General features: G+C 41.5%; 1 protein-coding gene across 1 annotated transcript; it reads right to left on the reverse strand.

Annotated features, from left to right (window-relative positions):
* Positions 1-18,357: 18,357 nt before the first annotated feature.
* DPT (dermatopontin) lies at positions 18,358-52,735 on the reverse strand. Its single transcript, XM_010371767.2, has 4 exons — positions 52,404-52,735; positions 36,584-36,709; positions 23,891-23,998; positions 18,358-19,513 (listed from the first exon to the last, which is right to left on the reverse strand). The coding sequence occupies exons 1-4, from the start codon at positions 52,706-52,708 to the stop codon at positions 19,447-19,449; spliced, it is 606 nt and encodes a 201-aa protein (XP_010370069.1). The 5' UTR covers positions 52,709-52,735; the 3' UTR covers positions 18,358-19,446.
* Between the last annotated feature and the right edge of the window lie 19,354 nt (positions 52,736-72,089).

Genomic DNA, 72,089 nt, shown 5'->3' on the forward strand with positions numbered 1-72,089 from the left:
ATTTCAGTATTTGTTTCTTTTGTGTCTGTATTATCTCCATGACTAGACTATGAGATATTTAAGTTCAGGACCATCATATGATATACATATTTTTATTTATCGTTAACCCTTGTAGCTCCTAGCAGAGTGTGGCACTCACATCCGGCGTTCAGTGAGTACTAGCTTCCAAACTCCCTCCTAATTCAAAGTTGAAGGAATCTAGGGAGCTGAAAAGAAGGATTTACTCGGGCAACCTAAAATGGCAAGTAAGAATGTAGAATTAATACTAATAATGAATCAGTATATGATGTTCAGAGTACATTTTATCCTGTCTCAATGGATACTCACAAGAATGCAGTATGGTATGGAGGAATTATTATAGTTAGCTTCAATTTACAGACAAAAACTCTGCCTTGTGAGGACTGAGCCACTTGCCCAAAGCTGTGCAGATTGAACATTGTAGAGGGGGAAGAGAGGCAGGTAATCTGACTGTGTATCCCATATCCCTCAGCTCTGCTGTGCTGCTGCTTTCCCAACCTGGTTGGCGAAATATTTTCCTACAAAACTCCCTCTATAACCACACACACCTGGTCCAAGGCATGAGGTTTCACACTTAGCCCCTAGAAGCCAGAGCTTTCATCATAAAGAAATTTCTATCCTGATTTTTTTTGATGAATGAAGTTTACCGAAGACTTGTGATCTTGGTTAGAAGCAGATTATTTGCAATTTAAATTAAAATGTTGTCTTTCAGAAAAAAAAAAAATTGCTTAGGAATTTAGCAATTACACCAGGTGCGCAGATATGGAAGTCAGGTCAATGCAGAAGGCAGCCGGCACATGCAGGGTGGAGCCAGCACATGGTCTTAGGGCAAAGCTGAGGCTAAAACCCCTGGCCTGTGATTAGGAGTTCTCTCTTGTTGAGATCCTTCAAAGCTATTCCTACTGAAGAGACTTTGAGGAAGCAAGCCACAGTCCCTGGCTTCTCAGGATTCACCTTGGGGAAAAGGAATGACCATATGGGAGTTGGATGAAAGCTGAAAATTTGCTTTCATCAAATTCTCCAAGATTGGAGATCAAACATCTCCAAGGGGCTCTTCAAAGATTCTCTTTTTTTTTCTCATTAAAAATTTCTTTTTTTTTTTTTTTTTAACTTTAAGTTCTGGGATACATGCATAGAACATGCAGGTTTGTTACATAGGTATATGTGTGCCACGGTGATTTGCTGCATCTATCAACCAGTCATCTAGGTTTTAGCCCCATACGCATTAGCTATTTGTCCCTCTCCCCCAACCCCCTGACAGGCCCTAGTATGTGTTGTTCCCCTTCCTGTGTCCATGTGTTCTCATTGTTCAACTCCCACTTATGAGTGAGAACATTCACTGTTTGGTTTTCTGTTCCTGTGTTAGTTTGCTGGGAATGATGGCTTCCAGCTTCAACCATGTCCCTGCAAAGGACAAGATCTCATTCTTTTTATGGCTGCATAGTATTCCATGGTGTATATATACCACATTTTCTTTATCCACTCTATCACTGATGGGCATTGGGTTGGTTCCATCTCTTTGCTATTGTAAGCAGTGCTGCAATAAACATACCTGTGTGTGTCTTTATAGTAGAATGATTTATATTCCTTTGAGTATACACTCAGTAATGAGATTGCTGGGTCAAACGATATTTCTGGTTCTAGATCTTTGAGGAATCACCACACTGTCTTCCACAATGATTGAACTAATTTACATTCCCTCCAACAGTGTAAAAGCATTCCTATTTCTCCACAGCCTCACCAGCATCTATTGGTTCTTGACTTTTTAATAACTTCCATTCTTACTGGCATGAGATGGTATCTTATTGTGGTTTTGATTTGCATTTCTCTAATGATGAGTGATGTTGAACTTTTTTCATGTTTGTTGGCCACGTAAATGTCTTCTTTGGAGAAGTGTCTGTTCATACACTTTGCCCACTTTTGGATGGGGTTGTTTGTTTTTTCTTGTAAATTTGTTTAAGTTCCTTGTGGATTCTGGCTATTAGACCTTTGTCAGATGGTAGATTGCAAAAACTTTATCCCATTCTGCAGGTTGCCTGTTCATTCTGATGATAGTTTCTTTTGCTATGCAGATGCTCTTTAATTTAATTTGATCCGTTTTGTCAGTTTTGGCTTTTGTTGACATTGCTTTTGGCATTTTTGTCTATGCCTATGTCCTGAGTGGTATTGCGTAGGTTTTCTTCTAGGGTTTTCATAATTTTGGGTTTCACATTGAAGTCTTTAATTCATCTTGAGTTAATTTTTGTATAAGGCGTAAGGAAAGGGTCCAGTTTCAGTTTTCTGCATATGGCTAGCCAGTTTTCCCAGCACAATTTATTAAATAGGGAATCTTTTCCCAATTGCTTGTTTTAGTCAGGTTTGTCAAAGATCAGATGGCTGTAGATGTGTAGATGTGTTATTTCTGAGGCCTCTGTTCTGTTCCATTGGTCTATATGTCTGTTTTGGTATGAGTACCATGCTGTTTTGGTTACTGTAGCCTTGTAGCATAATTTGAAGTCAGGTAGCACGATGCCTCAAGCTTTGTTCCTTTTACTTAGGATTGTCTTTGCTATATGGGCTCTTTCTTGGTTCCATATGAAATTTAAAGTATTTTTTTTCTAATTCAGTAAAGCATGCCAGTGGTATTTTGATGGGAATAGCATTTAACTTATAAATTACTTATGGCAATGTGGCCATTTTCATGATATTGATTCTTTCTATCCATGAGGATGAAATTTTTTCCATTTGTTTGTGTCCTTTCTTATTTCCTTGAGTGGTGGTTTGTAGTTCTCCTTGAAGAGGTCCTTCGTGTCCCTTGTTAGATGTGTCTCTAGGTATTTTATTCTCTTTGTAGCAATTGTGAATGGGAGCTCATTCATGATTTGGCTCTCTGCTTGTCTCTTGTTGGCATATAGAAAGCTCGTAATTTTTGCACATTGATTTTGTATCCTGACACTTTCCTAAAGTTGCTTATCAGCTTAAGGAATTGTTGGACTGAGATGATGGGGTTTTCTAAATATAGAATCATGTCATCTGCAAACAGAGACAGTTTGACTTTCTCTCTTCGTATTTGAATACACTTTATTTCTTTCTCTTGCCTGATTGCCCCAGCCAGAACTTCCAGTACTATGTTGAATAGGAGTGATTAGAGAGGGCACCCTTGTCTTGTCCAGTTTTCAAAGGGCATGCTTCTGGCTTTTGCCCATTCTGTGGGTTTCTCATAAATAGCTTTTATCATTTTGGGACATGTTCCATCAATACCTAGTTTATTGAGAATTTTTAACATGAAAGGGTGTTGAATGTTATTGAAGGCCTTTTCTCCATCTATTGAGATAATGATGTGGTTTTTGTCTTTGGTTCTGTTTATGTGATGGATTATGTTGATTGATTTGCCTATGTTGAACCAGCCTTGCATCTCAGGGATGAAGCTGACTTGATCATGGTGGGTAAGCTTTTTGATGTACTGCTGCATTCAGCTTTCCGGTATTTTATTGGGGATTTTTGCATCGATGTTCATCGGGGATATTGGCCTGAGGTTTTCTTTCCTTTTCGTATATCTGCCAGGTTTTGGTATCAGGATGATGCTGGCCTCATAAAATGAGTTAGGAAGGAGTCCCTCCTTTTCATTGTGTGGAATAGTTTCAGAAGGAGTGTACCAGCTCCTCTTTGTACCTCTGTTAGAACTTGGCTGTGAGTCCATCTTGTCCTGGGCTTTTTTTTGGTTGGTAGGCTATTAACTACTGCCTCAATTTCAGAACTTGTTATTGGTCTATTCAGGGATTCGATTTCTTCCTGGTTTAGTCTTGAGAGAGTGTATGTTTCCAGGAATTTATCCATTTCTTGTAGATTTTCTAGTTTATTTGCATAGAGGTATTTATAGTATTCTCTGATGGTAGTCTGTATTTCTGTGGGGTCAGTGGTGATATCCCCTTGATCATTTTTTATTGTGTCTGCTTGATTTTTCTCTCTTTTCTTCTTTATTAGTGTAGCTAATGGTCTATTTTCTTTTTTTCAAAAAACCAACTTCTGGATTCATTGATTTTTTTGAAGGGTTTTTCATGTCTCTATCCCCTTCATTTCTGCTCTCATCTTAGTTATTTCTTGCCTACTGCTAGCTTTTGGATTTGTTTGCTCTTGCTTCTCTAGTTCCTTTAATTGTGATGTTAGGGTGTCAATTTGAGATCTTTCTCACTTTCTGATGTGGACATTTAGTGCTGTAAATTTCCCTCTAAGCACTGCTTTAGCTGTGTCCCAGAGATTCTGGTATGTTATCACTTTATTCTCATTGGTTTCAAAGAACTTCTTGATTTCTGCCTTAATTTCATTATTTACCCAGGAGTCATTCAGGAGCAGGTCCTTCAATTTCTACATAGTTGTGTGGTTTTGAGTGAGTTTCTTAACCCTGAATTCTAATTTGATTGCAGTGTGGTCTGAGAGACTGTTGTTATGATTTTAGTTTTTTTTTGCATTTTCTGAGGAGTGTTCCACTTCCAATTATGTGGTTGCTTTTAGAATAAGTGCCATGTGGCACTGAGAAGAATGTGTATTCTGTTGATTTGTGGTGGAGACTTCTGTAGATGTTTATTAGGTCCACTTGATCCAGAGCTGAGTTAAAGTTCTGAATATCCTTGTTAATTTTCTGTCTCATCAATCTGTCTAATATTGGCAGTGCAGTGTTAAAGTCTCATACTATTATTATGTGGGTATATAATATAATATATAAGTCTCCTTGTAGGTCTATAAGAATTTGTCTTATGAATCTGGGTGCTCCTGTATTGAGTGCATATGTATCTAGAATAGTTAATTTTCTTGTTGTATCGATCCCTTTACCATTATGTAATGCTCTTCATTGTGTTTTTTGATCTTTGTTGGTTTAAAGCCTGTTTTGTCAGAAACTAGGATTGCAACCCCTGCTTTTTCTTGTTTTCCATTTGCTTGGTAAATTTTCCTCCATCCTTTTATTTTGAACCTATGTGTGTCTTTGCATATGAGATGGGTCTCCCGAATACAACACACCAATGGGTCTTGACTCTTTATCCAGTTTGCAGGTCTGTGTTTTTTAATTGAGGCATTTAGTCCTTTTACATTTAAGGTTAATTTTATTATGTGTGATTTTGATCCTGTCATCATGATGCTGTCTGGTTATTTTGCACAGTAGTTGATGCAGTTTCTTCATCGTGTCTTTGGTCTTTATAATTTGGTGTATTTTTGCAGTGGCTGGTACTAGGATTTTTTTTTTTTTTTTTTCTCCTATATTTAGTGCTTCTTTCAGGAGCTCTTGCAAAGCAGGCCTGGTGGTGATGAAATCTCTCAGCATTTGCTTATCTGAGAAGGATTTTATTTCTTCTTCGCTTATGAAGCTTTGTTTGGCTGGATATGAAAGTCTGGGTTAAAGATTATTGTTTTTAAGAATGTTGAATATCAGTCCCCAGTCTCTTCTGGCATGTATGGTTTCTGCTGAGAGATCCGCTGTTAGTCTGATGGGCTTCCCTTTGTAGATGACCTGGCCTTTCTCTCTGTCTGCCCTTGACATTTTTTCCTTCATTTCAACCTTGGAAAATCTGATGATTATGTTTCTTGAGGTTGATCTTCTCTTGGAGTATCTTAGTGGTGTTCTCTGTTATTTCCTAAATTTGAATGCTGACCTGTCTTGCTACGTTGGGGAAGTTTTCCTGCATAATATCCTGAAGTGTGTTTTTCAACTTGGTTCCATTCTCCCCATCTCTTTCAGGTACTCAAATCAGTCATAGGTTTGGTCATTTTACATAGTCCCATGTTTCTGAGAGGTTTTGTTCTTTCCCTTTCATTCTTTTTTCTCTAATCTTGTCTGCCTGCCTTATTTCAGCAAGATGGTCTTCAAACTCTCATATTCTTTCTTCTGTTTGATTGATTTGCCTATTGATACTTGTGTATGCTTCACAAAGTTCTCGCTGTGTTTTTCAGCTCCATCTGGTCATTTACATTCCTCTCTAAACTGGTTATTCCAGTTAGCAGCTCCTCTAACCTTTTATCAAAGTTCTTAGTTTCTTTGCATTGGGTTAGAACATGCTCTTTTAGTTCAGCAGAATTTGTTATTACCCACCTTCTGAAGCCTGCTTCTGTCAATTCGTCCATCTCACCCTCCATCCAGTTCTGTGCCCTTGCTGGAGAGGTGTTGTAAACATGTGGAGAAGACACACTCTGTCCTTTTGGGTTTTCAGCATTTTTTCATTGATTCTTTCCCGCCTTCATGAGTTTATCTAGTTTCAATCTTTGAGGCTGCTGACCCTTGGGTGAGGTTTTGTGAAGACTTTTTTGGTTGATTTTCCTTTTGCTTTCTGTTTGTTTGTTTTCTTTCAATGGTCAGGTTACTCTTCTGCAGGGCTGCTGTACTTTGCTAGGGGTTCACTTCAGGCCCTATTCATCTGGTTCGCTCCTGCGCCTGGAGCTGTCACTCAAGGAGGTTGGAGAACAGCAAAGATGGGTGCCTGCTCCTTCCTCTTGCATCTGACCTTGAAGGGCACCAACCTGATACCAGTAGGAATGCTTCTGTATAGGCCGTCTGACAACCCCTGTTGGAGGATCTCACTCAGTTGGGTGGCATGGGGAGCAGGACTCATTTAAGAAAGCACTTTGGCTATCCCTTGGTGGAGCGGGTGTGCCATGCTGGGGGAAACCTACTTGTCTGGGCTGCCCAGATTCCTCAGAACTAGCAGGAGGAAAGGCTATGTCTGCTGGTCTATGGAGACAATGGCCACCCCTCCTCTTAGGGGTTCAAGCCCAGGGAGATCAGAATTCTATCCCTGAGCCCCTGGCTGGAGTTGTTAGAGTTCCTACAGAGAGACCCCACCCAGTGAGGGATGGGTCAGGGTCAGGCCTGAAGAGGCACTCTGGCTACAGTCTGCCATAGCCAGTCTTGGGAAAAGCCCTCCAGCCTCCCTGGCTCCAGCAGGGGAAAAGTGCAGCCTGGAACTATAGAGATGGCTGTTGCCCTTCCTCTGCCTTGGGAGCTTAGTGTGTTAGGCAGCTAGCAGTCCCAGTGTTGGCTGCCACCCCTCCCCTAAGAGCTCAGACAGCTTAGACAACAGACAGTTGCCCCTCCCCCCAGGAACTCCGCAGGCTTAAGCAGATTCTAGCTGACTGGCTGTTGAGAATCTACGTGGCTCCCTGGCTGGTACTGTAGGCCCCAGTGGTGTGGGCTCACAAGTGAGGCCTTCTGATCCGATTCATGGGTTGCACAGTTCCATGGAAAAAAGCACAGTTTCACAGGCTGGGTAGCATGCTCACTCACCATCTCCTTTGGCGGGGGTTGGGGGCTCCCATGCCCCATGTGGCTCTTAGGTGAGCCACTGTACCACACTGTTCTTCCTTTCTCTCCGTGGGTTATGCCAGCTGCCTAGTCAGTCCTGATGACAGAACTTGGATACCTCGATTGCTGCTGCTGGATTCACACACTATTTTGGTTCTTTTCAATCGGAGCCTCCAATCACCACTGCTTCTAGTGGTCATCTTGGCCCCGCTCCCCTGCTCCCGCCCAAGATTCTCTTTGAATAGTGATTCAGATTAATAGTTCAAGACACATTTATGGTGTCATAGGAAAGTGGATAATTCTGTGAACATTTAATGTATGTGATGCTTAAATAATAGCAGTGACAACAAACTCAGTAACTTAATAAAAATTTTAAAAATAAACAATAGGGTATTATGTAAGAGTACAGAGATATGAAGGAAGCCAGAAGAGACTAATAAATGTTTGTCATCAAAATAAATTTTATTAAAAACTCTAATAGCCAAAATGCAATTTTTATGAGGCGATGGAGCCATTTATAAACAGAGATTCAGTGTGTTAAATATAACACTGAAGGAATGAGGTAATATTAAGCTTGGCTAAAACTGGTTATTTTTCCACTCTTGGGCAGTTTAACCATTGTGCTTAAGTTGTTCAGTTAAATAAGTCAGATATACTGTTTGTTTCTTCATTGCCCTGATTGGTTGCTTGATGAAACAGCTTGGTCATAATGGCTGAGTTATGGCTGAATTGATGGTGCCCATAAATACAGACTAGAGAGGATTATGTACTTTTCAAATTGCAAGATGCATTATACATTGCCTAGTCCAATACATGTAACCAAATCTGCCTTAACAGAGCTTGTCTGTAAAATCTCATTTTGGAGGGAACTTGGAAGGACGAAGGATACTTTTTTGGAAAATCTGACATGTGCCTCTTGCATGGTACTGGAAAGAGCTTGGAATGGGGAGTCAGAAGACTTGAGTTTAAGTCTTAGTTCTGTTTCATATAGCAATGTAAACTTGGGCAGGTCACAAGGTTTGGATGCCCACCCTCTCAATTGTAAGGTGGGGGCAGTAGTACCACCACACAGGCCTGTGGAAGAACTGTACACTTGTTTACTTTGTTTTTGTTTATTAGTAATAATCATGTGTAGAACACATTTGACTGGAGGCAGTTTTGTATTTATAAGTTATCTCTTATTGCTCATGGGTGTCCCTTTATTTTCACTAAATAAGTTGTGAATTTCTTGAGTGTCAGAAACCTGTTATTTTATTATTCCTTATTGCAACAAATATGGTGCTGTCCCCACAAGATGATTTTAGTTAGTACTGTTGACCAATTGACTGAATATTTGCCTAATCATAGAGACATCAGGTGGTGGCTCCCAATGAGAGAGAACATGTAATGGAATGTCATTAGCTGCTGTGCATTCTGCCAGTAAATGCACTCATGTTAATGTTATGTATCATTCGTTTTGAAAATGTGTACTAGAAACTTTTTGCTTTATGAAACTAGCTGAATTTATGAAGAGAATTTGCATTTTTATTTTCAACATACCTTTTATGATATCATAAGATTTTGATATGAACCAAAGAATATTCATAAAATATTGTTCTCTGTTGAAGGACTTTAATGAGAAATGTAAGTCCTGTATCATTCTGGCATACATTTAGTTTATAGTCTGCTGGAAGACCTGATCTTTGTCCAAAAGTTTGCTTTCCTTTGCAACGTATTGTGGTATTTTTCATTCCAACTCAATGCTCTGCCTATCATTAGATACTATTAATTCAATATCCATAAATGAGCACCTACTATGGGTCAGAAATTGTGCTATCTACCAGGGATTTAGAGAGAAATATAATACAATCCTTGTCCTCAAGGAATTTACTGTCTGGCCATGGGAACATAAAGCATTATGGCAAAGGCAGTGATGGTGTTCTGTACACAGTATTGTACAGTATTGGCTCCTAACCAGCCAGGGAGGGATCAAGGAAGGCAAAGAGTGAGGAGACAAGAGGCAGAGGACACTACTCCATGGAGGACATTAACGCCTTTTCAAGAAGTTGATTTTAAACCCATGTACTATTAGGAACATGGCAATTGTAAGCACTGGAGTCAAATATTTTAATGTTAGATCACTCTGTCAGTCATGTGTAAGTGGAATTTGAAGGGGAGAGCAAGAACAAAGACAGCTACATTAGGTAGAAAGCCGTTGCAGTAGACTGGAATACAGATGAGGAGTTCTACTTGTGGTTATTTTCCAGGGAACTGTAGACTCCCAGGTGTCAGAAGACTCTCCTTTCATTCTTTAAATATTTATATAGTTAATAGTTAATGAACACCTACCATATGCTGGGTACTGGGTATGAAGAGACAATGAGAACATTTAGTTACTGTCAAAATAGAAAAAAATGCAGAAGTGTGACAAACGTTATGACGCAGGTATAATCAGGTATATGGCAGCACCAGTGAGGAACTATTAACTCACCTTGGAAACCAGGAAAACTACCACTGAAAGTCCTCCAGGGAAAGAAGGTACAGGTACAGAGGCATCCAAGCATGGGAAATTGTATGTGAACAGGCACGGAGGCATAGGGACACATGATCTCTTCAGGGAAACATGACTAATTCTGCATGTCTGCAGCACAGGAACCTGGCAGTGTGTGTGAAGGGTGCTATGGCACTGAAAGAATATGTGTTTTGCTTGGAAAACAAAATTTTTAGGAAAAATTTTAAGTGGGGATACAACCTATTGGATTTATGTTTTGGAAAAAATCTCCCTCCAGCAATTAAATGGACTTCATAAAGAAAAGCCTAGACCAAAGGAGACAGGAAAGCAAGGATAAGGATCTGAATAAAGGAGATAGTTGGAGAATAGATGAAAGGGCTCAAATTCAATAATTACTTAGGAGGTGAAAATTATTCTAGAGATTCCACAGGACTCAGAGCCTATGTGAGTGCATGACCCTCACTCAAGAGCACTGCAGGGAAAGCCAGGGTTCAGTTAAGGTGAGGAGGTCAGGCATAGGTCTGTGAAAAAATTGAATATGTGTGGTCATATTTTTTCATTATTTTAGAGCCATAGGGTAGAAGTTCTAAGGTCACAGATAGTGTAAATGTTTGGGGATATGGGAATGAAAGCAACAGTGAAAGAATATGGATTGAAAGACTATGAATGAAGAGTCTGGGGAAGAACAGGTGAATGAAGGGACTGCCACTTAGAGCATCTACCAAGAATAATCAATTAAGTCATTCATTCACTCAGAGCATTTTCACTTAGTGAGTTTATTCTGTTTATATGTTGTATATATGTTTATATTTTATTTATTTATTTATTTATTATGTATTGGGTTTATTTATTTATTTATAACAAACATATATTTGTGACTGAGCATCAACAATGTACTAAGTACTCTGTAAGGTTCTGGGGATACAGTCATGAACCATGTGTACCAGGAAAGGACCTACTAGCCTCAATGTCTGAAGTGAGCTTTGGTGTTAAGTTGATGTGGTACTCATGCTGGCTGAGCCCTAGGTGGTGAGAGAAAATACACCATGAGAAGTTGTTACCCCTATAGGAGGCAGCATGGCACAGTCTATATCGGAGTCTCAGGACAGCACAGAATATCCTGGAATGCACAGGCTCTGGACTCATCCAGGCCTGAGTATGAGTTCTGCTTCAATGTGTACAGTTATGTCCCTGAGAAAGGAACTCATTCCTTCTGTCTCAGTCTTATCCTTTGTAAAATAAGGATAGTGATGGCCACTTTGGAAATCTACTTGAGTATTCAAATGAAGTGCATATAAAGGTTAAGTAAAGAGCCTGGCTCTGAGTATGCACAAAAATAATTAATTGTTGTCTTCATTATTATTTGGTACATATATTTAGATATTTAGAGCCACAGGAGAATCAAATACTTGGATCTTCAGGAGACAGAGACCTGCTCTGAAGGCACTGAAGCCAGTGTGGACTGAAGCTGCACATAACATCAAAGACAGCTCTGTTGGTGGCCATAGAGATTGGCTTCCTGTTGAAGGACTTCAAGGTTGCAGGTACTGGAAATTTGCTTACCTTTCTACACTTTTTTTTTTTTTTTTTAAATAAGTGAGAGCTTTACCGTGTCTAATAGAGCTGAATCACATTATTTCACTTCCTTAGATTAAGTGTCCAAATTCCTTTGCTGGCAATTAAAGCTAATGAAAAATAATTTATGTGCCTAGAATCTATTATAACTATCAGAGTCCAGTGATCAATTTCGTTTATGATGCAGATAACCTGCACAGTCTAAGATAACATTGAAAAAGAGCAACATGAGGTGAGGTGATCTAGAACTGTGATATCAGCCCAATACATTTCTGCTAACAGACTGAGTCGCTGGAGTTTAATCAACTGAAGAGAACAGTGGTGCTTATTGAGTGTGCTAATTCTCTAGGCAGAAAGCTTCCCAGAGCACACACAGCAAAGATAAACAAGGCCATGACTTGGTATGGAGAACCTACACAATTGTGGAGGCTGAAGGATCAAACAAAGACAATTATGATCTCGGTTGTCACAGCAATTCTGCTTATTTAGGTTAGATTGAGTTTATGGAAGGTTTGTTATTTAGGAGTCATTTTAGAAGGCAGACAAGAGTTATTGTTACTACAAGAGATGTTGAACCTGTGGCTGATTTTATTATAATGGGCAATGTTTACATTAATATAAAACAGTCGAGTAGCAACATTACTATTTTCAGACAACTCATCTGGCTTTCTAGACTTCCAACAATGTCCTCCTGACCACCTTACAATGCCATCTCTCCCTCCAGAGGCAATGTTTAAAATACTGGAATAAATCTTTGAACCATTTTTTCATATTGGACAATATTCAACTACTTCATATTGAACATTATTTAAAAAGCAGAGTTTAAAGCAGTTATCTCTCCTTACTCCCAGTGGAAACCCTTGACTCCAAGTTGACATAGCTGAGAGGACTGGGCTTTGTAAACAACTAGACTTCAGTTCAACATCCACTTCCACTAGCTGTGTGACCTTAGGCAAGTCACCTACTGTTTCGGGGCCTTTGAACCTATCTATAAAATGGCAGTAACTATGCCCGTCTAGGGTATCTGCAAGTAGTAAGCGGGAAAGCCTGTTTGAGCATAGATTGCAAGAGCCTGCAATGCATGTTCCCTCCCACTCCCTTCACCTCACTAAACCCGTCACTGGACAGGGACCTGACAGAGGACATCACCAAGCTCAGATTCCAAAGGCTTGAATTCTAAGTGTCTCCGTCATTTACTCATAGGGTGTCCTTGGACAATTCATTTGCCTCACTGGGCTCCAGCCTGAGAATTGGCTTCAGGAGACCCAAGGTATTTCTGGCTTCTTGAGGAGCCTCCTCACTTCCATAGGTTTGCTCGGGCAGTCTCTTCTGCTGGCATAAATCTTCGTCTTCTACCTGTCCTAATGCCTTCTATTTCTCCTGCCCATAGTGATCCTCTGCTCTCTGCAATAGTGTAAGATTTTCTGTGTGTATGACTCACTGGGTGTGTGATTGTAAGCAGCCTTCTTTTATTCATTAAACTTTCCAGCTTTTTGTTCTTGTCTCCCTCTCTAGAACAAAAAATCTCCCTGAGGAAAGGCATGTGTTTTATGCTTCTTGGCTTTCTTCAGTTTGTACCAGGAACAAGGAAGGTGATTAATGGCACCTTGTTGAAGTAGTGGTCAACATTATGTGTACAAAAACATAGCCATGTGTTATTATCCATTTAGAACAAGCCAAAGTGCCATTCTGGAAAGCACTGAGTGTTGCCATCCTGCCCAACACAATCCACTTGTCCACCTCTTTCCATTTTTTCTCCTCCTCTGCAGGGACTTGGGAATTTTCTCGAGGCTTACCTATGCATGGAGAGAACTAAGAGCCTTCCTTCACTCTGTGAATTCCTGTGGACTGAAGTCCTTCTCCAAGTTGAGCTGTGCAGTTTCATACCATGACAGATTTTCCATTTCTTCCTCCCAGAAACCTATTGGCAGAAGCAGTCTGCATGCTACACTGTTGTGGTAGGCGGCAGACACATGTGACTCAGAGCATGTTTGACTTCCCGGAACAGATTTCCAAGGGGGTAATGGCTAATGAGCTCACCTTTGAGTCTGCCAACAAAAGAGGCCCACAGAGACACCCAGGCCAGCTGAAATCTACCAGACACAGAGAAGAAAGATTCCAGACACCAGCAGGGTCTACAAATGCCTGCTAGACAGCCGCATAAAAGGAAAGTTACCTAATTCTGAGAAACCAGCTTCACTGCATTGGTCCATCTAATCAAGAAGTAATCCCACAGGTAAACTTTCAGTGGGAGTACCAAGAAAAAGAAAGGGCTATAAGGTCTATGTTAATGAAATCATAATCTGCATTAGGGTCTGTCTTAGGGCTCCACTTTTATTTTCTCATTAAATATTTGTTGAATTCCTACCATGGGTCAGTCCCTATTCTAGGTGCAGGGGATATATCAGAGACAAAAATCTCTGCGCACCCCACCCCTAGAACTCATATGCTTATATGAGACTTAAAAACAGCATCCAAATTTTCACAGGTTAACACTATTTTATCAACCTGAGCCCCTTTGCCTCTTGGTCCCCCAGTCTCCCAAGGAGTTATTCGGTGAGACTTTTTCTCATTTCTGCCAGGTGCCTAGTAATGTCCTAGCTGCTCACATGTTGATTTTGATACAGTTCACAGTTCATAAAAACACCAAAATTGTTATGTTACCCAGGATGGTAAAATACACTTTCTGAATGTGTAAGTGATCCTTGTGATTGTCTGTTATACTTTCCAACTCACTTATCACTAATGAATAGCTTTTAAAGGGGTTAAATGAATAATTACCTGATGATGAATAAAGAGAGTAAGAGTGGTATTAACCCCATCAGAACCACAGTACCATCATAATACCTTGCCTCTTACTAGAACTTCATAATTTTCAAAGTGTTTTTTCAGTTTTTGGTTGCTTAGAGTGTTGATCGATCCACTGAAACAAACCAGAAATCCAGATTAGTTTAAAAATACATGTCTTGGATGCCCATTATGTGTAAAACACTTAGCTAGGCATGGGAAATCTAACAATGAACAAAAAGAAATGAGACTCTTGTCCTCAGGGAAATGAAGATAAAGACACAGAACGCTGAGGGAGGGAGTGAAAAGCCCCAGTCTTGGAAGGCTCAGGGAAGTTTCCTGGGGAAACTGAATTTATACTTGGCCCTGAAGTAGGACTTCCATGAGTGGAAGACATGGGGAGAAGATTTCCAGCTATTGCGGTAAATGTTAGTTTCACATTGGCCATACCACAGGCTGCACATCTGTTCCATTGTCTCTGGGGATGGTTAGAGACCTTGGAAAGAGCAGGTAATTCTGCATATTAAATTATAACCCATCAGGCGGCCGGTTAGATGAAAGGGCCTGGCTTCATGATTTCTTTCTTTCCATGAAGTAACCATATGGTCACCTTTCAGCTGAAACATTGTCCTAGGACTGAACTGCCTGGCAGCCGGTGACTTTTTTTGTTTTGTAAGATTAAAATTACTTTTCTTTTTTGATTATAAATACAATCAATGATCATTGTTTTTATAAGTTGGGGAAGGCAGAAAAGTATATGGAAGAACAAAGGAATCAACAATGCTACAATGCAAATTCATAATTTGCATTTTGCAATATTTCTATTGAGCATTTTTCACTGATACAGTCATTCATTCACATTTATAACTGGGCTTCTTATGGATAAATAGGCCTGCATTAGTGTGAGAGGGAGAAGAAGGCCACACAATGACAGATTCAAGTGCTTAGCAAGATACAGTGGCATCTAATGAATAGGTTTTAAAATTAATAGGGAGTTTCGGTTGGTTTTCAGTTTTTAGAAATATTTCATTCTATGAAAAGTTGAGATATGTGTGGGATATGAAAATCTGAGATATGCATGAATATGTTATTATTTCTTACCATAAATTTTAAGGTAGGTGTGTTTTTTAATTCTTGCTTTATAAAGGAATACATTTAATAACAGAGATTCAACAAGTTAATAAGAAAGGGATGCTACACCCTAGTACATCCAAGCAACATTTTGTCAAGATTCTGCCTATCCAGTCTCACCAATTCTGGATCTCAGGATGGGAACCAGGTTCAGATAGCACTCCTTAATAATGTGATTCGATTAAACAGAAGTGGTTTAATTAAAACTGATTGAGACTTTAAAAGGAGAGTGGATGCTATTGATTATGTGATCTCTGTTCTGTTGGCCACTGTGATGTGCACAACTGTTTGGTCATGGACTATATTGAGAAATGTTTTGTCTGATTAAAAAGAGAAGAGCCAAGTAGGCTTGGAGCTAGCTGGGGGACCAACCAGAGAGATGGAAATCCTTGATTTCCTGGTGAACAAGAACATTTTTAAAGACAGAAATATGTGGAATCTGTTTTTCATGTTTTTGAGTTTGTGGGGACTGAATCCCAGATCTGTTTAAGCATTTGTGAGCACTAATGCTTTTGTGAGAATGAATTTTTCTGAAGGAACTTAGAAAAGTGTTGAGTTTCATGTTTGGGTTAAAGTAATCAAGCATGAAGACATATATATGGATGAAGGGCTAGGATGGAGAGAGAACTTCTCCAGGCCATCTGAGTTCCAGATAGATAGAATAAATTACAACTAACATGCACAAAGAGTGGAATGCCTTACGGTACTGATGTGAGCAACCTATCTCTATTTAGAGCACTATGACTGCATATTGGACCTCCCAGGCCCCTTGGTAAGGCCAGTATTTCCTGAAGAACCTTTCTCAAACCCATACTTTATTTTATGCCTTCCATAATATCATTTCCATTTCCTTAAATGCTACCATCCCCTTTCCTGTCCTGACCTCTCACTGCCTTCTATTGAAATACCGCCTGCCCTTGACTTATCAAAGTGTACTGTCACGGTTTGTTTGCTTCACTAACTCCTTTAGTTTATAATTCTCCAGAATGCAGGAACTGTGCCTAGAAAAAATGGTTGGTATATAGCAAACACTTGATAATTTATTGATTCGTTACTGAGGAAATGTAAGTGGGACTTAAGTTTGCTTAATAAATGTTTCCTCTTATTGACGTCTACTAAAATCCAGCTTACCTAAGGAATTTTATTTCTAATATATACTAACACTGTTTTCCTTCTCTGACTACATTTATTGGGTACTTATTATGTGCAAGACACTATGTGACCTCATTTAATTCTTACAGTATCCCGTGTTGTAAGCACTATAATTATTTCTACAGGTGAGGAAATAGAGTCTCAGGAAAGGTGGGTGACGTGGCCAAGGTCATAAAGCTGAGGAGTGACAGGACCACGATTTGTGGCCAGGAAGTCTGATGCCAGAGCCTACAGTCTCTTCTACTCACCTCAGAAGTCCTACTTGTCCTTCAGGGCCAAGCATGGGCTCAGCTTCCTCAGGAAACTTTCTTGCAGTTGTTGTCATCTTCTATCTTCTCATCTCACTATTAGGCTGAAGGCCTTGTGAGGCAGGAATTGTGGGTCTCCTCTTTCTATCATCTTGTTGTATGTGGCCAGCATCTTGTAAAGTTGTTTGGAAAGGGATTCCTACCTGTACTGGGCAGATGAGGGGAAGAAGGCTTGGGGATTTCTCTAGTCTTACCCAGCCACCCTCTGTCAGAGCCAGCGGTAGGCCTTAGGTGATCATCTCTAGTTCCAGGCTCCTTTCCTGGAAGAAAATGCCTTAGAAAATCCCTTTATAAACAATTCAGGAAGTGATAGAGTTCAGAGATTCTTAGAATTGCAAGAAACCACAATGGTTACCTAGAGAAATGTCCTCATTTTCAACAGTAGGCCTAGAAAGGAGAGGTGACTTATCCAAGACTGTGGAGCAAGTTAGCAGAAAGATTGGAGTAATGAAAAAACAGACAACAACTTGCAGTTACCAGATCTGGGATTTAGTATTCGCTCTGACATTTAGTTCTTAATGAATGGCCTATAATACAAAGTATAATTATTCAGATTCAAACCAAGTTGACAGTGTCTTTTCTGTCATTGCCCTTGGCCTATCTATATGCAAAGAATAGTTTTCTTCTTAGCAAAAGCTCTTTTTATTCCACTTGGCACAGGCACTATTTATTGAACTGCTATTGCTTTAAAGTTTTCTTTTTTCCTGACTTATGTTCTCTTGCAGTCTCCTGGCTTCTTCCAGCTATAGCCTCTCCTCCCCCAGCCATGCTCCCTTCACCCTCTGAGCTCCCCATCCTCTCACCAGCCTTTTGTTTTCTTCATGGATGCCAAGTCAGCCAACCAGCATTGCTTGTCTCCTTTCCTGCTGTGCTCCACACACCCAACTAAGGCTATTTCCTGGTTGCCATCCTGAACCAGGCTGCAATTGCTAAAATATTAATGGCTTCCTTGGTGAAAAATAACACCGACGCTTCTTATAATAAATTAAAATTGCCAGAAAGGCAGAAACAATGACACGGAGGAAATAAAGCAAAACTCTAATATGAAAAAGCGTTTTAGAGCTAAGGCAGGAGAAGATATCCTTAGCCCTGCCTTCCCCATCACAATGCTGGGATCTTGCAGTGGGAAACACCGTCACCACTGGCCGAGAGTCACCATCTTGACCACCTAGATGGGGTGTATGGCAGGGTAGGCGATCCCTGGGGTTTTGCCTGGCTGGCTCTTCTTCTGGGTCCACTGGGGGAGAGGATGAAGGAAGAGCAGCATGGATCAGAAAAAAAAAAAAAAAGGCAAACTGCTATGGATAAAGAAAAGAGGGGCTTGCTGGGGTTAAAAATTCCGGTGACATCTTGGGATAAGGAAGGTTGAAGGATGCTGAGAAAAGATTAGGCTAAACTCAAAGGCCAAGAAATGTGATTCCTTCCTTTGTTTAATCTTAAGTAAAGCATTTAGCACTTTATGTCTTAAATATCTAATTCCCCAACCACACTCTGTCATTGTCATCATTGTACTCCTGGGGCCTTGCGTGGTACTTGGCACAAACCACAATGCTAACCAGTATATTCAGAACGAATGGATAAATAATCAGCAAGGGAAAGAGTAGAGAGCAAAAACCGACCCTGAATGTTTCCAGCATAGTGAACGTTAATATTTTTATTTCTTTTGCAATAAAGAGTACAAAGGGTTGGGAGCAGGACATCACAGGAGGAGGAAAGATAGCGCCATCTCTGCAGAAGAACTCCCGAACCACACACAGAAGGAAAGTGGATCCCCAGGGCAGCCTTTCCCACCAAAAAAAAATCAGGCCCAATCCACGAGAGTTTGCCAGTAGCTCCCCAGGGTTCCAGGGTGTCTGCCAGCCTTCCTAGGAATCCTGGGCATGCCTCTAGGTGCCAGTGACTCAAACTCCTTTTTCCACTTCCCAGTTCAACCTCGTCACTCTCATTCCCACAAGTTCCCAATCTGAGTCCCATTCTCTGACCTTTCTCTGCTTCCCTTTTTATCTCATTTGAGACTGATCCTCAAGGGTTCCTCTGGCCCCTGCACTCATTTTCATTACTGGGTATGCTAATGTTCGTCTTCTAATTCAGGAAATCCTTCCAACCCTGTTTTCAGCTCTGCCCCCAAACCCTTCCACTTCTGCATTTCACCTCCCAGTCTCCTCACTCCTGGAGCAAAGAGCTCTGCACTTGGATTTCTAAGCATGCATGGCTCATGTGGAGCAGGGAAGTGGGAAGATGCCCCTCAGGGCAGAAAGCCTGCTTTTTGTGGGGACCCTACATATCATTCAAACAGGCATAGCTGTAGAGAATCTTCACTGAACCTCTCCTCCAGTTCTGCCTCTCCCCTCCACTATGCTGAACTTGCAGTTCATTCTGCAGTAAAAAGCAGTAGCCAGGCTGCAGCGGGTGCTCCAGAAGCCCGACTGTAAGCATGCACACTGTATATGTGGTGTGCAAGCAAGCCATCATCAGTCATACAAAGCAGTTGCTATGGAATGTGTGAAAAGTGAGAAATATGATTTAATTGTGGATTTTATTATAAGTGTGATACTAGTCAGAAAGGCCCAGGAAGCTGGCATTGCAGCTACCAGCTCAGGGAAAAGGAAAGAGAGCAGCAGAAACTGCTATAGTAGATCCAACTGATGTTAACATATGTGGACACCCTCCCGTCTCCTGGCCCCTTTCCTTTCACCCAGACTTGGTATGTGGCAAATCTAAACATTTGCAAATTCACAGTCGTAATCAGTCATCCGGCACATTATGAACTTCCACTGGCGATCCCTGTGGGAGGGAGAGTCAGAAAATGAATATCAGTGAGAAAGGACACGGCAGGAAGAATCACTGCTGGGGAAACAGCAACAGAGAACATTTGGAGGACCTGGGAGCTGAAGGGACACTTAATCTCACTTTGCTCTTAGAAGACATCTTTATGCAGTTTCCCAAGAGCCGACAAATCTGTGAGTTCAGGTCACCCTTGAAGGTGACTAACTAGGTCACTGGCTGTGTGGAGGCTTCTGTTCATCACTGGTGGTCAACTCACCTCTGCTGCCTCCAGAAAGTACCTCAACGACCTGTGGGTTAACAGCTTGGGATAAAAGCATTTATTTAACATCATCTCCATTTCATTGTAAAGAATCTTGTTTTAGGCTGGGCTTGGTGGCTCACACCTGCAATCTCAGCCCTTTGGGAGGCTGAGGCAGGTGGATTGCTTGAGGCTAGGAGTTTGAGACCAGTCTGGCCAATATGTGGAACCTGACTCCACAAAAAAAGACAAAAAAGTAGCTGGGTGTGGTGGCGCACGCCTGTAGTCCCACCTACTTGAGAGACTGAGGCGGGAGGATTGCTGGAGTCCTGGAGGTTGAGGCTGCAGTGAACTGAGATGGTGCCACTGCACTCCAGCCTGGGTGACAGAGTGAAACCCTGTTTCAAAAAAAAAAAAAAAAAAAAAAATCTTGTTTTAAAAAGTCCATCCATTTTCCCACTGACTCTTTCTGAGCACTTACCATATGCAGAGTGCTCACCATGCACTGGGCTCTGTGCTATACATGTGTTTCCCTTCAGAAAACACTGCTACAGAGAAATGAAAAAATCCCTTAAAGTAAAAAAGAAAATGGCTGCCATTCTGGCGTCACTAGATTGTTATGAATTGCCTATGTGTTTAAGTGGTTGGGGATGGGAAGAGTGTACATAGCATTACTAACTTTTGAAAAATGTGGTGTGGATACATTTCAAGGAATGTTCTTTGCTCAGGGCAAACTTATGTTCTTTATTCATCCATTTAAGAGAAATGTATCGAGTGCCTACATTGCATGACACTCCTGTGGTCTAATATTGTTGAACAGTGGTAATGATAATTGTAGCCTCCAATATATCTGGCATTGTACCAGATGCTTTACCTGTTTTCTCTTTTAATCCTCACAACAATTCATTGTTTAAGTGAAGAACCAGGCTCAGAGAAATAATTAACTTGCTTTAAGGTAGTACAAGTAATAGGTGATAATTTCAGATTCACAGTTTATTGGACTCAAATCTTGATCTTTCTCTTAAACCACACTGTCTCCCTAACTAGGTAATCTTAAGCCCAGAAGAACACACAGCTGCCATGCCCTTTGCACAGTCCTGATAAAGGGCAACAATAAAGAGGTTTTCCATATTTAATTATGCAAATCATTCCAAAGCTTAGTGGGGTCCTTTACAAACTCAGAATTATCTATCTCCATTTTCAATCTGCAAGGTCTGTTTTCAACAATTTATCCTAAACACTATGACTAACAAGGCCTTCATCCAGCTTCTAAACTGAAAAAGGGGGCTGACTCTGCTCAAACAGCCTAAGGCAGGCTTTCTAATTCTGAGTCTGTTGCTCCGGGTCATTTGTTTAAAACAATTGGGTATAGAGTCCCTCAACGCAAATCTGGATAATCAACTTGAGGGTCTGGGTGATACCAGAGCCTGGGTGATATTTTGATTCCTGCAATTGTCAAAAGATTGTTTTAGAAGGAAATTAGAAAATTGGTGGCATGTGGGTTTACCAAATGACTGTAATTACTGCAGCCAGGTCTTATTTATCTGTGTACCAACAAACACAGATAAACAAGATCTTATGATCAGGCATTCAAACTACTCTTTTAAAAGGCTATTAACTGATGCTGAGTAAAACTTAGACTTGGTCCTATGAAGACCAAATGATTCCACCAGGTTCAGTCTCTGATTTCACACCAGGACAGTGGGGGCAAATTTGCTCCCCAAGGGAATACTTGGCAATGTCTGCAACTACTTTTGGTTGTCACAACTTGGGGTGGAGTGCTAGTAGCATCTAGTGGGTAGGCTAAACATCTAGAATGCAAAGGACAGACTCTGAAACAAAGAAATATCTGGACCCAGATGTCAATAGCGCACAGATGGAAAAAACTGCATTCTAAGAGGAAACCACTATGATTTGCGTGTGGAGGGAAAGCTCTTGCACAGGGAGTCCTGCCCTGACAATAGTTCTCCAAGCTGGGGGCCTCGGCATCTTTCAGCAGAGCAGAAGAAACCTAAGTTGTGGATCATTAAGCTACTTGTTTTTGATGACAGTAGCAAAATTGCATGAGTATATTTATTTTATTTTATTTTGGGGGGAAGATATTCATTTTAAATTAATGCAATGACATAATATTTCAGTTTTTCATGGTTGTGGGTAATCCACATAACCAAAAATTTACTGAAAACTGAATTTACTGAAAATTGAATTGAGCGTTTTAACTACTCAAATATATTTATTTCATCCTAATCTTGGACGTCACTTTTCCTTTACTGTATTCATTCCTGCTTTCTTAAACAGGGAACATAGAACTAATTTTCTTGTTGAGCTGAAGTCATCATTTGCAGCATTGAGCACCCCTGTTATTTCGTTTTGCACTTTGGGGAGCATGGCCCGGCTAAATGACAACCCACGTTCTTTGAGTTCTTGAGCCTTTCATTTTCTTTATTGTTCTTACGCTTATTTGTTGTCATGTCATCCAGCTATTTATTCTCATTGGTGGAATGAGTTTCATTCTAAGTACTATATAGTGGGTTCCCTTTCTAATTTGCTGCTTCTAGAAAATTGGTAACTAGGCTAGTTTAAAGTATATCTAAAGTAAAAATAAGTAATGTGTGCAAACTGAGTGGTTTGCCTATGGGTAAACATAAAGGTTTTTGCTGATCAGCCTGCAACATATATTGTGCCTTTCCAGAGCTACTTAATGTCCTTTTTTTTTTTTTTAAAAAAAGAAATTCTAGGTCATATTAAATAAGTTAACTTTATTTCAGATGTAATTCTGTTTGAAAACACAGACACACACCAAAGATGTATCACACTCAAATTCATCACAGTATACTATCTTATGAGTTAATGTAAGTGTTATTTGGTTTGCAAAATATTTATTGGTAACTTTTCAGGAATTCATTTCTGTGTAAAAAGTGATTATCAGCTGACTAAAAGTAGGCCAAACCAATCATTAACACCTGAATTTACCCACACTTTTCTCTATATTAGTAGGGAGTACGATTCTTGTTTTCTTCTTACTGTTTTGATGTATTTGAGATAGGACTAAGGAGTTGATTGTGAGAGAAAGGTGATGAAAAAAGGGTTAGTGCAGTTTTTATCTTCAGGCCATTTAAATTATCTTTCTTTCATTAATTTTTGTCAGCTTTACTGAGGGATTGTTAACTCCTTTCATTTCTAAATATTGTTGGTAGATGTTGTGGTCTGAATGTTGGTGTCCCCTTAAAATTTATATGTTGGAACCTAATACTCAATGTGATAGTATTAGGAGGAGGAGCCTTTAGGGGGGTGATTAAGCCATGAGGGCTCTGCTGTCATGAATGGGATTAGTGCCCATATAAAAGAAGTTGAAGGGAACTGGCTTGCCCTTTCCACCATGTGTGAGAACACAGTAATAAAGCAACATCTCTGAAGCAGCAAGCAACCCCTTACCAGACACTGAACCTGCTGGTGCCTTGATCTTGGACTTTCCAGCCTCCAGAACTGTGAACAATAAATTTCTATTGTTCGTAAGTTACCTAGTCTAAGGTAATGTGGTAAAGGAGCCCAAACAGACTAGGACAGTAGGTTCTGTGTGTTTCTTATCTCCAATCCCTTTTCTTTCTCTTCTCTCTTCTTTCCTAAAACCCAAAGTGGGGATCATATAGAGGCATGGGGTTGAAGGGCATCCATTTTGACAATGGGCACCCCTCTAACTGTATTTGCCTTCTCCTCTTGGTGTTTCATGAGGAAAAGTACTCTTTGAAATTGAGTGAGGGGAAAATCTTAGACCATCAAGGGATACCAAGTTTAGGACTTTGCTCTTGAGCAGGCTGGAATCCACCCTCATCTCCAAGGTGAGCAGCTCCACGAGGTGAGCTCATGAGAACAGCTCACTTCCCATGGCCTCCTATTTTCCAGCCAAACCTGAAGTTAATCCTTGACCAGGTAGGAAACTAAAATAAGGAAAACCTCAGGTCAAAGTTCCTGCAGAAATATATGTGCATGTAAGAAATCTGCACTTGTATTCTGCATGTATGTATGTATGTGTGTGTGTGTGTGTGTTTATAAATTCCTGCAGGTATAATACTTGCAGGGAGTTAGTCCCAGCTCCTTTAACCCTAGCCCCATGGGGAAGGGGCTATCTTTCTCACCTTTCCACTGCAGAGAAAGTGGTTGTTGCTCCTCGGATATAGTAATCATAATTGTAGGAAATCATGTCCATGTCCTCACCATAGTGACCTGGATATTCTGTTGTCAGCCTATGCAGGAAGAACAAAAGGTTAGAGGAAAATAAAACACATTATTATTGCTGGGAGCAAACAGAAGACACACTATGAAGAAGAGATGGAGTTTGAGCATCTTGGCAAATCCAGACTGAAGTTAATGACATCCACCAAACCACTCCAGGCTGTGAAGAAACAGACAGCTCTCCTCCCACTTCTCATCTTCCTTTTCTAGGCCATTAAACTGTACACTGAAAAAGATGTAGATACCTCCCCAGGCTTTGGAATTATCAAAATAATTTTGGAGTTCTTGATATTGATTAATATCAATATTATTCCTATTCTATTCAAGTCAACTAAGACAATGTTTTCAAATTTTAGATTATAATTCATTAGTTGATAACAAAACCAATTTAATTGGCTTGAAAAGCAATTTGAATGGCTTTAAAAAGATATAAAATAGAAAAGAAAATATCAAAGCATGCATCACATGCAATAAGGATAAGTCTATGTATGTAAACATTTTGTTTCAAATATATATGTGTATGTGTTAATAAGATGTATGTATTGTGCTAGTTTAACATATATTTCTTATTGTGAGTTATAGTCAACAACGTGTTCAAAAATTATTTAATTAAAATGTAAGCTCCCCAAAGGTAGAGCTTTTGCCTTGTCCACCATTGTTCATCCAGCACCTAAAACAGATACATAATAAATATTAGCTGAATAAATATATGGCCTGGGGAAAGTCAATTCATCTCAGTTTTCTGACCTGTAGAAGAATAAAGTCTACCTTATAGGTTTGTCATTGGAACTAATAAAAATGAGTGATGAGGGTGCTATACACATGGTAGGTGTTGAATCTCTAAGAACTATTTTGTTTCTTCTTCCTCTTCCTCCTTTCCTTTCCTTCTCTTCCAATATTGAGTAAATCCTGGGCCTTCATATGAGTAGGTCCATGGTAGTCCATCCTGGAATAAGTCTAGAATCCGCCAGTTCTCATAAGGGCTTTGCCACTGGGACCTTTAGGACCAAAACAGTCCTTTTACCATGAAATAGTTCCTCCAAAGTCTTTATCCAAACCCCAGGGCAGCTTGGAAAACAACTAGTTTTCCAAGTGTCAATAATTTCATCTGATTTGGGTTTAACAGATCACTGTTTATTAATGCTAGAAAGATCTTCTCCTCTGCAGACTGATGGTGATCTTTCTCTAAGATTGTCATTAAATCATGAAAAGATTGATTTGTAAACTGTAAGGGCTCCTAGGAGGATCTCAGTGCACAGATGGAGCAAGATCAATGGTTAGCCCATTCTCTTGGCTCATAATCATTCCTTTTACCCATTATTCACTAACCTTGCTCCCTGATTTGAATTTTCCTAACACATAATTATGCTCTATCAGGATGGCAAGCCCAACCCAAAGTGAGGTACATGTGTTTTGGCTTAATGTTCATGAAGGGGAACAAGGCCCTGCCAATCCAGAAACTTATTTTGTGCTTCCAAAGAGGTCCAGAAGCGGGACTTTATCTTTCAGGTAAATGTCTTTTTTTTTTTTTTTTTTTTTGAGACCGAGTCTCACTGTGTCACCCAGGCTGTTGTGCAATGGCGCAATCTCAGCTCACTGCAACTTCTGCCCTCTCCTGTCTCGGTGTCCCAAGTAGCTGGGATTACAGGCATGTGCCATCATGCCCAGCTAATTTTTGTATTTTTAGTAGAGACAGGGTTTCACCATGTTGGCCAGGCTTGTCTGGAACTCCTGACCTCAAGTGATCCGCCCACCTCCATCTCCCAAAGTGCTGGGATTATATGTATGAGCCACCGCGCCCAGCATGGTAAATGTCTTATAAGTAGAACTAATACGGCCTTACTTGGATCTCACTGATTTATGATCCATGAGAACAAAAAATATCTTCAAAAACTTTTGAAGCAATCTTTGGATACAATGTGTAAAAATTAATTATCAAACTTTTTTTTTTTTTTGCCAAGGCAGAATCTATATACAGCAACACTGCATTAGGCTAAATCCAATTGCTAAAAGTATTTGGAAATTATGAGGCTAGATTTTTATTTTTAAGTTTTTACTGACCACTCTGAATAAAGTGGGAAAGAAAAGCTTACCTTTAAAAAAAAATCAAGAAGTTTTACCTTCAAAGAAGGAAAATGTTATTTAATGCTTTATTTAATTAGGATTCTCTATTGCTTCATTTTTGGTAGTGACCAGACATAAGCCCCCTGTCTAACTGGACAGTTTGTCTGAGAAGCCTCTTCGTGAGGGACTGATGTCCACTGAATTTCTAGAATGTCCTAGAGAAGGTGAGGTACATGACCATTGGTACATTTTCTCCTTGGTCACAGACAGGTTTTGTTTTGTGTGACTTTTGGTTGTTGTTACTTTGTCTTGTTTTTGTTATAACACCATGGGATCAAGTTTAGACTGTCTTAGAGAAACCTGGGTTAAGGAGGATAGGGAAGGAGGTTGGATATCAATGGAAATCTTTTTTATGAGATAAAAAATACCATGGGAGAAATGACCCAAATCACTGGTAGAAAGTGAATCGCACAAACACCATCCATAGGAAGAACTGTTGTGTCAGTGTGGCCCAGGATTCTGTATTCTGTATTTTCAAACCAGATATATGTGGCTGCATTTAGTTCTTGATGATATTGCACACACACACACACACACAGAAGTGAAAGCCCCAGTAATAGCTCCTTAGAGAGAAAAAAGAATTTAAACATTCAGAACCAGACACTGAGACAGGGCATAGGAACTTGTCAGGAAATTAAAAGAGGCTACAAGGAAGCAGAATGATCAGGGTTTCCTAAGCTGTGACATTGGGCTTTGCCGGTGTGGGTGGGGGAAGAGTTCAGTGTGGTTCCAGCTTCCTTGTGAATTATTAGGTCACTTTAAGTAGTTTTTTTTGAAAAACACACTTCATACTGAGCATTGCCATACATTCCTAGATGAATTAAAACAATCAAGCAAACCTTCAGCTTGGCAAGATGAAGAAGAGTGCAGGTCAGGAAGATGCCTTTACTGAAATGAGTCTACTTTTCAAACATTTCTATGGGAAGCCTTATTTTCTCCTTTCCCCTAAAGTAAAGAGTTTGAATAGATTTATTCGATTTTAGATCTTATTTAATTTTTAATAAAAACCACCGGTGTGTGGTGTGTGTGTGCGTGTGTTTATTCCTGTCACTTTCAGATGAATGATTCTTATGGTACAATTTCTCACTTCACAACATTTTTTCTGCTGTCAAGATGAGAGACAGAGAGTTGTTCCAAAGCTATGTAAAATCTTGATAACATAAAGCCACTTGTACAACTGTTGTGTCAGCCGAGGCTGATGGGAAAAAAATTAAGTATTATCTTAGTTATGAGCTGAGGGAAATCAGTTCAAACTGAAGAAAATTTTAAGATTGATATAGGATTTTTCCCATCTAAGGTTCTTGAAGCACTAAAATTATCAACAGATCCAACTAGACTCAATGAATGTTTGCTGGTCAATACAATATTATAGACTGAGCTGTGGCTGATAGATGTCTCGGCCCTTTTGCCACAAGAATAGACATATTGCAGAGCTGAGTCCAGATATATGTTCTCACATCCATTTTAGGAAGGGAAATGGAGATACAATCTAGTTATTTACAGTGGCCAATTTTATTCATTGTCAGAGGTTTGGTTGAGAACTGATTAGGTTTTTAGCAGTTAAAGATTTTCAATCTATTCCCTGACATAAAGTGACTCAGCATAAGGTTTTGTGAAAACCCACCTCTACGAGACCTTATTCAGAGCTAGACACTTTTCTTCTATGAAAGTCAAACTTCATAGCACTGACGTGTTTGTAACAGCCATTTCACTTGGGGGAATTAGGACAACTGGATTACTTGGTGTCACCTGGAAGCTCCTCTTTCAGGACTTTCCCTCCTATTGATGTGCACATAAACAGATGCAGCTTCATCTCATGGTTAGGAACCACCAGATCCCCAACCTTGGTCCACTTTGTGAGGACACCAGAAAAGCACACACCACAGATTCTCTACCACAAAAACTGGAAGAAAACCCCAGCATGTACATACGAACAGATCAGAATGGGTACCTAAGGAAGCCGTACTTCAGCTTTTTAAAAAATAAGAATAAAATTAGAAAGTCTTCCAAATAATCTTTTATAGCTCAGCTCATGCTCAAACATTTTAGAGAAGCTTCTATTGGTCCTTCAATGTTGAATTCTGTTTTTCTTCTATTTCTCCACCACTCAATTAGCACCTTACTTTAAATATCCTCTTCTAATGTCCTGTGACATGTCAGCTGATACAGTTTGGCTGTGTCTTCACCCAAATCTCATTTTGAATTCTCAGATGTTGTGAGAGGGACCTGGTGGGAGGTAGTTGAATCTTGGGGCAGGTCTTTCCTGTGTTGTGTTCATACTACTGAATAAGTTTCATGAGAGCTGATGGTTTTAAAAAGGAAAGTTTCCCTGCACAAGCTCTCTCTTTGCCTGCTGCCATCCATGTAAGACATGACTTGCTCCTCTTTACCTTCCGCCATGATTGTGAGGCTTCCTCAGCCACGTGGAACTGTGAGTTCTCCACTAAACCTCTTTCTTTTGTAAATTGCCTAGTCTCAGGTATGTCTTTATCAGCAGCATGAAAATGGACAAATACATCAGCACTATATATTTAGCAAAATAAAAGAATGCTGTATAACATCATGAGGGCCAATATAGTGAGCTCTTTGAGGGATCATTAGTGCATGGAATCAAATATGCTTTTATGATCTGGTTCAGAGGTGGGTTTGGAGGAGAAACTCAACATTTGTGGATTTGATGTGTTGAGGTTGGCTTATGTTTTGTACATTCAGCTAAAAAGATGTCCCTTTCTGACAGGCAAATCATTGAGAAGTTTGTTAAATAAAGCCAGTCTGTTCATGATCAATCCTCTTGCATAATGCTTTTCCAGGCAAGCTATAAGGAATGAACATATTTCAGATTGCTTAGTTTGTCTTTATTAGGAGCTACATCAGACTCTCTTTGAATTAGTTTTGCAAAGACTGAAAAAATAAACCCCAAATGGAGTTACATGTAAAGGAAAATAGCCACAAAGAACAACCCCCCGGCTTCTTCCCACAAGAGCTGGGGATTGGCCAAGTGGTACCTCTGTAGTCACCCAAGTGCCCTTCTCTACACAGAAAACCTGAACCCTGGGGCTCTGGGGTGTGAGAAATAAAAACAAATGTCCATGTCTGTCCTCTTATGGCATTTTGGGACTTCATATTTCAAACACTTCAGACATGTATCACAACACAAGGGAACAACAGTTCCAGGGATATCTGTGGCTTAAATGAGTAGAGGAAAGTCCCTGAACACTTTCCAAATTGCTTTCTTGGAAGTGAGTTTCTAACTCACTGTCTAAGTCCAGGGCTAGTCAGCAAGCACATTTGCTTTGACTCGTGTTGATTTTCATTAGCCACATTATATGGTGGTCACCCTGGGTCTGCACGTCAGTGGGGGCTACTCCACCTTCAACAGCTCCCCTCCAATTAAAATAGCTTTATTCTCTGTTTTCTACCAGATGCCTACTGTGCTATTATGTAATGTTTCACCTATAGAAGTCTTATTCCTCATATAGAGACAGCTCAGTATAATGCAAAGAGCATGGGATTTGGAGGCAGATAGACTGTTTGAGTCAAGTTTGGAACTTTGAAGGAAGCCATAACTTCTATAGCTCAGTTCCCTCATCTGTATGATAGTATCATAATTTTTGTGTGTGAGGATTAAATGCAGCAACACATGAACACATGGTAGGTGTCAATAAATATTATTATTATCATCATTATCATTATTAGGGTCAACCAAAGCCTATGAATTGTTATTATTTCATATCCATTCACATTCATTGACTGCTTAAGTGAATTAATAAATAGAAGTAAGAATGATTGCTTCTAGAATCTATTATAGTAGAGGGAAGCAGACTAGATAGAATAAAACATCAGATTTGGTTTGTAACTGAGAGGTTTACTTTGTTCTAAGTAGCTGGCCTTGGGTTAACGAATACTTAGCTAGACGCATCTATGATATTTCTACTTTTGAAGTTTGAACATAGGGAGAAACGTATCACCTATAATGCAGGCACCAAATACAGTCGATATGGTTTGGCTCTGAGTCCCCAACCAAATCTCATCTTGAATTGTGGTTTCCATAATCCCCACATGTCATGGAAGGGACCCAGTGGGAAGTAATTTAATCATAGGGGTGGTCACTCTCATGCTGTTCTCATGATCATGAATGAGTTCTCATGAGATCTGATGGTTTTATAAGGGACTTTTCCGCTTTTGCTTGGCCCTTTTTCCTGCCATCACGTGAAGGACGTGTTTGCTTCCCCTTCTGCCATGATTGTAAGTTTCCTGAGGCCTCCCCAGTCCTGCAAACTGTGAGTAAATTAAACCTCTTTCCTTTATAAATTACCCAATCTCGGGTATGTCTTTATTAGCAGTGTGAGAACGGACTAATACAACAGTCATCAGTGGCATCTGCAGGGGATTGATTCCAGGACTCCCATGAATACCAAAATCTGTAGAAATTCAAGTCCTTGATCTAAAATGGTGTAGTATTTGCATATAACCTATGAATATCCTCCCGTTTACTTTAAATCACCTCTAAATTACTTATAATACCTAGGATAATGTAAATGCTATGTGAATAGTTATTATACTATATGGTTTTGTATTTGTATCATTTTTTATTGTTGTATTGTTATTTTTATTTTTATTGTCTTTTTCTGTATATTTTTGATTCAAAGTTGGTTGAATTCTTGGATAGGGAACCCCCAGATATGGAGTGCCAATTGTACATGTCTACATTTTAAATATGGCACAGTAATTATGAAAACCACTCCAGCTGAGGAAAGGGATGATTGATTTTGCTCAAGCTCAGAGAGGCGGCTGTCTGCACAATGAGTGCTATGTATATCATGCAATGCAAGGCAATGGTTTTAGTAGGGCACAGAGCATCTAACTCCAATATAATTTCCTTTAAATTGTGACATCTAGTCCAATTTCCTCAAAACTTAAGTATGTCTATCTCTATAGTAATAGCTTCCAGCTTGCACAGAGGACCAGCATGGAAGCTGCTCTTCTTACCAGGCCTCTGGGAGCTGAATTGCAGGAGGCTGCCTGGGCACAGGTGGCATATGACAGGCACAGCAATGCAGGGGCCTGTGAGATTGTTCCTGTCCCTGAAACAGCATTACAGGAGTGAACATGCAAACACTCCCTATCTTGTATTAACATCTGAACAAAGAGGCTAGGAATTAAAGATTAGCTTTGACTGGGTGCTTTGGGGTGGGAGAGATAAGAATGTTCTAATCAACTGATGTTGTTAACTAGAGCTATACGGGAATTTAAAAAAAAAGCATTCTCTGGCTTATGACTTGCACACAGAGGGTAGAGAAGTAGGCAGCGAAGAATGCAAAGTCTGAGAGACAGAATATCAGGGTTGAAGAGAAAAGTAAAGGTCATGTAAATGGATGCATTATTTTACGGTAGAAAGATATGAACCTAATGAAAGGCCATGGCTCTGGAGAAGAACCATTTAGAAAAGAAAATAATTTACAACCATCAGTTCCTGGGACACAGAGTCTCCGCCTGGACAGTAGACAGTCTGGTGTGCAGCCTGCAGCTGCTGAGCTGTTTGGAGAAGAGAGGTTATGACAAACAATGTCTAAAGGGTTGTGGCAACTTCAGTGAACCACTAGACTAAGAATTAGAATTCTCATATCTAAATAAATATCTATAAAATTCACATATTCATCCAATCCAGTGGAGACCATTTCATAACGGCATGTCCACATCTATCAGGAATTTGCTTTCTTGCCAGAGTCCTGTGAGGCTGTAATATCCAACAAGAAACTGCACAAGCTGAGATGAGAGCAGCACCTTGGTTCCCACCAAACAAATAAATCCCACACTCATTTGGGAGTTGGTTGAATGACTTGTTTTTTCCAGCCTAGAGTGATGATAGTTCTGAATCCCTAAGTGCTCACGAACACAGGCGCTAGATGCCCACTTAGCTAGTTCATACAGTGTCAGGCTGCATGCTGCAGAATGCCTTTCAAAGAAGGAAGGGGGAAAATGTCGTTCCCACACACATGGGTCCAGTTCCCTGGGAGGTAATTCAAGCTAATTAAAGTCATGTAAGGGAAGGTTTCAGATAAGAGGGTTATCAGCATTTCACTGTGGGAAGGTGCAGGAAAAAGAGTTCTCACTTCACTCTGTAGGGCTGTTAAAAGGATCAAATAAAATAATGTAGTTGAAAGAATTCTTTGTCAACTATAAAACGTCATCACATCAATGTCGGGTTTCACCATTGTTACTGTTCCTAGGGACTTGCAACGTTCAGTTATTCATCTGACACATTTATTAAGAGTCTATTTTGTGCTAGGTAATATCCTGGAGATGTTGAAAAAATAAGACCTAATTTATGCCCTGGAGGCATTTAGAAAGACATATAATATAACATCATGACTCAGGCAATTTAAAGATGCCACTAAAATGTCTAGACACACCAGCGGGATAGTGAGTCATACACTGTGTACCACGGTGCATACTTGAATCTCATTCTGCTGCTTCTCCAATGTTTTCTTTGAAAAAACACCATTTTATTTGGCGACTGTGATAGCTCTCAGCTCTAACAACATGCCATCAGAAATAGAACCAGTCAGGTGGAAACATACCTTAGTGGGACTTGTTCCAAAGTTGACTTGTCATGTCTTTTGGAGTAATTCTCTCTACTTTCCCCCACCCTTTGACTCTACAGACCAACAGTAACATGTCTGGATGGTAGGATGGGGTAAGGAAGGGTGAAGGGTGTGGGGGTTGGGGTGGGGTGGGGGGTGGCAAAATCATTGCAGATCAAGGCTTTGGGTAAAGTTTGTCAGCAGAGACATGAATATCTCCGGGAACTCAAACTTTCTCATCTTTATCTATCAATCTTTAATGTTGAGACTTTGTTCCTACATGTATGTCTATATAATCATTACATTTTTAGCATCTTAGCTGATGAATTGCATCTAAGAGAGCCTGAGAAGTCATTTCTAAAGTATGTGAGAGGAATGATACCTAGCATTTTTGAGGAAGCAGAAGTATCCTGGAACCAGTCTCCAGGTGACCACTGGAAATCTGGGGCATCATTAAAACAACAGTGGAACTGGAAACACAAAGACCTGTCTTTTTCAGGTCTCAGCATTCAAATAAACAGACAGGATAAGCTTCAAGAAGCAATGCTCAGAGTGTTAACACAGATCACAGAGATCCATGGAATATGGGAATTCTGGGAAGATTTAGATGTTTCCCTCTTTCTCTCACACTTACTTTCATCCGCCCCCTACCTCTGTTTGACAACTTTTCCTTCTTTCTTTTTTTTTTTTTTTTCTTTTGAGATGAAGTCTCACTCTGTCACTCAGGCTGGAGTGCAGTGGCATGATCTCGGCTCACTGCAAACTCTGCCTCTTGGGTTCACACCATTCTCCTGCCTCAGCCTCCCGAGTAGCTGGGGACTACAGGCGCTCACCACCATGCCCACCTAATTTTTTTTTTTTTCTGGCATTTTTGGTAGAGATGGGTTTCAGTGTGTTAGCCAGGATGGTCTCGATCTCGACCTTGTGATCTGCCCACCTCGGCCTTCCAAAGTGCTGGGATTACAGGCATGAGCCACCGTGCCTGGCCTTGATAACTTTTCTAAAACCAGTGAGCCTTAGTTCCTCGCCTGCCACCTGCCTGATCACCCAAAGTCTTGAGGCCCAAGCCCACTCCCTGTTGTTGTTCTGTTTGAGCAGGGGGTGGCCAGCTATGATGGCATGACTGCAGACACAGCAGGCTCTCCCACTCATCTCTGCAGAGACCGTGGGGCTTGCTGTGATGAGGAATGTTGCTGCCTCAGCTTACTCCTCTTTGCCTGGGGAAGAATGAGTTAGTACACCCAACAACAGCCTGTCCAACTGATCACGTGTCTTATTCCTCTGCATAACCAACCCCGCTCTCGAGTTCTGCTTCCTGCAATGACCAGACACCTGTCAGGTTGTTCCTGGGCAGGGTTTGCCTTTGAATGTTCTGTTAGTTGGTGAGGAGGTTGGGTCTCTCCTGCATCTGGGAGCATGAAGGGGACTCTGCTTCAAGACAGGTCTGCTCTGTGTGATCATAGATAGTGGCAAGACCAGAAATGTATTATCTTATTTAATGCTCATAACAAAAAGTAGGCTGAAGTCATTCCTTCATCCAAACAAATGCTATGTGCCTGGCATTATTTATAGGACTTGGCATATGTCAGCACAAAGATCTCTGCTGGTGTAGAGCTTATATTCTAGGCAGAAGTGGAGCGATGGGGGAGAGTACAAAAACTTCTTTGTAAGAAAATTGTATTTTCTGGGCCACTTCACATTATATACACCCTCCACAATTATTAATGTGGACTTTTGTTCAACAGTTGTTAAGAAGACACTACGTTCTAAGCACTATGCTGGGCATTGAAAATACGAAGATCAATGAGTGGCCCCATATCCTCCAGACACTGGAAGTCCAGGTGGAGAGGAGCAACTGTACGCAGGTGGCAAAGTGCAGAAAGTGCTGTGACAGAGGCATCTACAAAGGGCAGAGAGACAGGGCCTCCCACATCCAGGCCTCCAGCTGCCCCTAGGCTGTCCATGTTCCCCTTCCTCCTGACTGCAGCTCGTGCAGGGCTGCCTCCTTGCCTCCCCACTCTTTTTGCTGCCCTTGAATCCACTCCTCTTGGCCACCCAGCACACCCCAGCCCTGATGTGTTCCTTTGGAGTCTGACTCAGGGAAAGTTATGCTAATGTAGTAAATAAATTCACTGACTATTAGGTTTTGCTTGCTCTTTCAGGTAATTTACATACATTTTAATTGGCTTTTAATGCCTTGCAACAAAGGGAGGCTGGTTTCCTTGTGGGAAGTGCCATTCTGTTAATAGTCCAGGAAGGAGAGACGACTTGTGGAGGCCAAGCTTCTACCTACTCTCCCCTTTCATTGGGGCTCACTCGCCTTTGGAACCTCCATCCTCTCAAAACAATTCTGGCATCTGGATCATCTTTTGCAGAAGTGCGTTTGGAGTTAAGACATTTTTAGGGTTCAAAACAACCTGAAAGATCTTCTAGTCCTTGGAATTTCAACTCATGATCCAGGGGCTCTTGGCAGTGTGTCCATGAACGGCCTTCAGGGAGTCTGAGGATTCCTGAAATTATCTGAAAACTTTTGTATGAACATGCTAAGTGTATTTTAACCCCTGAAGACAAGGTCTATAGTTTTCATCAGAGTCTTAAAGATCTTGGAGACCCAAAAAAAGTGGTCATCATTTTGGGTGATGTGCTTGAGCCTGCAGAGTTATGAGAGGAAGGGGAGAAGGGGAAAGGGGAAGGAGGGGAGGGAAGTGAGAAGAGGCCAGCACAGAGACTGAAACTCAAGTTTCTTTTTGCCCACACTAGTGCTCCTTCCACCTCCTCCACTGCAAGAGATCTTTAGGTCTTTGGTTCAGGAACTATCCCAGTTGCATCATAAACCTTTGCCAGGCCTGTTCACCTACTGTGGTAGAGTAAAAACTGCTTTATGGAAGTGGTTTTGAAGAACTAAAGGAGGTTTCTGCTCCATCAAACAGTGACAGGTGACTTTGAGCTCTGAATTTACTATCAGTCCTTACTTTAAAAAGAAAAACGTTAAGCTTTGGGGGCTTTGTATCCCTAGAGATACTGTGTGCCACTGGGCATCTGTGGAGTAAGCTGTCTGATTGCAGATAATAAGCATGATCTGTGAAGCTGTCCTTGCAAGAATTAAACTGTAGAGATATCAATTACTTGAGGGAGTCAGCCTTCACATGTTGACACTTCTGGATCCTCTTGCCCAAGGCAGAAATGCCTGGCTTGTTTTCAGATCAAAAAACCTGGGCCAGTTGTGTTATTAACACCCAGTGTAAGTCATCAGGGCAAATGACAATATACACATTCTCCTAGTCAATTGTAAGGCTAGGTCAGGAAATATTCGGCACCAGCCCAGGGAGAGGGAAAGAAACAAAATGTCAGAGGTTGGAATTCCAAATGGATGCAGAAAACAGCACCATCTTTTGTTGTTGTTGTTTTTTTCTGTGTACAACTATGTACTAGACTCTGACCCATGACAAGATTGGGACAAGATTGGGACAACAGGGACTGCAGGAAACTAGGTTCCCAAATAGGCCCTGCAGCCTTAGATGTGATTAGAAGTTACAAGAAGTTGGGGAAAAGGAGAACAGCACTGGGATGGGAGTCAGTAGGCCTAAGCTTAAGACTTGGCATCCCCACAGAGTAGGTGGGTGACTTTGGGCCAGTCACTGCCAGCTCTATGGTTGTTTCCTTTTCTGCCAAAAGAAGGATGTAGGGGGTTGGATAACCTGAAAGATCCCTCTCGGCATGAACATCCTCCTAAGTCGTTCATTCATTCTCGTCTACATGCCAGCGCTGCCTTCCAGGCTTGTGTGTGACCCTCAAGCTTACCTGAAGCTAGAAATATGGGCCAGAGCACTTCCTAGGTGCCTCTCCCACCCCAGGAATCATGAGGGTTTGGTTGGCAGCCAGACTCACCAGCAGGAATATGGGCACCTCTTGCTGTAGCGGCAACAGTAAAACTGCCACTCCCGATCCAGCACTGACTCGAAGTAGCGGCTCTGGAATCCTGCCACCAGCCCATTGTTGGAGCACGTCTGGTACCTGAAGAGAAGACAACAGCCCCAGGAACCTAAGGACAGTGACACATACACAGACCCCTTCCCAAGACCCCACTGCCACAGTTACACACTGTTTCTCTGACCTAGATTCCTAACAATGTATTCCATTTTTATGCAAATAATAGTCTTTATTATACTTGTAGAGATAATATAGCCTCTCCATTAAAATGTAAGTGCCTCAGAATTTTCTAACTGAACAAAATTTAGGGAACACTGCTCCTGTCGCACTTCTTTGAATATATAGTTGAATGGAAGCCTGCATAAAGGGGTGGATCTAGAAATTTACATCTAGAATTTTACAAATTCAAGATTGTATTATTCATGTCAATTAAAATAAAAGATATTAAAATTCATTTTACTGGAATTTAAAATAAAAAGACAAAGAGAAGCACAATTGTCATTTAAAATAAAAGATATTAAAATTCATTTTACTGGAATTTAAAATAAAAAGCAAAGAGAAGTACAATGAATTTCAAATAAACATTTCTTCTGCTTAAGAGTAGAGCCCTGGAAGGGGAGCATCACACACCGGATCCTATTGTGGGGAGGTGGGGGAGGGATAGCATTCGGAGATATACCTAATGTAAATGATGAGTTGATGGGTGCAGCACACCAACATGGCACATGTATACATGTGTAACAAACCTGCACGTTGTGCACATGTACCCTAGAACTTAAAGCATAAAAAAAAAAAAAAGAGTAGAGCCCTGGAAATTGAGCACAAGGATGATCATTCGTTCTGCCCCTATGCAGCATGCAAAGCCCAGATGAGTATGGTGAATGTGCCCAGAGCAGCCCAGTGGGAAAGCTGGGACCGCAGCCCAGGTTCTTGCTGCTTATCCAGGAATCTTTCTACCACCCACAAGACCATAAGCTCTACACAACCAGGGCATGTTTTGCTCAGAATTCTATTTCCAGGTGGCCAAGAAGAATCCTGACTGTGGAGGCAGTCCCTACAGAGTTGCAACAGGCCAACTGAATGCCTCAAACTCCCTCTAAAGATCCCTTTCCTATCCTAGCTGCTTAGTCCTAATTCTTCAAATATAGTAACCACTCCACTCCAGTCCACAGACCAGAAATAATTCTTGCTCTTTCATTCGACCTGTGCTGCTGCTGGTCTTCACAGCACCTTTCTAACTAAACATTGGCTTAGAATAGTACAATCATTTCTTCCTTTGTTCCATCTCTAGTATGATTTTCCCATAGCACCCAATTCCTATGGTGCCTCAGACTTGCCGCTTTTTGCTGTGATGATGAAAATGCTATTTTCTACCTGGCCACAGTGGGTTTCCACTGTTCTTGCTACTTATCCTGGAATCTTTCTACCACCCACAAGATCATAAGCTCTACACAGTCAGGGCATTTCCACTGTTCTTGCAACTTATCCAGGATCTAGAATTTTACATCTAGAATTTTACAAATTCAAGATTGTATTGTTCATGTCATTTAAAATAAAAGATATTATAATTCACTTTACTGGAATTTAAAATAAAAAGAAGACAAAGAGAGGCACAATGTATTGATGAATTTCAAATATACATTTCTTCTGCTTAAGAGCAGAGCCCTGGAAATTGAGCACAAGAACGATCATTTGTTCTGCCCCTACACAGCATGCAAAGCCTGGATAGGTATGGTGATCCATGGCCCTTTAATGAAATCCAGTGGATATCCACCTTACAGAATGAGCTCTTTTACAAACTCTTCCAAAATAGTTCTTCAGCTACCTCTCTTTCTTTGCATTTCCCACCATCCCAGCCGTTAGTCTATCTCCTGTTACGTGTGGGCAGAGCAGGCAGTTGTCTATTGCGGCATGACCAGACAGCTGCTCGAATGTAACCCTATATTCCATGGGAAGATAAGTTTCCAGAAAATTTAATGCATAAAATAAGTACCCTCTGCTGACTGGTGAGAGAGACCTTGTTGACACACAAGTTGTAACATTATCAACAACTGGATTTCATTTATTCTTTTCTATTGCTGAGAATGAACTTGCAAATCTAACAAAATTAGATAGTAAATATATTACATGTCTGTCAGAAATCATCTGTCCTTTTAAATTTATTATTTATTACTTAGTTATTCATTTATTCACCTCAGATATATAATTAAAATATGCATTTATTCATTCATTCAACGTCTCATACTCTACTACTGTTCTGTATCAATCACTTTGCTATTGTGTTGTGAGAAGAATTGAGAGATGGGCTCGGTATTTGGTCAACCATGTAAATTAGCTTGAATTCCCTGTTCCCAGGACTTGTAAGAAGTTCTGGCAGACTAGAAAACTCAGCTATAGGGGCTCAATAATGCAGGTTAAGGTGTAAATTGAGACCTATGACTCTTTGATAATCTAGCCTTTTTTTTTGGTATGTGTGACTGTAGTTCATTATACATGTATCTAGGTTTTTAAATTTTATTTTATTTTACTTTAAGTTCCGGGATACAAGTGCAGAATATACAGGTTTATTATATAGGTATATGTGTGCCATGTGGTTTGCTGCACCTATCAACCTGTCATCTAAGTTTTAAGCCCTGTATGCCTTAGCAATTTGTCCTAATGCTCTCCCTCTCCTCACACCCCACCCACCGACTGGTCCCAGTGTGTGTTGTTCCCCTCCCTGTGTTCACGTGTTCTCATTGTTCAACTTCCACTTATGAATGAGAACGTTCACTGTTTGGTTTTCTGTTCCTGTGTTAGTTTACTGAGGATGATGGCTTCTAGCTTCATCCATGTCCCTGCAAAGGACATGATCTTATTCCTTTTTATGGCTGCATAGTATTTCATGGTATATATGTACCACATTTACTTTATCCAGTCTATCACGGATGGGCATTTGGTTGGTTCCATGTCTTTGTTATTGCAAATAGTGTTGCAATAAACATACATGTGTATGTGTCTTTATAGTAGAATAATTTATAGTCCTTTATGTATATACCCAGTAATGGGATTGCTGGGTCAAATGGTATTTCTGGTTCTAGATCCTTGAGGAATCACCACATTGTCTTCTACAATGGTTGAACTAATTTACATTCCCACCAACAGTATAAAGCATTCCTCTTTCTCCACAGCCTCGCCAGCATCTATTAGTTCTTGACTTTTTAATAAACACCATTTTGACTGGCATGAGATGGTACCTTATTGTGGTTTTGATTTGCATTTCTCTAATGATCAGAGAGGTTGAGCTTTTTTCATGTGTTTTTTGGCCACATAAATGTCTTCTTTTGAGAAGTGTCTGATCATATACTTTGTCCACTTTTTGATGCGGTTGTTTGTTCTTTTCTTGTAAATTTGTTTAATGTCCTTATAGATTCTGGATGTTAGACCTTTGTCAGATGGGTAGTTTGCAAAAATTTTCTCCCATTCAGTAGGTTCACTCGGAAGTCTTTGCCCATGCTTATGTCCTGAATGGTATTGTCTAGGTTTTCTTCTGGGGTTTGTATGGTTTCGGGTTTTATGTTTAAGTCTTTAATCCGTCGTGAGTTAATTTTTGTATAAAGTGTAAGGAAGGGGTCCAGTTTCAGTTTTCTGCATATGGCTGATGTAGCCTTCTTTATTGTACCATACCACTGCTCGCATCTCATCAGGACTACACTAGTGCCTGGCATATTTCAGCAAGCTATATGAGTGTAATGGACTAGGCTCATGATACGGTGGAAAGGTAGCTTTGGGGGCTGATCTACAAGGGTGGTCTATTCTATCCTAATTCCTAGTAATGTGGGTGAGAGGTAATTTCAATATGAAGCTCTAAGAATCATAAGCAAAACTCATATGTGTCCAAAAAGAGAAGGCTGCCACAAGCTAGTGCTCTCTGTGACCTGTTCTCCTACCATCACTAAAATGCTGCCTTCATCTAAAATGAAGCCCTTTCAGGACTGAGCTGGGCTGTGGTTTCCACGGAGCCGTTGTTCCATTGTTTTGGCTTGTCTTGTCCTCTACAGGGGACAGAGCTCCCATGGGGGTAAGTTCCCCTAAGTAAAAATAAATGTAGGAAGATAAGCTGAACTGTTTCATGGAGTACCCGTTCTGAAGGCAATCCAAGTTCCACGAATTCCCCGCCGGCTGTCAGCCAAGCTGCTGACCCCAGCGCCTGTATGGGAAGTGTGTGTCACTTTCTCACACACCACCTCAGATAACTCTGCCCTGTGAAGATTATTTGGACCCTACAGGCTCAGAGCCTAAGAACATATGGTGAAAGTGAGATAACCAAACATAACCCTCCTCCTCCAGCTTTGGTTTGATTGCCTTCACATTTTGGTAGAGGGAGCCTGTGCAGGAGTTTGGTATGTGAAAGCATATTCCTCCCAGAGCCGGATCTTTGTAGGGGTACCTTTTCACACTGTGGGGAGCAGATAGTAGAGTGGCTAAGAGCACTGGTTATGCTGTTGGACGGCTTCACTGTTTCTTAGCTGTGTTGCCTGGGCAGGCTTCATGCCCTCTAATAGCCTCAGTTTCCTCATCTGTAAAATGGGCATAATAATAGCACATGTGTATTAAAGTTATTTTGAAGGCCAAATAAGACAATGCATGTAAAATTCCTGGGATTAATAAATTGTTTATTAGTGTTGTTATACTTACATTTAGTCTACACAGTAATTATGAGTCTACTTTGTAAATGCTGTCCCTTGGCTCCCCTGTGTCTAATCAGTGAAACACTGGTGGATTCATAGGCCCTCTTTGAGCTGCTGTTTCCCTAAAACAAAGCTCAATGAGGTTGGATGTCTTAGCCACCCACTTTGGAGCACAAGTACTTTAGTATGCCTTACCACCCCCCGGAAGTAGTATTCCGTGCAGTGTCTGACATTGTTGTCCAGCAAATGTTTAATAGAAGAACGAGGGACCAAATGAGCGACCCAGCTATCTCCCATTATCGGAGGCAGAATTGACTTTTAAGAGTTCATCACTCAATTCCATTAAGGGCTCTGAAACTCCCTCCAAGTACTTTCCATGGATTTTGGGTGGGCGATCCCTTTTCTTGCTTCCATCTTCTACCTACAGCTCAATGATGAGAGGGCAAAAATAAATATAGCTTTGGGCATTCCTCTCCTCCATTCCTCTCATTTTCACTTTTAACAAAGCTGCTTATTTAACAAGACTCACCTAAACACTGGTCATATCTGCAGGATTACAAACACAGAGCTAGGTGAGAAGAGAGGCAACTTCTAAATGGAACAGGACAAGGGGAGCTGGAAGGGACTGCATTGCTAAAGTTACTCAAACTCAATTTAAAAAGAGATGGGCAGCAGTCAAATGACTAATGCTCTGACTCACTTCACCGCATCTGGTTGTTGCTTCTGAATGGCCTGGAGAACAGAGCAGTGGCTCAATGCTTTGTTCTGCTTGGAGGGAAACTACTTGGAGGGAATTTCAGGCCCCTTCATGGATTTGAGTGAGGAGTTTCTAAAAGTCTCCAAGACAATGACAAATTTCCTGGTGAATTGTATGACATGACCCCAGCTCTAAGGAAATATTCTTATTTCCTTAGAGCAAGAGGGCACTGGTACCTTACTTACAAGACTCTCCTTCCTGTCTGAGAAGACATACTTCTTTCTTTTCCTACTGCCTCTTTGAAGGCTGAGGCTCAATTTCAGTTTCAGAAACTAGAGCATTGTTAGCCCTGCTCCATCTGACACTGCTCAAACTTTCTAGAAGGAAAGTCACAAGGTGATTACTACTCCTCTGAAAACACATTTGTGAACCTATTCTGAGAAAGTGGACTTTCTGAAAATGATTGATCTCAGGGCCATCACCCTGAAAGCTAAAATGGAAGACCTTCTCCTGTATCTCCAATAGTAAAACATAAAAGCAGTGGGGTGCAGGGGAAAGAGCCCTTGTTGAGGAATCAGCAGACATGAGTTCTGGTTGTAGCCTTGACTTTAACATGCTTTGTGGGGTCTCACCTAAGGCACTATGTGGAGTCAGTGATAATGCCTATAAAACTCTTGGCCAAGATACTAACTGGAAGAGTCAGGACCCAAACTTAGATTCATTTGAGGACAAAGCTCATGTTCATGAGCTTTCAAAGAATACAAAAAATCTCTTCAAGATGGTCCCACAGCTCTGACTGGTGTGCTGGACAGGACTTCTTCTTCTTGTCTGCATTCTTTACCAAGTCCAAAGCTATTGGACAGGCAGAATTCCAGAGCATCTGTAAGGTGTGTGAGTGTCTGGTTTTGTTGGTGAACCCCTCTATACAATTTTAGAAGTTGGACTTGCTAAGAAGTTTGGACTTTAGGTGGTGTGGGGTTGAGTCAAGTGAGGAACAGGGTAAAAGGAAGCAGCACCATTTTGGTCAAAAGCTCTCAAAATTCCATTAAAGAGTTAATAGATGGGCTAGTTATGCTGGTCTTTTTCTTCCCAGCTTCACAGACACATAGGTGTTTCAAGGGCTGTTAGCCAGTTTCCAACCCCACTGCAGAGATGGACTATGAGAAGTTTTGCCCATGATCTAGACCACTGGCTCACTCCATGTGGCAGAGCATCCTTAACACCCCTAAATTTCTTCCCTGCCCCAAAGGTGGATGAGGTCTTAAGTAATACCAAAAGAGTTTCTTTCTTAAATGCTCATCATCACTAGTCATCAGAGAAATGCAAATCAAAACCACAATGAGATACCATCTCACACCAGTTAGAATGGCAATCATTAAAAAGTCAGGAAACAACAGGTGCTGGAGAGGATGTGGAGAAATAGGAACACTTTTACACTGTTGGTGGGATTGTAAACTAGTTCAACCATTATGGAAAACAGTATGGCGATTCCTCAAGGATCTAGAACTAGAAGTACCATATGACCCAGCCATCCCATTACTGGGTATATACCCAAAGGGTTATAAATCATGCTGCTATAAAGATACATGCACACGTATGTTTATTGCGGCACTATTCACAATAGCAAAGACTTGGAATCAACCCAAATGTCCATCAGTGACAGACTGGATTAAGAAAATGTGGCACATATACACCATGAAATACTATGCAGCCATAAAAAAGGATGAGTTTGTGTCCTTTGTAGGGACGTGGATGCAGCTGGAAACCATCATTCTCAGCAAACTATCGCAAGAACAGAAAACCAAACACCGCATGTTCTCACTCATAGGTGGGAACTGAACATTGAGATCACTTGTACTCGGGAAGGGGAACATCACACACCGAGGCCTATTACGGGGAGCGGGGAGTGGGGAGGGATTGCACTGGGAGTTATACCTGATGTAAATGACGAGTTGATGGGTGCTGACGAGTTGATGGGTGCAGCACACCAACATGGCACAAGTATACATATGTAACAAACCTGCACGTTATGCACATGTACCCTAGAACTTAAAGTATAATAATAAATAAATAAATAAATAAATAAATAAATAAATAAATAAAGAGTTTCTTTCTTTTAGAGTAAAGCTTTAATTTTTGTTAATTCTATTTTCACCAAAATAATTCTTTGAGTAGCTAGCAAGCATTTATAACAGGTCCCACAGAATTTTAGAATGTTCATTAAGTCTTTCAGCAATATTCATTAGAACTCACTCTATACCTGATGCTGCACTTGGTCTGGAATCTCTTCAGAAGACTGGTACTGATAAGTAGACACTATGACATTGGACAGGCAGAATTAACAGACACTGGTACTGATAAGTAGACACTATGATAATACAGATACTGGAAAGAAGTAGACTGGTCCCAAAGACAGAGGAGCAGAGAATTAGGAGAGTGGGTGGGGATGGTGGAACAGTGAAGTGGCAAGGGACAGAGATAAACCCAGCTGGGGGCAAGTTTGCCCAGTAAAAGAAGCCTTTAAAGTTCTGGATTTCTCTGCTAATACCAAACAGAATTGTTCCATGACCCATCTCTCCCCTTCTGCTGATATTTATACCTATTTCTGTAAAACTAGGATGACAGTTCTTAACTTGACAGTATTACACGAAAAGTAAAGAGATGCTATATGTCAAGTGTGTAGCACAGAACCTGGCACAACATATATACTTGAAAGGCAGGGGAAATCATAGTTAGTACTCCTATGATAATAAAAATATCTGTAATTTAATAGAAAGACAGGCTACATCCTAGTCTCCAGTCACTTTCAGTAAATATTGGAGCCTGTGTTAGAAATTGTCAGGATTGAACTTCTCCAACTGGACACTGAGAGGAGCCTCAGAAAGCACATATCAGAGCACAAAAGACAATACCAAGCCTCTCCTCCTTCAAAGAATCTTCCTTTCTTGACAATTCCAAATCATACTAACTCTCCTTCCTCATGACATGTTGACATCACCATCACACATTTCACCTAACACATACTGTCACTGAGTAGCCTCGGTGCAGGGCTGAGGGCTGTCAAGTTTTTGAAGGCAAACACTGCACCATTTCCTGCTCATCCTCCTGCCACCATGGTGGGGATATGAACAGTCTCTTTAAACAGTGTTAAGTTGCACACATTCTGCTCTCTTCCTGCCTGCATCTGGGTAAGAGTTCTGCTGTTGTCTCCATGTCCGGGTTTTCAGTCTGCTAGTCTCTCTACAAGGTTTTAACACAGTGAAGCAGAAATGACCTGGAGAACAGCATCTCTGGATAGAAAGACCTAGCACAGGACAGAGTGAGACCGCCTCCCAAAATACAAATTCCTCAGTCTTTTTTGGAAAAGTACATGCAGGAGAGGCTACCCCAAGGCCTCTGAGAAGATCTAGATTATCTTGTGAGATGCATTTATGTCCTGAGAGCAATTTCAGGTCATGCAGGGATTGCATGAGTTATGTATGTTAGCATCACAATAAATTTGATGTGAGTTTATGAATATCAATTACAATATTTTTAACCAAGAGATCTAATGCTATCTCCGTGTCTATTAAAATGTAATAAATATTCAAGACACTCATAATGTACACATAATATTTATAGATTGTGATTAAATTATATGTTCCAAAAGCAAAACGATATATTTCAGAGGCTCTGTAATCTAGCAATTTGATTTTCAACTCCAGCTTCATAATTTACCAACTGTGTGATATTTGTCTCCATGAGTCTCAGTTTCCAGAGTAGTCATGAAAAGTAATAATAAATAACTTTTATCAAGGGCTTGCAATGTGCCAGGCATTGTGCTTAGCACTAACCATGCATTAATTATTTTAATTATCAAAACAATCCTATAAAATGGGCTCAAATAATGAGCTTCTCACCACGATCACCATTTTATGTGTAAGGAAACTCACATTTACAGAGGATAAGTAATTCCCCTAAGGACATACGTTAATATACATATATTATCTTATTTAATTCTCAGAACAGTTCTAGGGAGGTGTGTTTTAGATGCGAAAGCTGAGGATTTGAGAGCTGAGATGACTTGAGTAAAGGTAATAGTGGGGTTAGTGGGGTTGCATTTTGAGAATTGTTCTGTCTGACTCTAAACTTCATTAACTTTTCAATATTTCAAGATACCTCAAAGAAACACACACACACACACACACACACACACACACACACACACGATATCTTAACTCTGCAGAAATCTCTTATTGATTAGGAAGATTGTGTCCTGCAGTTTCCCAGACAGAAGCAAATCCCCTCCTGGGAGGAGGGAGATTTTGCCATCCTTACAAGAACAGCCAACAGCCATTTGTGCAGAGCTCAAGTTCCCCCAGACAATTGATTCCTAGCACTTAGGAGAGTGACCTAGATGGAAAGTTGGCAAGAATCCTAGATCTGTCATAACCCTATTCTCCCACACTCAGCCTTCTTGCCCTCAGAAGTCATCCTTATGTGGATTTGATATCTTTTTTAGATCAGCATTCACTATGGCTTTATCTAGGAACAAAAATAACATCAGCATTTCATATCACCCACAGCACTGTGGAATCAGGCTGGCTGGCTCAGGTCCTTCCTCTGCCATCTGCTAGCCATGCAAGGGCAACCTCCTCATATGAAAAACACCTGGCTTCCAATATTGTTGCCAAGATCAAACAATATTAGATTTTGAGTAACTCACGGGCATAGACTGTATGTTCTTCATCTCCATCTTCCTGGGGCCTGGCAAAGTTTGTGCTAATAAGCATTTGGTAGTGAATGAATAAACAAATGAACATATAAATGAGGAATACTCTATAAATCATAAATCACCATGCAGATCAGGGTTAGGGCCATAGAACCTATACTTATGTAAAGTTATGGATTTCTCTCCTAATTCCAAACAGAATTGCTCCATGACCCGTCTCTCCCCTTCTGCTGATATTTATATCTACTTCTGTAAAATGAGGATGACAGTTCCTAACCTGACAGCAATGTTTTTATTGTTTTTATTCAGTTTCTAATCGCTTCAGTCTCATGGCCTTTATTCCTATTCTATGAGGCAAGGAGATTTCTCTAGATTGTGTGCAAGACCCCTCCAGGGCTGGGATTCCAGGATTCTGGTGTACTATGTTTGTACTGCATCCTTATATTTATTTTTTAATTTTATTTTGAAGTAATTTTAGATTTACAGAATGCTTTTAAAGACAACACACAAAATTCATGTATACTCTTCACCCAGGTTCCTCTAATGTTAATTTTCATAACTCTGGAGTGTCTAGAAATGCTAAGAAATTAACCCTGGTATAACACCAGACTCCAGAATTTGGATTTCATCAGTTGTTCCACAAATGTCAAACCAGGATAGGTTACTGTACAGCATTTAGTCCTTATGGCTTTTGAAATAAAGAGTTTACTATTCAGTTTTTGAAACTGATTGAGACCTTAAGATTACCGAGAGAACGAAAATCTGATAAAAACTTCATTCTGCAGTGGCAAAGTGTGTCAGCCACCCTCTGTGCTATCCTTAAGAAATCTTGAAAGACCATCCTGCCTGTTGGTAAATGCAATAAATCAAGATGAGATGTGAACAATACAGTTGAAACCCCTACTATGGACTGGACACTGGAATATTGGGAATCAAAGGCATAAGCAAAATGGTTCCCCTGTGGGAAAATCTGCAGGCCTCTTTGCTGAGGGCCGTTGGGACACTGGCTGGGGTTTGGACTGCTGATTTAGTCTTTCACTGCGTATGTACTGAGGGCCTGTTATGTACCAACACTCTTCTAGGCACTGGGGATACAGTGGTGAATAAGACAAAGACCCTGTGTTCATGAAGCTCGTATTTTGGTGAGGGAGACAAAACAAGAAACAAATGCCAATCAGGCAGTGACAAGGGCATTGTAGGAAACAAAGCAGGCTGAGGGAGTGGAGACAGTGAGATGCGTGGGGAGAGGAGGTGGTCTTGGAAAGCATCCCCGAGGAAGTGGGCGCTGTGAGTACTCAATACTCAGAACCATGACTCAGGACGATGGCCCTGCACTACACTGAGGCTTGGTCTTGCTTAGATTAAGGAAACAGTCCGACCGTGGAAAACGAAGTTCCCACCCAACCTATCCACCTTCAAATGCACCTTGATGCTTCCATAGCCCTGTTGCATAGATTCCTTTCTCCTCTTCTCCAGTCTGCTTTGTCATTGGTGAATTCATAAACTCAGCTCTAACACCAACTCCCACTCCAAAACAGCTCCTTGGGATTCCTTGAAGCCCGGGGTAAAAAGTAGACGCCAATAAATGGAACACTTTTCCTCTGAACTCAGAGTCCGTGGAAAGCTGGCTTGCCCAACATAAGCCACATCAATTCCAGATTCACTAAACTTTTACTAACTGTCCGTGGTGTGTTAGGCATTTGTTTTAGACTTCAACTTGCTTTAGAGTTTTCTTATACTTTATCCTACAAGTATCATAGTAACGCAAGTAACAGCTTGTGAGGTGGGAGTCACACCTTCCTTTTTCCTTCTTCCCTCCCTTCCTTCTTTCCTTCCTTCCTTCCTTCCTTCTTTCTTTTCTTCCTTCCTTCCTTCCTTCCTTCCTTCCTTCCTTCCTTCCTTCCTTCCTTCCTTCCTTCCTTCCTTCTTTCCTTCCTTCCTTCCTTCCTTCCTTCCTTCCTTCCTTCCTTCCTTCCTTCCTTCCTTCCTTCCTTCCTTCCTTCCTTCCCCTCCCTCCCTCCCTCCCTCCCTTCCTTCCTTCCTTCCTTCCTTCCATCCTCCCTCCCTCCCTCCTTTTCCTTTCCTTTCCTTTCCTTTCCTTTCCTTTCCTTTCCTTTCCTTTCCTTTCCTTTCCTTTCCTGTCCTGTCCTGTCTTGTCTTGTTTTTCCTTCTCTCTTTCTTTTCTGCCAGAATGAGGTACCGAATGCCACAGATACCAGCAGGAACTGTGAATCCAGGTTTCCTCCATCCAAGCCCAGGGCTCCTTCCACTACACAGTAGCTCAATCTCACTAGAAAATTTTGGCTTCATTTTATTCCACACAGGACCCAGTGCCCTACAGCCTGTGCTGACCCAAGTTAGAGCAGATTCCCTGAGAACAACCTAGGCATGCCCTGGGATGGCGAGATACCACTCATGGGGACCCAGATAAGGCCTCCTGGCAGTCGTTAGTGCCAGAGACCAGCATCCACACTTCAGAAGCTGACATCTGAAGAGCTGGTTTTCAACAGAGAAACTGTGATCAATGGCAGCACCACAGACCACTCAGCTATGATGGCAGCACCTTTTAAAGATGGCACTTTGATTAGAAAGGTTTTCTTTTTAGCAGATCCTGTGTGCTATTGTCAAGCCTATGTTTGAGACTCCTCCCCTCTTTTAAAATAAACCTGAAAGCTAGTTTACACAAGGCAGCCAAATTGCACAAAGGCATCAACAACTGTTCCCTGAGAACAGAATAAGCCTGTAGCCAATGTGAAGATGTAATTGCTCCCCAGCCCATAAGCAATTTCTTTCCTTTCAGATTTTTCACTGAGACTGGAGCCTGAACTCAAAGGCATAATAATTTTTAAAAGTGCTTCCAGGGTAATTGGTGTCAGTCCTGGGGCAGCTGGATCTTATTGTAAAGAAGCTGTTTTGCATGTTTGTGAGTTTTCAACCCTGTGATTAGTAGAGGGGGAGAAGGAGGCAACAGAGGGTGGAAGGAGGAAAGGAAACCAAAATTACTAGACACTGCACACCCAAAAATGCTGAGGAAGAGGAGGTGGAAGAGACATCTTGCCTGTCAGCTTTTCCCTCGACTCCCATGGGCCAAATAAAATCATGTTATTTCACCTTCTTTCTCTTTTGCTTTTCTTCAGATAGTTTGGGAGTTCACGACAAACCAGTCACAGTTGGCAAGTTTAAAACTAAACATCATTTGGCTTCTCTCTCTAGCACGGATGAACACAGAGATCAACAGAATGCAAGAAAAAGCCAAGAGCATTTTCAGGGGTGAGCCAGAGCTCTGTGGAGCCTACAGAGATCATGCAGCCTGACTGCTTATTTTCCAAATGAGGCGGGAGCCTGGAGGGCTGAGCGTCTGGGCCAAGGTCACACCACAAGTCATTAGAACCAGGATCCAGACCCAGGCCTTCTGACTCAGAGCCCAGGGCTCTTCCTCTAGGGCTTGGGGAACCATTGCTGAGTGCTGCTTGACTGTGGCTCTAAAAAGAGCTGTTAGAAAGGAGTCTCGCCCATGTGATGGTGCTCCTGAGAGATGAAGACTGGAGGGACAGTTGTAATTAGGTCATTGCCATGCTCCACGTTAGGCAGTGGGCCTGGCTGTGGGGAGTCATGGAGACTACAATCAAGGCGAGCCAGGTCTCTGAATCAGCATCTGTCAGAAGGGGTTTTGAATAACTAAATCTGCTCACCAGAGGCCATGGGGGTGGATGAGGATGGCCCATAAAGGCTGTCCAAGCAGCCTCCACAGCCCCGGTGCCCTCACCTGCTGCTGCCTGTGTGAGTCCTCTCTCCAACCCTTCTTCAGGCCGGCTGACCCCCTCCACAGTCCTGGTAACCAAGTAGGGCTTATCCCTCCGGGACTGGGCTTCTGCTGGGGTCTTGCAGGTCCCCACCCACTCCAGGAGGAAGAACTGCCCTGAGTCTGGTCCAGTGGCACTGGCTCTGCTGACAGAGTCAGCTGTCGGGTGGGAGCCCATGCTGTGTGGAGGCAGCAGCCTCTCAGGAGCCCATCACTGTGGCAAAGCACAAACTCTTTGAAGCAAGACTCTCTGGATCCAAACCCCAGCTTTCTAGTCGAGGAAATACCTGATCTCTAGACTGCAATTTGTCTACCTATAAATGGCATATACACTTGTTTTGAGCATTACATGAGATGATCCACGTAAAGCACTTAGTATGGAGCCTGCTCAGAGTAAGCACTCAATAAATGGTAGCTGTTGTTATTACCTAGAGGCCTGCACTCTTGCCTGGTTCCTCCACCCATCAGTGTTTCTTGCTTTTGGATTTCCCATCATCACCTCTCTACTGGTTGTGTTCCCCAGGGTTCTGTGCTTTTTTTTTTTTCTATTTTTTTTTTTTTTTTTTTTTTTTTTGAGACAGGGTCTTGCTCTGTTACCCAGTGGGGAATACAGTGGCATGAACATGGCTCACTGCAGCCTCGACTCTCTGGGCTCAAGTGATCTTCCTGCCTTAGCCTCCTGAGTAGCTGGGACCACAGGCTGCGTATAACTACACTGGGCTTTTATTTATTTATTTATTTTTTTCTGTAGAGATGGGGGTCTGGCTATGTTGCCTAGGCTGGTCTCGAACTCTGATCTCAAGTGATCCTCCCTCCCCAGCCTCCCAAAGCGCTTGGGATTACAGGCATGGGCCACCATACCTGGCCAGGTTTTGTGCTTGACCCCTCCCAGCTCCACAACACTAAGTACTTGTTGCCACGCATTTGGGTTGCTCTACAGATAGCACAGGCAGCAGCCCTCCAGGTGGGCTTCCTCCTCCCTGGACCACCTCTTCCATTCTCTCCTCCAAACCTCTTACAGTGCTGGCTCCATCAAGGCTGTTGTCAATAATCAGCCTAGCAGTTAATGGCTACTAGGATGAGCTCCTGACCAAGCACCTGGGCTGAGACCCAGCTGAGACAATCACACCCTACAAAAAAGTACAAGCTCGAACAAGTTCCATGTTACTGCCTAGGGCAGAAAACAGTCAGGGGAAGAGAGCACCTCTCTCTAAAACCCTTTAGTAAACTATTTTCCAGCAATAAAACCCACTTTAAATTCAGGCAGAGAGAAGGACCTCAGTACTCATAATTGAGAGAGCACATGTAATCAAGGCAGTAGACAGCTATTTAATTTCACTTTCCTTTGCCTAAATTTCCTTGTCTCCTCTTTCCCATTCACTTGCTCTAAATCAATATTTCTCAAACCCTCTGTGCTGAGAGATCAATTGTTTATTTTTCTTGTTCCCAGACTACTGTGGGCCCATACTTTTGTAAAATGGTAAAAATAAATTGCTAAAAAAGAAAAATGCCATTCCGATGGCATAGCAAGTTTAAATTGCTATAAAGTTTCTTACTTTTAGTTTCTGTACATATCTTTTGGTAGTCTGGTAAGCAAGCTTCTTGCAGACCTACACCAGTCCCTGGCCCCAACTGAGAGTAGGTAGAACAGCTTCTGGAAGGAACAGAGCCACAGAGGAGTCTATCTCCCACAGACACTCCTCATCCCAGGTTTTTGTCCTGTAATGTAGTCTGCTCAGCAGCAGCCCTGCTCCACCCGGAGCATGCAGTGGTGAGGTTTGGGCTGGGATTTGCCCAGGGTTTGGTTATTGATATTCCTTGAGAGTCTAGCAGCCCCCAGGAGGAGGGATATGCAGAGATGTTCCCAGACCCAGTGCAGTGCAGCCACTGGCCCTTACCATTCCATGCCAGCCCTGTTGATCTCCTCCCACCAGCACTCCGTGGGTTCCCCGAGGCTCTGTGGCGTGGGCATGCAGGCGTAGTTCCATTGTCTGTCAGAACCTTCCTTCTTGCTGAAGATGCTCCTCACGGCCACTATCACCTGCCCCTGGGGACACTGGTAGCTGAAGCCCTGCCGGTTCAGATTCACCCACCCATCATCGCTGTAGTCATGATACTGCTGGTATGGGTACCCATAATCGCCATACTGGCCCCAGGCCATGGTGACTAGGGGCAGAAGCACCCAGAGAAGACTGAGGTCCATGCTGCCTGGGATTTTGGCAAACAATGTCACTCTAAGATTGCTGGTCTGATGGTTTTATATAGCTGCTGCTGACATGTGGCTTCCAGATGTGGGTGAGAAGGATCCAACTGCAGTGTGTCATCGCTTAAGCAAAACTTTTCCATGCTGAGATGTCAGCCATAAGGACATTCAGCTTGTTTTAAGGTGGAATTCTAGGAATATACCAATAGCATGTAAGTCTAAGAAGCTCCCCGGAGAAAGAATGACTTTGTAGGTAGATTATAAAAGCCAACTGCCGTATCCCCCTATAGAAACATTCAGTTGAAAAACACTGATCAGCAGCATATTTGTTCCTCACCTTTTAGCACCTCATCCCTTTCTGTCCTACCCTACCCGCTAGTAGCAAACCCCTGTATTTGTTCTCCAAACTAGCCTTCCGGGACCACACAACCAGACAGTGATTTCAAAACACCGAAATCATAGACTGAAGGAACAGAGCCATCTAGATTTCTGTAAGCCTGAATGCCTGTTTTTTTTTTTTTTTTAAGTTGTCAGTCCAACACTTTTTAACCCTTGAGTATAAGCATGGATATACCAGTTTGCAGGGCTACTCTGAGAACTCATAAGTTGCATCAGGAAGTACTATAGGCCCATGGGGAGATAAGTTGGATAAAATTTCTACATTTAAGCTTCTACCATGCTGCTGAAATTGGACCCAGTCAGGTCTAGAAACTGTGCTCTGCTCTCAAAAATGTAATGGGTTTAATCTAAATAAACCCCCTTTTTATCCTTTGGTATTTTTGCCCTCACATTGAATTTTCTTTTCATTGAGTTATAATTCACATATAATTAATTCACCTTTTGAAATACTTAGTGTACAGTAATATAGGCAGCACGCTAATCAAGACTTAGAACAGTTCTATCAATCCAAAACATCCCCTCATATCTCTTTTGTAGTCAAATCTTCCCAAACACCCAGCTCTTGGTAACCACTGATTTACTTTCTGTCTCCATAGTTTTGCCTTTTCCAGAATCTCAAATAAATGGAATCATACTACATGTAGTCATTCATGTCCACCTCTCACTTAACATAACGATTTGGCCGGGGGCGGTGGCTCAAGCCTGTAATCCAGCACTTTGGGAGGCCGAGACGGGCGGATCACAAGGTCAGGAGATCGAGACCATCCTGGCTAACACGGTGAAACCCCATCTCTACTAAAAAAAAATACAAAAAGCTAGCCGGGCGAGGTGGCGGGCGCCTGTAGTCCCAGCTACTCGGGAGGCTGAGGCACGAGAATGGCGTGAACCCGGGAGGCGGAGCTTGCAGTGAGCTGAGATCTGGCCACTGCACTCCAGCCTGGGCGACAGAGCTAGACTCCGTCTCAAAAAAAAAAAAAAAAAAAACCATAATGCTTTTAAGATTCATTCGTTTTAAAATTCAACATCTCGTTGTATGTGTTGGTATTTTGTTTCTTGTTATTGTTGAGTAACATCCCATAGCATGGATGTACCACAGATTCTTTATACATTTACCAGTTGAAAGACATTTGGGTTGTTTCCAGTTTTTGAAAATTCATTATATTTTATATAATGAATTACATAAAAGTAATTATAAATAAAGTTGATATAAACATCTATGTATAGGTTTTTGTGTGAACAAACTTTTATTTCATTTGGGTCAGTACCCAGGAGTGGGATTGCTGGATCAGAAGGTAATGTATGTTTAACTTTTAAAGAAACTGCCTAGCTGATTTCCAAAGTGTGACACCATTGTCCACCACTACCAGAAAATTACCATTAAAAAAATTAGCTATTCAAATAGGTTTGTAGTGATATTTCAGTGTGGTTGTGATTTTTCATTTCTCTAATGACCCATGATTTTGAGCATCTTTTCATGTGCTCATTACCCATTCCATGCATTCATTGATGATTTGGCTTTTCAATTTTTTTTTGAAACCTTTGGGCATGTCTTAAGCACAAAGGACTTCCCATTTCTCATCAGTGTTGTTCTGAAAGTTTCTTAGAATTGTGATCATAGACCAATTCTATCTAAAGCCTCTGTGAAGTTTGTTAAAATGTCTGGACTCTGGCTCTTCTGCAGGCCTGCTGAATCATAACCTCACAGGGAGTGCTCAGGTATTTATATTCTTAAAAAAAGTTTTCCAGGTGATTTTTATTCACATCAATGTCTAAGAGTCACTTTCCTAAAGGAATGTGGAGCCAGAGAAAAATCACACTATTAATCTCACCGTCTGCCTAATCTATGGCACATTTGCCAGATGGTATTCAGTCTAGATCAAACACCAAGATAGCCTTAAAAGGGAAAGAAAGTCATACATGAGAATAAAGCAACAATTAACGAGTGTGTGTGTGTGCGCGTGCTCGCGCGTGTGTGTGTTGGGCGTGCAGTTTTCTCTGATGATCATGGTTACTGAAGCGAGGGGGAGAGGCTCTGGGCTGAACAGCTATATGAGGCTTAGTTTTGTTTTTAGCACCATCTTCTCCCATCACTTCCATCCCTAAGTAACCGCCCAGTGCTGGCATCGGAATTCTCCTTAGCTTAGAATGATCTCTCTGATTCATGATATGCTGAAGCAATCATTCTCAACCTTATCAGCATTTAAGGATTACCTGGAAAGCTTTTGGAAACCTCCAGCGTCTGAGCAATTTCTGGACCAATTAGATCAGAAGCTTCTAAGCAGGGTCCCGACAATGACGTCCTTTGAAACCTCCCTATAGGCTTCTCACCGGAAGCCAGAGTTGAGAACCTCTATGCTAGAGGTTTTTTGTTTTGTTTTGTTTGTTTAATTTTTTCAGTTTATCATCCTGATGCTCATGAGTTGTATCTTGCATTCTGGGCATGACATGAGCTACTTTAAACCTTAAAGTGCTCTAACAGACAAAGCAAATTATTGTAAACACTCATCTTTATTATACATTTATTTTCCAGCGATTTCCAGGGCCTCTGCCTGATCTCCATTCTCTGCAGATTTCTTTCAACTACAGCTAGAACTACCTCAGTTGGATTCCCTGTAACGTGCAAAAATAAATATCTTCATGCTAGAGTCCAGTTTGAATATAGATTTCTGTTACTCAAAGCTGAAAGCAACCTAACTCATCCAGTGTCTCAGGAGATTCCAGAAACTGGTGATGCCTTTGAGAGAGATTCCAGTGACCGCACAGAGAATGGTTTCCTTACACAGACATTGAGGACATAAGATTAATGCATTTACAGTTGACCATGTATTTTCAACTAGGTTACTATATTATCTTCCTCATAACTTTATATGTTAGTGAGGCATATTGGAATTAGTTTCTCACAGATGAGAAAACTGTGGTGAGAGAGCATTTTGGGCCAAATTTCTAGAACTGGAAGGATATGACCCCATGTCTTCTGATTCCCATTCCGCGATTCCTTCCATCATTTCATCAAAACTGCAGTTACTAATTATAACATTTAGGAATAATTGTCAAATAATGCACTCATAAAATATTTATATTAACATACACATATAACTAATTTGCACTATGCATTTCTGCTGTTATTTGAAAAGTCTGCTCAATAGACCCTGGGGACTTTAAAGAATTAAAAATTCAATGAGTAGTTTTCAGGGTGTTGCTCTAAAACCAGCAGCATCGGCATCACCTGGGAACTTGTTAGAAATGTAAATCCTCTGGCCCCACTCAGGCCTACTGAATCAGACACTCTAGGAGTAGGGTCCAGCAATGCGTGTTTGAACAAGCCCTTTAGGTAACCTGATACTCACTGAAGTGAGAATTACTGTATAGAAGATAATGCAGAACACTCTACCCAAATTCCAGGTGTCATTTCTCAAGAAGTTATGTAGTGATGCTGAAGCCTATATTACTCAGTTCACTAATTTTGATTCTGGCACCAACACGATTCACCACTGGGCTGTCTTACCTCCTAGTAGATAATGGACTTGAGATATTTTGGAGATTCTGACAAAGAGCATTCAAAAGTCTGCATGATTTTTCTCTTTCTTCTCTCTCTTATTCTTCTTTTCTTTTTCCTTATCCTCCTCCTTCTTCAGCTGTATTGAGATATAATTAACATACCATACAATTCACTGCATAAGGTATATAATTCAATATATCCCTTAAATTAGTATGTTCACAGAGTTTATGCAACCACCACCACAAGCAATTTTAGAATATTTTAACCACCCAACAAGACACCCTGAACACATCAGTAGTCACTCTCCATTTCCCTTCATCCTTTAGCCCTAGGCAATGATTAATCTACTTTCTGTCTCTATGGATTTGTCTATTCTGGACATTTCATATGAATAGAATCATTCAATATGTGGTCTTTCATGAATAGGTTCTTTCACTTAGCATAATGTTTTATGTTAGTGGTTCATAAGGTTTATCCATTTTGCAGCATGTGTCACTAGTTCATTTCTTTACAATGCCAGGTAATATTCTACAGTGTAGGTCTACCATACATTATTTATGCATTTATAAGTTGATGGACATTTGGGTTGTTTCCACCTTCTGGCTATTATGAACAGTGTTGCTACAAACATGTATGTAGAAGTATATGTGTGGACACATATTTTCATTTCTCTCGGGTGTATACTCAGGAGTGGAATTGCTGGGTTATATGGTAATTTTGTGTTTAATCTTTTAATGACCTGCCAAACTGTTTTCCAAAGCAGTCGTGCCATTTTACACTCTTACCAGCACTGTATGAGAGCTCCAATTTATTCTCCACATCCTCCCCAACACTTATTAAGCTTGGGTTCTTCCAAAAGGTATAGGAACTCATAGCCACTCTGGTGACACTTTTTGGGACCTGGATCCACTCCTGTCTGGCAGCTTTCTCAAACATACAATCCCTTTTTGAAAGATTCTGAATATAATACTTTGCCCAATCTTATTTGGGAGCCCCTAGAATGGCCCTAGAACCTACTCATTCCTGAGTTACTTTTACACTTTATGGATTGGGGTAGCTGCTATCGTACATTGGGAGGGAATGATGTAGACTTACAGAGGTCACCCTGGAGCAGACCTGATCCACTGGAGCATTATGGATGTGACCTGTTGGCCCCGAGGAGGGCTGCTCAGACAGGAGAAGGCAAGGCTCATGCTAGTGCCTGGGGGAAGCGGGTAGCCCCAGATGAATGGATGCTTAACCCAAAATATCGACTGTCAGTTATTGGAGGATTCCATTTTGCCAGCTGTCTTTTTTCCCCTTTTAACCCCTGTGTATAATCAGGACTTGGCTGCAGCTATAGGTGGCCAGAGTACTATTACAAACTTCCCGGCAAGTATATGCTGAGCCATCCATGGCTTTCCTCCAAAATGAGTCTGTGCCACTTTCACGGTTTAGCTGAGGAAGGCATTCAATAGCCTCAGTACACCCAGGCTGTCCTCACCTTCAGCAAACTTGCCACCCTTGCATGACCCATTGCTTTTTAAGATCATTTGTGGAACCCACTGTCATATTATTTGGGGTTAACCCTGAGGGCCACCAATGAGGTTAAAAATGCTTATATTGGAAGCAGTAGGAGAAAGAGTGACAATCCAAGTTGAGGAAATAGAGAAGATTGGGAGGAGTAGAATAAGGCGCGCCTACTGTGTGCTAAATACTCTACTATGTGCTTTACATATGATAGACCAATTGACCTGCCAGCAATTCTAGGAAAATTAGGTTCAGAGATCACTGGTAGCTCACCCCAATTATCACAGCTAGTACAGAAAGGGGACTTGAATTTGTTAGTAACTATTCTACCCCAGGTGCCAAATGGTCCCAGCAGGGCCTCAGAGCAGTGGCAGATGGTTCTGAGAAGAGCAGAGACTCCTGAAATCCAAATATCTAAGTTAAAGTTCTGGTTCTGCAAGTAATCAAAATGACCTTCTGATTTGGGTCAGATAGTTCTTTGTTGTAGAGGCTGGCTGCCCTGTGTATTACAGGATGTTGGACAGCATCCCTGGCCTCTATCCACTAGATGCCAGTAGCATCTTCTCTTCCACCACTGTGACAATCAAAAATGTTCCAGACATTGCTAAATGTCTCCTGGAGGGAAAAATCATCTCTTGTTGAGAACCACTGAATTAGACAAAACCATAACCTCTGTTTTATCATCTGTAAAACAGAGGATAATCACAACAGCAGCCACTCACCACAAGATTATTGTGACAGTCATATCAAACCATGGTCTTGCAAAGACTTTGTCGATTGTAAAGCTTGAAACAAATGTACGTTGTTATTCTGACCTCAGGGCAATACTAGAAACTGGAGTTGAGGGGACAATCATGCATGTTAGTGTAATGAACAACGCCAGGACTATGCAGAGCAAAAGAGTGTTCTTGTGCAGATGATGACTGGAGGGGTTTGGGAATGAGTAAATCTGGGGGAATGTGGCTTCACCACTCTCTGGAGTTCCATTAGTACGTGGATGAATGTCAATGGCAGAGGTTCCTGAGAGTGAGTTTGCAGGGAGAGGTGTCAGGATAACAGGGGAGAGCACTAAAGGCAGAGAGTGAGGGTGGAGAATTCAGGAGGCTTGGGAACAGCAGGCAGATGGAGGAGCTATCATGGTGGAGAAGAAGCTTGGGAACTTGCGAGCTTGGGAACCAGGACTGTGTCTTGGGGTGAGAGCAGGGATGGGGATGGGGTGATGCTAAGCCAAGTTAGCTCTGAGACACTCATGGAAGGAAGCTTGAGGGCCCAAGTGCCTAATTAGTGTTCTGGGGTCTGTGAGGATGAATGAAGCACAGAGATGCATGTGTAGGTGCTGGAATTATTGTTTAGTAAATATATTATGTGCTTATATGTGGAGCAACAGAGATCAAGATGTCTGTTACAACCTCTGAGCTCATGACCTGCCAGAGACCATGGTTAAAAAAAAAAAAAAAGGCAGGGGGGTTCATTGGAGAGATTTGGATACAAACAGGGGAAAGAAAGAAAACAATTTCATCAGGAAGTACTTAAGTGATTCATTTAAAGCCAAATTTTCTAATCTGAAATTGGCTTTTTGAGTAAACCTAAGGTTTATAAAATAAATAATAGCCTCTTTCATTTGTGTAGCATTTTGCATAATGTATATAAACCACACAATCCAGCATTCAATAAATATTTATTCTTTTCCATTTGCAGGGCTTTCACAGATCTCAGTTCATCTTTGCATTGGCGAAGGTAATAAAGTTGGCATTTCTATTTTATCAGTTTGGAAATAGAGGCTTTGAGAGGTACAGTGATGTCCAAAGTTACAGAAATATTGGGTGACAGGGCTTGGGCATAAGCCAGTGTTCCCCAGTTTGAGCCCTGCCAGTTCTCTTGGAGGACATGGCATTGAGGGATTCGGTGACACATCCTTTAGGAAAGCAAGGTGGCCAATTCTAGAGCACTTTGCCAGTTCACAGAGTTTGTCCAAGCCTTTCCTTCCTACCATCCTGAAGGCAGGTGGTGGGGGCAGGGCTTTAACAGGAGGAGCAGCCTCCCTGAAAACAGCATTCTCCCATACAGGACATCTCTGCTGGTGCCGTCCTCCAGTGCAGTCTCTGTGTGCTGTTTCCTCTGATCAAGCTTGGCTCGCTTTTTAACCAAGATTCACATTCTTGCTCCCATTCCTGAAGCTGCAGATTGTACAATCACTGTACATCAATTTCAGATAATGGACTTGGTCACCTAAGAAGCATACTGTCCCTCTCAGCTCTAAAAACACACACCTACCCCAAAGAATGGATACATGTGAGGTCCACAGACCACCTGCATCACAGCCATGGAGGTGTGCGCTAACGTCAGATTCCTGAGTTTTTAATAGCCTTGCATCAGTGGAATCCTGGAGGTGGAGCCCTGGAATCTGCCTTTTTTTTTTTTTTTTTTTTTTTTTTTTTTTTTTTTTTTTTTTTTTGAGATGGAGTCCTGCTCTGTCACCAGGCTAGAGTGCAGTGGCACAATCTCGGCTCACTGCAACCTCCACTTCCCAGTTCAGGCGATTCTCCTGCCTCAGCCTCCTGAGTAGCTGGGACTATAGGCGCCCGCCACCACACCTGGCTAATTTTTACATTTTTAGTAGAGATGAGATTTCACCATGTTAGCCAGGATGGTCTTGAACTCTTGACCTCGTGATCTGTCCACCTTGGGCTCCCAAAGTGCTGGGATTACAGGCATGAGCCACCGTGCCCAGCCGGCATCTGCCTTTTTAATGAGCTTTCCCACATGACTTTCATGCGTCCCAAAGTGTAAAACCACAGGCAAAGGTGCATATTTGTTTCCTGAGAATGTTTATGGTTTTGTATGTGTCTCCAAGTATGAGGCAGAACCAGGCAGGGCTCCTCTGCCAACTACCCCACTGTTGGTTGTTGTAGAAATACTCCCCTGGCTCTGTGGCCTGTGGGCTCTGCTGAGGGTTTTGCACCCTAATCCTGCTTTCAGGGAGCCCACCATTTGCCTCCTGCCACACACCACCCACACAGGCAGTGACAGAGCAGAACTGAGAACTGCAGCAAAGGCAGCAGCTCAGCCTTCTTCTCATGCCTGTCAACAGCCTGAAGCTGAGCACGCTGCACACTAATGAGTACTATTTTCTACCTCAGCTTTTTAAAATGCTGCAATATTAACAACTACCAAAATAATTCAACTCTCTACAGAAGTGGGCTGGCTTCACCGAAAAAGATACTAACAGGGGCTACAGCATCTTTGCTGTGTTCCTAAAGCCCTGCAGAATATATGCACATGCACTCAAATAGACATGCACATTCTTTAATTTATCATGAAAACTAAGTGAGACAATACATGTAAATGTACTGTGCTTGGAATACGGCCTGGTACTGCTGGTACAAAAAACAATGAGATACCATTTTGCAAGGGTATGTGCTGAATATTCCCTATTTACTTTTCAGATCTTTCTCTTCCCTGCACTGGAGGTTTTATGTGCTGCCTTAAGGTGCTCTCCTGCCCTCTGGTTCCTGCTTGGGCTTGGCCAATGAGAGGCACCAGCAGAATATGGAAGGATCAGGAGAGGGATCAAAATATGAATTCCCCTGGCTCCCTGCCACCAAGGCCTGGTTGGCAGTGGCCAGGTTTCTCGCCATGCAGCCTTAGCTTTTGCTGGCTGGCCCCCTTTCCAAGGTGAATACTTCTGCTAGGTTCCATAACCTCACTCCCTCACTCTGCAACTTTAGGACTATAGGGGTGGTGTTACCGTGGTTTATAGCTGTAGCTGCCCTGGGATGTTCACAAGTAACCCTGCTCACATCTCTGTACATAGTTCTTTCATTAATTCTCTCCAGTCACTACTGTTGAATATGGACCTGTTTCTTGCAGGACCTGACTGATATAAGGAACAACTGTCTGGATTTGATCCGAGGAAGATCCTGAAACAATGTGACTATCTCCAGCACTGGGCATCTGTCTCCAGTTTCTGGTGGTCCTTAGCTGCTCACGGGGAGAAGAAAGTCCTCCCCAGCTGCGTGATTTTGGGAAGCATCCATGTGGTTCCTTCTTCAATGCAAAGCCAGCACCACTTCCACCCACTATTTTTCTACCCTTAACTCTAATATCATTCCATCCAAACACCTTTGTAACCTTTTCCCTTCAGGAAGTCAAAGGTAAATCTTCTCCTGAAAATCCACTGGGAATCCCTCTGATTTGTCCTTTTGTGTGTGTCAGGCTTCCCATTAGGCCATGTTGTCCCTGGGCCTGGAGATTTTCCTGAGCAAAGGAAAGTGAGATCTTGCCAACCTGCATGCTTACATCAGTAGGTCTAACTGTGCCACACACTTTTGTATCCATTTTATTGAATGTCATCTGCATACTCTTTGAAAGACACTTCCTCCCAATTTTACAAGTGAGGGTGCTGGTGCTTAGAGAGAAACTTGCCCAGGGTTACCCAGCTGGTGGAGAAGATCTGTTTTGAAGCCTGTTATAAAATGAAGCTCATGCTCTCAAAATGAAGAACCTCTCAGGGTTGCATCAGATCAGAAAATTCCCCACACTCTCACAGGGCTGCATAAACCCCCTCAGAGCCCTTATTCCAATCACAGTTTTATATGTGTTTGTATAATTATTTGATAACACCTGATTCCCCATACTAGACTATAAGTTCCAAGAGAGCCAGTCCTGTGCCTGATTTTACATACCATTGTTTCTTCAGGGTATCAGCACTGTGTCTGCTGCATTGTGGACATTCAGTAAATATTTGTGAAATGTCTGTTCACTGAAATCAGGAGACTGGACCAAATGACCCGTAAGGTCACACACAGTCTTTTGACCTCATAAGGATCTACCTTAAGGATCAAGAGGTGAATTCTGCTTATCTGATGCCTCCCAAGACATGAAATTTAGATCAGGAAGTAGCTCAGAAAGTACAGTTTTTGGCCAGGCATGGTGGATTATGTTTGTAGTCCCAGCACTTTGGGAGTCTGAGGCAAGATTATCTCTTGAGGTCAGGAGTTCAAGAGGAGACTAGATAACACAGCAAGATCCTGTCTCTACAAAATTTTTATTAAAAATTAGCTAGGCATGGTGTATGGCTTTTGTCCTAGCTACTTGGGGGGCTGAGGGAGGAGGATCTCTTGGTCCCAAGAGTGCAAGGCTGTAGTGAGCTATGATCGCACCACTGCATTCCAATCTAGGTGACAGAGCAAGACCCGGTCTCTAAAAACAAAAACAACAAAAAAGAAAGTACAGTTTTTCTGATTTTTCATTGATTGACAGATGACCCCAGTATATCTGAGCAGCTGCTGTTTGGTAAGCTAGACAACAAGTCATCTGAAGCAGGAAAGATGCCCTTGCATTCACCACTGTGTCCCAACTCAGGGACTGGTATATTGATTGCTGATATTGAATCAGTGTTTTCTCCCACGGATGAGTTGAAATAGACCCATATCAATGAAGTAAAGGCACTCTCCATTCCTCTTTTCTCAATTTGTACCCTTTACCCTAAAAAATGCTTTCAGGAGTCACTGAAGCAAGACTTGAAATAATGTGACCTTCTGGCCAGTAATATTACAGAGAAAATAATAATGAAAAGCATATCATGTGGCAATATCTAAAACGAGATGGCTTCAGAGAAAAAAATATAATTCATAGAATGAAGAGGAAAAACTACAAAAAGTGTCATGTTTTGTATACCAAAATAACCCATAGCTTCAACTAAAAGAAAAGTCTCCAAATGCACAACATGCGAAGAACTTTTGGTCTTTTCAGCTATATGAACATAATGGTATCATAAGTAGTGTCATGTAAAACTTATTCTCTCTTTTTCTATTTACCTATTTGTGTGTGTGTGTGTCTGTGTGTGTGTGAGTAGATGTGTCCATTCCTACTTAGATGGCTTCTGCGTCAGTGTAACTATTTTTTGTAACAGTATGGCTAGATCAGACAGCTCATCTCAGTTGACCATCCCAAAGAAAATGCGTTATACGGACAGACTGCCTGCTCAAGTGGGTCACTGACCCCTGAGTAGCCTCACTGGGAGACATCCCCCACTAGGGGCAGTCTGACACCCCACACCTCACAGGGTGGAGTACACCCCTGAGAGGAAGCTTCGAAAGTAAGAATCAGACAGGTATACTCGCTGTTCAGCAATATTCTATCTTCTGCAACCTCTGCTGCTGATACCCAGGCAAACAGGGTCTGGAGTGGACCTCAAGCAATCTCCAACAGACCTACAGCTGAGGGTCCTGACTGTCAGAAGGAAAACTATCAAACAGGAAGGACACCTATACCAAAACCCCATCAGTACGTCACCATCATCAAAGACCAGAGACAGATAAAACCACAAAGATGGGGAAGAAGCAGGGCAGAAAAGCTGGAAATTCAAAAAATAAGAGTGCATCTCCCCCTGCAAAGGAGCGCAGCCCACCGCCAGCAACGGATCGAAGCTGGTCAGAGAATGACTTTGACGAGATGAGAGAAGAAGGCTTCAGTCCATCAAACTTCTCAGAGCTAAAGGAGGAATTACGTACCCAGCGCAAAGAAACTAAAAATCTTGAAAAAAGAGTGGAAGAATTGACAGCTAGACTAATTAATGCAGAGAAGGTCATAAACGAAATGACAGAGATGAAAACCATGACACGAGAAATACGTGACAAATCCACAAGCTTCAGTAACCGACTCGATCAACTGGAAGAAAGAGTATCAGGGATTGAGGATCAAATGAATGAAATGAAGCGAGAAGAGAAACCAAAAGAAAAAAGAAGAAAAAGAAATGAACAAAGCCTACAAGAAGTACGGGATTATGTAAAAAGACCAAATCTACGTCTGATTGGGGTGCCTGAAAGTGAGGGGGAAAATGGAACCAAGTTGGAAAACACTCTTCAGGATATCATCCAGGAGAACTTCCCCAACCTAGTAGGGCAGGCCAACATTCAAATTCAGGAAATACAGAGAACGCCACAAAGATACTCCTCCAGAAGAGCAACTCCAAGACACATAATTGCCAGATTCACCAAAGTTGAAATGAAGGAAAAAATCTTAAGGGCAGCCAGAGAGAAAGGTCGGGTTACCCACAAAGGGAAGCCCATCAGACTAACAGCAGATCTCTCGGCAGAAACTCTACAAGCCAGAAGAGAGTGGGGGCCAATATTCAACGTTCTTAAAGAAAAGAATTTTAAACCCAGAATTTCATATCCAGCCAAACTAAGTTTCATAAGTGAAGGAGAAATAAAATCCTTTACAGATAAGCAAATGCTTAGAGATTTTGTCACCACCAGGCCTGCCTTACAAGAGACCCTGAAGGAAGCCCTAAACATGGAAAGGAACAACCAGTACCAGCCATTGCAAAAACATGCCAAAATGTAAAGACCATCGAGGCTAGGAAGAAACTGCATCAACTAACGAACAAAATAACCAGTTAATATCATAATGGCAGGATCAAGTTCACACATAACAATATTAACCTTAAATGTAAATGGACTAAATGCTCCAATTAAAAGACACAGACTGGCAAACTGGATAAAGAGTCAAGACCCATCAGTCTGCAGTATTCAGGAGACCCATCTCACATGCAGAGACATACATAGGCTCAAAATAAAGGGATGGAGGAAGATCTACCAAGCAAATGGAGAACAAAAAAAAGCAGGGGTTGCAATCCTAGTCTCTGATAAAACGGACTTTAAACCATCAAAGATCAAAAGAGACAAAGAAGGCCATTACATAATGGTAAAGGGATCAATTCAACAGGAAGAGCTAACCATCCTAAATATATATGCACCCAATACAGGAGCACCCAGATTCATAAAGCAAGTCCTTAGAGACTTACAAAGAGACTTAGACTCCCATACAATAATAATGGGAGACTTCAACACTCCACTGTCAACATTAGACAGATCAACGAGACAGAAAGTTAACAAGGATATCCAGGAATTGAACCCATCTCTGCACCAAGCAGACCTAACACACATCTATAGAACTCTCCACCCCAAATCAACAGAATATACATGCTTCTCAGCACCACATCGCACTTATTCCAAAATTGACCACATAATTGGAAGTAAAGCACTCCTCAGCAAATGTAAAAGAACAGATATTATAACAAACTGTCTCTCAGACCACAGTGCAATCAAACTAGAACTCAGGACTAAGAAACTCAATCAAAACCGCTCAACTACATGGAAACTGAACAACCTGCTCCTGAATGACTACTGGGTACATAATGAAATGAAGGCAGAAATAAAGATGTTCTTTGAAACCAAGGAGAACAAAGATACAACATACCAGAATCTCTGGGACACATTTAAAGCAGTGTGTAGAGGGAAATTGATAGCACTAAATGCCCACAAGAGAAAGCAGGAAAGATCTAAAATGGACACTCCAACATCACAATTAAAAGAACTGGAGAGGCAAGAGCAAACACATTCAAAAGCTAGCAGAAGGCAGGAAATAACTAAGATCAGAGCAGAACTGAAGGAGATAGAGACACAAAAAACCCTCCAAAAAATCAATGAATCCAGGAGTTGGTTTTTTGAAAAGATCAACAAAATTGACAGACCGCTAGCAAGACTAATAAAGAAGAAAAGAGAGAAGAATCACATAGATGCAATAAAAAATGATAAAGGGGATATCACCACTGACCCCACAGAAATACAAACTACCATCAGAGAATACTATAAACACCTCTACGCAAATCAACTAGAAAATCTAGAAGAAATGGATAATTTCCTGGACACTTACACTCTCCCAAGACTAAACCAGGAAGAAGTTGAATCCCTGAATAGACCAATAGCAGGCTCTGAAATTGAGGCAACAATTAATAGCCTACCCACCAAAAAAAGTCCAGGACCAGATGGATTCACAGCTGAATTCTACCAGAGGTACAAGGAGGAGCTGGTACCATTCCTTCTGAAACTATTTCAATCAATAGAAAAAGAGGGAATCCTCCCTAACTCATTTTATGAGGCCAACATCATCCTGATACCAAAGCCTGGCAGAGACACAATAAAAAAAGAGAATTTTAGACCAATATCCCTGATGAACATCGATGCAAAAATCCTCAGTAAAATACTGGCAAACCGGATTCAGCAGCACATCAAAAAGCTTATCCACCATGATCAAGTGGGCTTCATCCCTGGGATGCAAGGCTGGTTCAACATTTGCAAATCAATAAACGTAATCCAGCACATAAACAGAACCAAAGTCAAGAACCACATGATTATCTCAATAGATGCAGAAAAGGCTTTTGACAAAATTCAACAGCCCTTCATGCTAAAAACGCTCAATATATTCGGTATTGATGGAACGTACCTCAAAATAATAAGAGCTATTTATGACAAACCCACAGCCAATATCATACTGAATGGGCAAAAATTGGAAAAATTCCCTTTGAAAACTGGCACAAGACAGGGATGCCCTCTCTCACCACTCCTATTCAACATAGTGTTGGAAGTTCTGGCTAGAGCAATCAGGAAAGAGAAAGAAATCAAGGGTATTCAGTTAGGAAAAGAAGAAGTCAAATTGTCCCTGTTTGCAGATGACATGATTGTATATTTAGAAAACCCCATCGTCTCAGCCCAAAATCTCCTTAAGCTGATAAGCAACTTCAGCAAAGTCTCAGGATACAAAATTAATGTGCAAAAATCACAAGCATTCTTATACACCAGTAACACACAAGCAGAGAGCCAAATCATGAATGAACTTCCATTCACAATTGCTTCAAAGAGAATAAAATACCTAGGAATCCAACTTACAAGGGATGTCAAGGACCTCTTCAAGGAGAACTACAAACCGCTGCTCAGTGAAATCAAAGAGGACACAAACAGATGGAAGAACATACCATGCTCATGGATAGGAAGAATCAATATCGTGAAAATGGCCATACTGCCCAAGGTTATTTATAGATTCAATGCCATCCCCATCAAGCTACCAATGAGTTTCTTCACAGAATTGGAAAAAACTGCTTTAAAGTTCATATGGAACCAAAAAAGAGCCCACATTGCCAAGACAATCCTAAGTCAAAAGGACAAAGCTGGAGGCGTCACGCTACCTGACTTCAAACTATACTACAGGGCTACAGTAACCAAAACAGCATGGTACTGGTACCAAAACAGAGATATAGACCAATGGAACAGAACAGAGTCCTCAGAAATAATACCACACATCTACAGCCATCTCATCTTTGACAAACCTGAGAGAAACAAGAAATGGGGAAAGGATTCCCTATTTAATGAATGGTGCTGGGAAAATTGGCTGGCCATAAGTAGAAAGCTGAAACTGGATCCTTTCCTTACTCCTTATACGAAGATTAATTCAAGATGGATTAGAGACTTAAATGTTAGACCCAATACCATAAAAACCCTAGAAGAAAATCTAGGTAGTACCATTCAGGACATAGGCATGGGCAAGGACTTCATGTCTAAAACACCAAAAGCAACGGCAGCAAAAGCCAAAATTGACAAATGGGATCTCATTAAACTAAAGAGCTTCTGCACAGCAAAAGAAACTACCATCAGAGTGAACAGGCAACCTACAGAATGGGAGAACATTTTTGCAATCTACTCATCTGACAAAGGGCTAATATCCAGAATCTACAAAGAACTCAAACAAATATACAAGAAAAAAACAAACAACCCCATCAAAAAGTGGGCAAAGGATATGAACAGACATTTCTCAAAAGAAGACATTCATACAGCCAACAGACACATGAAAAAATGCTCATCATCACTGGCCGTCAGAGAAATGCAAATCAAAACCACAATGAGATACCATCTCACACCAGTCAGAATGGCAATCATTAAAAACTCAGGAAACAATAGGCTGGAGAGGATGTGGAGAAATAGGAACACTTTTACACTGTTGGTGGGATTGTAAACTAGTTCAACCATTATGGAAAACAGTATGGCGATTCCTCAAGGATCTAGAACTAGCTGTACCATATGACCCAGCCATCCCACTACTGGGTATATACCCAAAGGATTATAAATTATTCTACTACAAAGACACATGCACACGTATGTTTATTGCAGCACTATTCACAATAGCAAAGACTTGGAATCAACCCAAATGTCCATCTGTGACAGACTGGATTAAGAAAATGTGGCACATATACACCATGGAATACTATGCAGCCATAAAAAAGGATGAGTTTGCGTCCTTTGTAGGGACATGGATGCAGCTGGAAACCATCATTCTTAGCAAACTATCACAAGAAGAGAAAACCAAACACCGCATGTTCTCACTCATAGGTGGGAACTGAACAATGAGATCACTTGGACTCGGGAAGGGGAACATCACACACTGGGGCCTATCATGGGGAGGGGGGAGGGAGGAGGGATTGCATTGGGGACTTACACATGATATAAATGATGAATTGATGGGTGCTGACGAGTTGATGGGTGCAGCACACCAACATGGCACAAATATACATATTTAACAAACCTACACATTATGCACATGTACCCTAGAACTTAAAGTATAATTAAAAAAAAAAAAAAGAAAATGCGTTATAACCCACAATCCTTAGTAGCTATCAAGTAACTTTATCAATGTTCAATACTTCCTGAGATACTCTGATTTTAAAAATTTTGACCTGATGCCTTACAATGGCACTAAATGGTCTTTGTTCTGTCTCAGGCAAGGACATACTGGCTCAGTTTATTTTACCACAGCCAACAACACTTATGGCTTTCTAAGACCTGGTGTAGTGGGTTACATAGTGTCCCCCCAAAATGTCTGCCTATCCCAAAACTGAGAATGTGACTTTGTTTGGAGCAAAGATCTTTGCAGATGTAATTAGTTAAAAACTCAAGATGAAATCATCCTGCAGTTAGAGGGAGGCTATGGGCCAATGACTGGTGTCCTTATAAGATGGGAGGACATAGAAGGACACAGAGGCGGGGATGATACAAAGATGGAGGCAGAGATTGGAGAGATGTGGCTACAAGCCAAGGGGCTCCAAGGATTGCTGGGAGCCACTAGGAGCTAGGATGAGGCAAGGAAGGATTCTTGCTTAGAGTCTTTGGAGGGAACATGGTCTTGATGACATCTTGAGTTTTGACTTCTAGCCTCCAGAATTTTATTCCAGAGGGTAAATTTCTCTTGTTTTAAACCATCAGGTTGGTGGTATTTGTGATGGTATGTCTAGGAAATTAAATCTTCTGGGCTCAAGGGGGTTCCATCATTTGGGTGATACAGTCATCCTTCTAGTTACACCTGAGTGAATACACAGTCGTGGCAGGCCTTCTCAGCTTCTCTAAACCACCTTCCTTCTCTCTCTGACAGACGCCACTTGCACCAGGTTGTCCCTCCACATTTTAACTGGGATGGAACATCACAGTGTCTGCTTCCTGAGCAGCTGCTATGCTGAGGGACTGCATGACAAACCCTGGCAGTGACAGGCAGGGAGCTCTTGGGGAGAAGAGGAGGGAACCTCAAGCAAAGGGGAATGAGAGATGGAGAGAAATGCATGGAGAAACATCTCTCCTTCCTTTCTTCCTTCCTCAGTCTGCTCTGAGGCACACTTTCTCCTTGCAAACATTCTAGAGAAGTCCAGCTGCCCAGGGGCCACGTCTGCTGAATGTCACCTCACACATCCCCTCTTTCTTCCCCTCATCTTCATTGGGATTTGCAGATCCCCAATACAGCCTCCTTCACATTTAGTCCTCGCCACAGACTCCAACATTTAGTAGACCCCAGGAAGACAAGGTGGTATAACCTCAGCAAATTAATTAATGTTTCTGTGCCTCTGTTTTTCCCTCTGAAAAATGGAAAAATTAGCAGTTTCTACCTCATACAATTGTGAGAAATTAAATAAATCAACATATGTGAAACACTTGAAAGGTGTTAGACCTAATAAGTGGTAAATGATACACACTGTTATCTGGCTTATGGAGGTTTTGGTTTTGATACCAAATATTAATGAGAATTCTTCATCAAACCCGAATTCTCTAGAAACAATCTGATAATCATATAAATATCTTCTTTTAATGAGATCAGAAGAAGAAAAGGAAATGCAAGAGCAACATGTTGGGGGCAGGATTATTAGGTGGAAAAGGGCCTGAGAGAGTAAATATTGTTTTTTCCAGGTCTCAGTTTATAAGTTAAAAAAAAATCCTGAGAAAACAGAGAAAAAAAATTTCATTCCTTTTCACAAAGGCAAAGAAGTACTTGGCTTAACTCAGTAAGCAAGTGTAGCAGCAGCAACCATTGCATGACATAAGAGCCACCATCTGCACGAGATATGCTGACACCATGCTAAGCTCGTTACATTCATTATCACATTTAATCCCACAACAATCTTTTGAGATGGGATTATACACATTTACACATGAGAAAACTGTTTGATAAGAAAAGGTTAACTAATTGCCAAGGTCACACTGCCAAATAGTGGAGCACCTGGGATTTGAAGCCAAGAATTCTGACTTTAAAATTCACCATCTCATCTTTCCCTAAAGTGTAAGGTAGTCTGAGCTAGCTCTAAAGCTAGACCCTTATTACAATGCTGGAAGAGTCCTAAAGGAGTAGAGTATAAAATGCTAATTTTCCCATTGAAGCAATCATTGTATCTAACTACTTGGACACCCTACAAGTGATATTGCATACTTCTGAATGGAAGTGTCCCAGACTCTACAATTTTTGTCCCCTTACTGTCTTGTCAATTAGGAGCTACACACACATGCACGCACACACACACACACAATCATTAGCAACTAAAATAGACTCATGAAATTTCAAAAGGTGGCTTACAGGCAGCTCATGATTTCAAATCATGATACTTAAAGTACTCTGCAACACACCAGAGACAGCAGCCTGATGGGTGAGGCTCCTGGAACATGCAGCCCTTCCATAGCACTGATGGGCCCAGAGTCAGAGCCTCCTGAAACACTGCCATCTGAGCAACGTGCTAGGTCCCTGACAAAGTCCCTCCCTTGTTTAACTTTCAGCTTCCCCTCTGACATAGGCACCTCCCTCTGCTGGCCTGAGAATGATGAT

The sequence above is a fragment of the Rhinopithecus roxellana genome, chromosome 8 (assembly GCF_007565055.1).
Source record: "Rhinopithecus roxellana isolate Shanxi Qingling chromosome 8, ASM756505v1, whole genome shotgun sequence".
In the NCBI taxonomy this organism is placed as follows: Eukaryota; Metazoa; Chordata; class Mammalia; order Primates; family Cercopithecidae; genus Rhinopithecus; species Rhinopithecus roxellana.

Coding starts and splice junctions, on each gene's coding strand:
- DPT (XM_010371767.2), bottom strand. CDS start 52,708: ATGGACCTCAGTCTTCTCTGGGTGCTTCTGCCCCTAGTCACCATGGCC. Junction 36,710..52,403: donor AACAGGGCTGGCATGGAATG/GTAAGGGCCAGT, acceptor TCTTCTCTTCAG/GTACCAGACGTGCTCCAACA. Junction 19,514..23,890: donor ACTTTCTCTGCAGTGGAAAG/GTGAGAAAGATA, acceptor TCCCTCCCACAG/GGATCGCCAGTGGAAGTTCA.